We start from the raw sequence: 69936 nt of genomic DNA, 5'->3' as shown, positions 1-69936 counted from the left end.
TACATAGTCAAATGACATGAGTCATTCTGCTTTTATTTTTTCTATATAAATATCTATGGCTTGTGTTGAATGGTGAAAATGATGGAGGATTAGTGCCCTGCCAGACTCCAGGAAGACTTTTTGAGAATTGACACATCAGTGCCCATGCTTATAGGCTGAGGTGTAACCAGAAGGAAATTCAGTGATGATTTATGTGATTTATTCAGTGTATGTTTGATATTCCACTGTCAGGAAACACTTTCTAGCTGAGCTTCATTCCCAAATGCCAACAAGGAGGGAGATAAGAGCTGTGCCCTCTGAACTGCAGCAAGATTGGAAGAGAAATAATTACAGCTACTCAATGGACTGAACCAGGCAGCAGCTCAGTAGTATGAGCTGCATTCAAATGATAACAAATTAAATGTTTTGGTTTTCTTCCTGCCTTCTCAGGAGGAAGCTGCCAGCCTCCTCTCCAGCCCCAGACTTGCCTCCAGCCATTCTGTGTTGAGCAAGTGGTTTATCCCAGAGCAGTGGTTTGTTTTCTTATCAGAGCTTGTGCCTGACCTTGGGACAACTGACCTGGTGGTAGACAGCCGAAAGAGCCAGAAAGCAGTTTTGGGTTTTGATGCTCTTCCAAGTTGCTTTCATATCACCTTTATCAGGGTTGTGTTTGTGTAAACACGAAGAATTAAAGAGACTTTATCTGGCGTTGCACGGCTCCACGTCGCTGCTGGTGAGCTCTGAAGGGTGGTGGTGGAAGTCCATCACATCAAAGCTGGTTTTGTTCTGAATTTGTGACAGGGTTTCTGTTCTGCTGCCACTGAATGCTGATACAATCGCTGTGCATGGTAAATGCAGTGCAGTGGGCATTAATCTCTGACAGGAATCAGTAAAAAACCCCAACATTTGTTTCAGCAGCTGGAATTTATTTAGTAGGCTAAGGGAAGGAATGAGCGGTTTTGTACTTCAGGACGGACACTTGGTGAGCAAGTGTATACATCAGAGTGTTAAGGCCTGTCAAACACTGGCAGTTCTCTCAAATTTAAACACATTGAGGACAGCAGAGAATTCCTCAAGTCAGGAAAAATCTTCCATGGGACTCACCTCACTGCTCTCAGTGATTCATTCTGGACACAGCTTCTGACTTTCTGCAGGGACTGAGCAGACACTGCTCTTCTATCATCAACACAATGCTGTAAGAAGTTTGTTTCCATGTCTTTGTGTTGCAGTTTAAAGTTGATAAATCTTTATTCCTGGCTCTGTGAGGTTCAAAAGAGGACTAGTATGACATTTATAGGAAGTTGAGCTTGTGTGGGGAAACAAGAGTGACTACTGATAAATTGTATTTCACATTATGTCTCGAAACATTGTTTTGTCTGTAAGGAAAGTTCAGAGGTTCCTTTGATAGAACCTTGTGGTGGTTAATTCTCACTGATAGGCATTTCTTTAAAGAAGAAAAAAGAATCAAGTTTGTCATGAGTTCTTCCAGCTTTCAGGAGTCAGAAATGTGACCAGGTCTCATATGTGCTACCTGAAAACTTTCAGCTGACGACTTTCGGTTTTGTTTTGCATGGTTATAGTCTTTACGACTTCAAAAGGGTGTGGATACCTTCTGTGGCACATATCACTGTCTACCATCTTAGGATTCCTCTTAAATTCTATAAAATATAATACAGTTAAATACTTATATCCTACAGGCTTGCAGTTAACATTCTTGGATCTCTGAATCTCTGCTTATGTAATGATTTTAAATATAGAGTGGCTATATTTTTCAGAGATACAAGACAGTGACTGGAGATTGCTGCTGCCAGTTTTACCAAATGGCAGCAAGGGAACAGTCTTGGTCAAATTTTAGTGTTAGACAAAAGTTGGAGACAGCTTCTTCCTATACAGAGTAAACAGGAGTGCATGAAAGCTCATCTTTGGGGATGGGTGGGGAAATCATATTTAAACCTTTGTTTTGTTTGGTTCATCCATCTCTTATTTCCAGGGTGTACTCACTAGGAGCAAGAGGTTCATATTGGTATTTACTGTAGTGACATTTATTCAGCATAGTTGGGTGTTGGCTCTGAGTGAGATATGGCTGTCACACAGGAAACTGAATTCTAACCAATAACAAAGTTCTAATCAGCTTGGAACCAGATATGTTTTATCTAGTTTAAAAAACTGGCTTGCTTCTGTGCTTTCACATGTACTTTCCTATAGAAAGTTCTCTAGAAATAGTGTAAGAAAACCAAATTTTGTGGTGCTGTCACCAAAAGGAAATCAGTGTGATCCCACAATTGTTTTTTTCACAGCCTACAAGCTTTTCTCCTGTAAGGCTTCTTTGCATCTAGGTTTTCTTGGACACTGAAAAAACCCCATGGTAAACCCCTTATATATTGCTAAATATGGTGGTTTTGGGTTTTTTTCATCTATGCCCTGCCTTCCCCATGGAAAATTTTCTTCAAGCAGTCAGCCTTTACCATTAGTAGCTTGATAATTACACCTACCTAAGAGGCAGTGCTGCCCAGCTGGTGGATCTGTATTTGCTGCCTTTAAACTCTGGAAGTGGAATATGCATTTGATTCCAAATACAGTCTCTTCTTTTCCAAAGCTTGTCTGTACTTAAAGTTTAGAGCCATTTCTCATTGTGTCTCTGCTGCTGGGGTATCAGGATTCCTGTGGAATTCCTGTCAGAGGAACAGAGTAATAGAACATCTGTGTAAAATCCACTTGTCTGTGCAGTCCCCAACACCAGTTTTCTTATATCCTTTAACAGGCAGGTCTAAAATGTTGTTTCCTTATCCATCTAATTAAAACAAAATCTTGTTTCTTCATTCTTTAATCTCTTGTAAACTCCTAGAGGAAAGCTCTGGATAGCAAGTGAGCTTTTCTTGCTAATATCTTGTCACAGCAGGAAATCAGAGTTTTAGAAAGACATCTAGAATGTCTTCTAGATTACTGGGCTTGTGGTAGCCACAGTGAACCTTCATTGATTTGGTTCCTTCAATTCCTCCTGTGCTTGGCTTTGCTGCTTGATATTGCTGGCTGGCTTTTAGCTAAATTCATATTTCTGAATTATGAATTTAAAGCTAATTACAAAGAGAGCAAGAAGTAGGTGAGATGTGAGACAGTGCAGCTCTAGAAGAGTCCCAGGGTGAAGAGAAAACTGGGATTGTGTGGGTGAACTGGGAAAGAAGGTGGAAAGTTGGGAGTGAGGAAGGCTGCCTGCATTCCTCTCTGCTGCTGGTGCACATCTCCCACTCAGCACAGAGCTACTCCTGTGTGTTTTTTGGAGGGAAACCCAGCTCAGGCTGTTCTAGAACGTGTTCCGTACGAGCACAAATCTGGCAGGAGGATACAAGATGTGTTCAGGAACTTCAGCAGGGGTTGAGGGCACATCAAACCCTTCAATTTCTCATAGCCACCGTCACTGATTTCCTGATGCTCTGCTGTGTTAGTCTCCTTAGGAAGTTCATTTTATTCTGGCATAATTCACACAAGGTTCTGTGTTATTCTCCTTAGGAAGTTCATTTTATTCTGGCGTGGTTCCCACAAGGTTCTGTGCAGCTCAAGCCACTGTCTGGAGAAAAGAAGAAACAGGAGTTTGGTCCAGTGTAGTGACACATATTATTGCAGCCCTGCATGCTGCTGCAAACATTGATTTAAATTCTGCTGCTGTGGCCTTTTAGTTGTTGCTTGTCTGTGTCCAGGCACCTGTCACCCATCCCATTTAATGAGCTCATTCCAGATCTACCCTGACTACAACTGTTTCTATTGCAGCTCATAGAAATGCTTGTATTTAATGAGGAAATTGGCTGAAGCTAGGGCTATTAAATGTTATGCTGGAAGCTGGGAAAGCAGTGTGTGTTCTTGGAATATCAAGGCCTCAAATACAAATGTTTTAAGGAGGATTCAGTGTTTTAGAACAAAGTGTGTAAAAAATAAAACCATACTTTCAGTTGTTGCCTGCAGACCTCAGATTTATAAGAAGGAAAGAAATCATCGTAGGTAAAATGTTCGTACTCTTTTGTGAGTTTCTTCTTTCAAATGTCCAGCTAGTTACAGCAATAGGTAAGATATTCAATTTGTCTGGATGTTAAATCTGGAGAAACTCTTTTACCTTGGAACAAGTGTGTTTTGGTAAATAATAAACTTGTCCTTCATGGTATAGGAAAAACCTCCTTTTTGAGATTTTTCTCTCCTACACAGATATTTGCTTTTAAGTATTTGTTTTCACTTCAAAGATTTGCAACAGGAATTTCATTCTTTCCCCCAGTCTCGAATCCTTGAACAGGTACCGCACCACAGTTAGAAATTAATTTTCTTCCTGCTTTCTCTTCTACTTCCTGTGGTTCACTGGAATTTATTAAGAGTAGGAGAACTAGAAACCAACCTAAACCTTAACTGTGTGTGCTTTGATATTCCATGTACTTGTGGAGAGTGTTTTAACAAAAGAGGAAGTGTCTGTGTGTGCATGTTTATAGAAAGAGGATGTGAAAGTAATAGTAGTTGGATACAAATGGGAGAGAGCTGGGAGTGAAAGGCAACATCTACTGCGTTTTGAAGCTGTGCTGTTAACTCAGTGACCTCTATTCAGTTTCACTACAGCCATGTAAAGTTTTGCTTACCTTAAAATTTCCAGTGGATATGAGATTAAATTAAATCATTAAATCCATTAAATTCAATGACTGCCTCCTAAAGGTACTTTTCCCCCCCTCAAAAATCTGGAAGATATCTGTGGTAGGGCTTTGTGTTGGAAACTTAGTCTTTTTTTTTTTGTAGCTACTTGGTAGCAAGGAAAAATGGACATGTGCAGCACCTTATTATTGCTGGAATTGTGCATTTTCTGCCTTCTAAGTTGGGGAAAGTGGAGTTTACTGTTTAAAAACAGGAGCTTTGTTCTTTTTTGCAGCCACTGATCTTCTTTTGGCTTGGAACCCCATTTGCCTGGGCCTGGTAGAGGGAGTCATTGGTAAAGTCCAGCTGCATACAGGTATGTGCTTTGTTCTCTCCTGGTGGGTTTTTTTATTTGTTTACTGCTGCAGTTCTGTGATATTATAAATAATACTGCATAACTCCAATGGAATGATGTGATGTTCTTTGCCTTAGAGGAGCACTCCCCAAATGGACTTGTCAAGGTGATTATGTTATAGCTGCACAGGCAAATTCACTCTGCTCTCCAGTGATATGTGTGTTCTGATTTGGCACTGTCTTGTAAAAATAGACAACTGCAGTCGCAAATAGTAGAAACTGTATTTGAAGTTTTATTTGAATCTCTTGTGTGAGGTTTGTAAAATTCTTAAAATATTTTGGAATAATCCTTTCAAGGAGATTCCTGTTGTTCTCCTGTGGTACAGTGCAAAAAGTAACCAAGGAAGCTTTCACAGAAGTATAAGGCCTGAATTCTCAATGCTGTATGAAAACCTGAAGAATAACTGCTGCCTTGGTAGGGGAATATTTGAAAGCAAAAGGAACACTTCAACTTGTTTGCAGTTAAATGACAGCTATAAAATTCCAGCAGGTGTAGAATTCATTGTTATTTTAATGATAAGCTTGTCTCTAACTGATTGTAGTAATGTTTTCCTGTAAAATAAACTCAGTACTCCTTTTGCTTTATCAGCTGCAAAGCCCTGTAGCCATAATGAGTATTAATTTTGATATATACCAGCTTTGTCCAGGAAGATAACTCTGCCAGTAGAGCTCTGGCTGTCTGTTTACTGGCAGGTAGGGAAGGTAGCCACAAACCCTTGCTGTGTGCTATTCTTTTTGAAACACCCTGCATTTAAAGTAGTACCTGGCAATATGATCAATACAGGTAAAGTTTCAAGCTTGTTCCAGGAGGGCAGGATGGATTAAGTGCTGAAATGGATCAGATGTTTGTGGTCCCTTGAAATAGAAACAGATTGCTCAGGGTGGCAATGATGAGATGGAGAAGAGGGGCTGGGACACCCTGGCATGAGTGTTGGGCAGATAAGTCCTGGGGATTATTGTGGTTCTCTTGGTACTGTGACCCCTGGTCTGGTTTCTGGGAGTCATAATTCAGAGTTCAACTGTCCATGAAGTCCTCCTCCTAGTTCATCACTTCATCTTCTTTAACTTCACCTGATGTTTTTCTCTGTGCTCATTCTCCAGATTTATTCAGCCACCCTTTTTCAGATCTGGTGACATGAAGTGGTTCAGACTCTGCCATCTCACTTTTCTCTTCTCTTAGTCCAGGTTCTCTGTGCTGGTCAGCATGTGCTGTCCATGATGAACGATGGCTAAACTCCAGTAATGACATTTTTCTGCTGTGGGAAAATGCTCAGTGACTGGTTTTGACACATGTTTTTTGTGTTTGTGTGGGGTGTGGCGTTTTGTTTTAAAACCAGGCTCTTGGGTACACAAAAGCCTTCCCCCCTACTCTCTAGGGAGTCTAGTTATAAAAGCCTTTGAAAGGGGAGACCTCAAAGATGCTTTCTGGAAGGTTTTTTAGTAGGTTGTGGCAACTGAAGATCTTTGCATGTGTGTTTATTGTGAGCTGCTTCCTCTGTTTATGAAATCCGAGTTGAAACTTTCCCCACAGTGTGACACTTCAACAGGTGTCAGCTTGCTGTTGTCAGGTAAATTAAGATTATCAGGTAATAAGCCTGATATCTCTTCTTTCCAAGTGTCCTATAGAGCTCCTGAATCAATTAAGCTCATCCAGACATTCCACTTAGTTGCTGCTTAGGTCAGTGGAAGTGTTTCCTTTTGTCTCTGCCTTGTTCAGATGACCCCATCACAAACTCTCCATCCTTTCTTTTTGTTGTAGGTATTCTGGTATTTAGTGATCCACCTGTCCTATAAATGGTGTTTTGTTTTCTACTGTTAAATGTCTGAAGAAAGAAAGCCTCCAGCTGTTTATCCTTACTTTTCTCTTGAGAGTTCCTTGTATTTGCTGCCATTTCCTGATGAGTGTCATCCATCAGGCTGCAGTCACAACGAGAGGGCTGACTGAGGTGTCCTACACAGCTCTTCCCAAACCTGCTATTTTCAATGAACTCCTACTTGATCATATTCAAGTGTAGCCTGATGTTATCCTCAGGCTGAATCATCTAGCAGTCTGTAACAGTAACCTGTCTTCATTACTTATTCTTGTATCAATCTTTGTCACCTGGAAACTTTATCAGCAGAAGTTGTATAAATATTTAACGTTGCTGGACCGTTCTGCCCACGCTCAGTGGGAGGACTGTGCTGCAGGAGCTGGGTGAGATGCCTGACCTGCAGCAGGAGGACTTGCTGCTCTGATTTCTTCTCCTCTGCCCTCAGGGTATGAGGATCAGAAAACTTAATTTGAAGCTTATTTGGTGAATTTGTCCTGCTCAGAGCCTTGTTACCAGCTATTGTTGAAAAGAGGTTTTAAAAATCCTTAGCACACACAAGTGCTGGAAATTTTCAATGCCTTTTTAAGTATTAGAGTTGTTACCAGTGAGCTCCAGAGCTGTCACAAAACCTGTATGCACTTGCATGTCTTGGACATAGATCATATGTTCTGGAAAGATTTGCTTATTGCAAGAATGCTGGAATTGTCTAAGATGACCTTGAAATGTCCCTGTAATCAGTCATGGGCTGTCTGTAATTTAGCATTGGAATACCCTTGCCAATGAGCTGTGACTAGGGATGGGTTTTAATTTACTCTTAATCTTGCTCGTTTTATTGCTTGCCTCATACAGGAGAATTTGTAGGAAAGCTGCTGTGACAGGGAAGCTGTCTCATAGAAACCAGCTAGCCAATATTACATGGTTTATTTTTTAATTCTTCATGGAATTTTTGACATGAGAGGGCCAGTTGTACCTCTGAACACTCACATTTGAGATTCAAATCTATTTAAAGCAGTATTTTGTTCTTCCCCAAAGTGAATTTTCTAAAACATTCAGGTACTTTTTTTTGTGTGTGTGCGTGGAACTCAAAGCCAAACAAACAATAAAACATTGGTTGACTATCAGAATGTAAGGATATGATTGTTTACCATTTTCTGGCCCATCCTAAAAACAGTAAGAAAATGCAGAGTAACAATGGGAGTAAAAGGAAAAGAGTTTTAGGATGTGTTGTGGAGATGTTACTGCAATAGATCATTGCACATTTTCTTGGTAAGATGCACAACTAAAATTGTCTTTGCATAATCTTACCATATAGAGGCAACACCTCTGTTGCATAAAGTATCTCCTTTGTGGAATTGAGTTTTGTTGTCCAGAATATCTGACTATAACCAAAGCTGGATTTCTTAACCAGTTCCAGCAACTGTCATTTAACACAATCATTTCTGCCCAAGGTTCTTCTGTTCCTTGGTCAAAGCACACCCCTGTACTTGGATTCATTTGGAGTGTTCTTCCAGTGCTGGTTAATTAAGACCCAGGTTAAATATTGCTGGCAAGAGTTCACAGACTCTTTAAGCAGGAGGGAAATGGGAGTTCTTCCTTCCTTATCCCCAGCTTTTTTTTGTTAGCATGCCTCTGAATCTTGATAGAAACCACAGACTGTTCAGCATCTGAAATCTCTTCATGGAGATAGAACTGAATTTCATACAGTCAACACCCCAAAGCATTGGTTTTGAAGCCAATTTTTAAATTGTTCAAGTAACAAAAAGTATGAAATTGGTAGCGTAGAATTTCTTGGCTAAAATCAAAAAACTTGCAGAAAGCAGCATTTGCAGTAAACTCATGTACAGTTTATGAAAAATTACTGCAAAGGCATTTAGGGGAAAGCAAATGCTAGATTGTTGGGGAAGTGTTAGAGAAAAACAGCAGCGTTGTGCTGGCAGTGTTGAGACAACAGAGGAGTAAATTTCCATTTTAGTGAGGAATGAGAGGTAATAGCTTCCTTTGGGTGCAATACTTCAAACTAGTTGTTGCCATCTGCTCTGCCATAGTTCATAGAACTCTAAAAATGAACATTATATCCTGAGAGATGACTTGGAAGGTGCGCTTCTCTGGAGTGGCACACAGCTGTCCTGCTCTGCAGTGCACACCTCACCTCACACTCTGACCAGGCAGTAACTAACCTGTGGAACTGCTTTTTCCCCTCTGACTGCAGAAGCACATTCTCTGTATTTAGGGATTCAGTTATTTAGATATTGTTGCCCATTATAATATACTGCTTTTATGGCTATTGTTGAAGCTTTTACTTCAGGGCATACTTTATCTGCATAATTGCTTCCTGACTGTTTGCTTTTGATCTGCTGGGGAATTCCTGTTTTCTTTCAATGTTCTGTGGCTCTGGCTATAATACAAAGAGTTTTGCAATCTACACCAAGATGACATTTCAGTGTGTTTTTAAAAATGACAAAAGGATACTCAACTCACTTGTCTGTATTAAGCTCTTAAATTCTTGTTTACAGCTACCAGGGTTTGTTAATACAGGTTGGGGGAAGACTGGGCAGAGATTTTTCCCTTTTCCAGTTTTTAACTATGGCATATTTGTTCAGACATGCCTTTACCTTACACTAATTTCCAATAGAATCCTACTGATTAATTCCCTGGAGCTCCAGATGGTTGCCTCCCTTAGAAGAGTGTCTGTTTTGTTTGTTGTCATACGTTGGTGATGTCCTAGGAGTAAATTGTGTGGCCAGCTTTCTGCAGGTGGGAATAGGTGAGATTATAGGAGTGCCCAGCAGGAATATCTGCCCTGTTAAAGCCTGGATTGCCCTGGTTTTTCAGAGATTGTTGGGTTTGCCTATTACAAACCAACACAGAAAGGGCAGACCTTTTCAGATGGACTGATAGGCATCTTTATGTGCTGCTGGTGGGTTTGGCAGCATTTCAGTTTCTCCTTTGCAAAAGGAATTTTTTAGCCTGTTCATTGATCCTCTCACTGTTGCACAGAATCTGTTGTTTCCCTTTCCCCATGGCTGCTGTTTGGGGTGCTGGGGCAAGGGCAGGTGTTCTCCAGGGCCTGTTCCCTACACCTGCACAGAAGAGCTGCTCCAGCACCTGCTGCTCAGTGAGGATCACTAAGTGGCTTTTGCTGTCACTCTCCTCTCCTGATTTGGTACCTTTGGAGCAGTTTTAGGAGATTTGTGGCTTGTGTGACAGGTTGGATAACCTGCTCCAGCCTCAGGGCTGACCCTGCTGGACCAGGGTGACCCCCTGAGATCCCTCCTGACCTGAGGTGTCTCTGATTCTGCAGAGATCAGGATTCTGCTGCAGGGTTCAGGGCTCCCTTTACAGGACCATGAATGTGAAAGAAGTGATGCATGGCTTCATTCTGCTTCCTCTCCTGCCTCTCTCTCTTGCACAGCAGGTCTGTAGTTATGAGGATCTAAAATTTTTAAAGGCTTCTTAATACCCAACATAAATATATCTCTTTTTTAAAGGCAGTGATGCAGGATCAAAGGGAGGAGTGGAGTGTCACAGCACACAGTTGTCTGTTGGCAATGACTATTCCTTTAGATAAAAGAAACTGCTGGGGTTTTCTGTGTTTTTCTTAAGCATTCAGAGGATAAAATACTGTTTGGAATTTACTGAGCAAGGAGAACAGAGTTTGTATTTGCTATAGGGCTGCTAACTAGGCTTTTCAAAGGCTGTATATGGTATTCAGAGGCATAATACATGACACATTCTGCCATCACAAGTGTGGGAGAATATTTAAGTCTATCACAGCAGGCTTTTTATGTCTTTATATCACCTTTTCAGCTGAACTCAGTTGGCTGCTTCTCAGCTGGGAGAAGTAGTGAGTGTGTTATGTTTGTCTCTAGGACTTTCTCTGCTTTTCCCATCTTCCTTAACAGAACTTTTGCTTTTGACTCCTAAAAGCTCAGCAAACAAAGCTCCTGCTCTGGCCAAGGGATTGAAATCTGGGAAAGTCCAGGCACTCCTCAGCAGTCAGTGGGAATGTTTGCTCTGTTTCCCTGTCTCATTGAAGTGTGGGTGCTGTAGGCTGAATGTGTGCATGGAATGCACCTGTCGCCAAGATCTTCATTAATTTTTATTTTAGGAATTTCTCCACCACTTTATGCTCTTCAGGAACGATGCCACAAGCCTTTAAACACGTGTGAACTGCTTTATGGTGCAGTCCATGTTTGCTCATCAGATTTCTTCACTCATGAATCCTGTAATCAGGATTAAACCTGTGTCTGTCTTGTTTGCTACTTGATGCATGACAAGACAGGAGGTACAAAGGGAAATTCTTAACTTGCTGTCTGAGCTCCAGCTGTTCTCAAGTAGTGGGGATGTGCCTCATCCTAGAGATTGTTAATTGCTATAGGTGAAGCAGGGGTAACTTTAGTGTAAGTCTCTAAAACAGTTAATCTCCTTAGTATATTAGAGACTGAATAAATATTTTAAGGCGTTTTTCCTTAGTTTTATTTTATTGCAACAATAACGAATCATCCTTCACTGGATTCTTCTAGTCAAATGGTTTCTGGCACACTAATCAAAATAAATTCCTGACAGAACAAATGAAAGCATCTACTAATCTCTTTTTTTTTTTTTTTTCCCTCCCAGATTTGCCATGGTGGCTGCTTTTAATTCGTCAGAAAGCATTGATTGGCAAACTTCCAGGAGATCATGAGGTTTACAAAATAACAAAGATTGCAGTGATTCCACTTTCTGAGACAGAACCTCAGGATCTGGAGCTGGAGGTATGGCCATCATCAAGGAACTCTGCCTGTCCCCCTCCTGCTTCAGTGACATAAAACTCAAATGCCTCTCATCTCTTTTTCCTGGTATAAGCAAATGTCTTGAATATTTTGTGCTTTTTTAAAATTCTGGTTTTGATAAGAAGTATTTTTTTAAACAGAAATCACAGGTTCTGCTGGGAAGGGAAATTGCAACAAAACAATACCTGAATTTCATAAAGATCATTTGGAATACCACACAAGAATAAGATTTACTGAACCAGGAGAAAGTATATTCCTAATGGATCCTCTTGCTTTCGTCTCATTTTGGAATCTTAATTCTATAACTTGGCTTAAAGGGAAATCTTTACTTAAAATATTGCAATTTTTTTCCCAGAAGAGAATGGATAAAGGAACAAAGATTAAAAATGAGTAGTGCTAATTTAATTTGGGTGGAAGTTGGGGTGGATCTGGGTATTCAAGTCATGTCAAATGGAGGCAGAGATTCTCACAGTCACAGGAGAAAATGCCTTTCATAGAGGAGTGAGAATTAGGCTATAGATGGAGACCTGCATGTTCCCCCTCTATTTCAGTGTCACCCTTAGGTCTGTGGACATCAAAATCTTGCTTTTGTAGACTTTTAGTTTTCTTTGAATTTTTAAAGAGTACTTAAATGTTGGCTTTAATTCAATGTCATTATTTTAGCTTTGTAAAAAGCACCATTTTGGGATAAACAAGCCAGAGAAGATAACACAGTCCCCAGATGACACAAAATTCCTGCTGAAGACTCTTACTCAAATTAAATCTAATGTGTCTGCTCCAAATAAAAAGAAGGTAAAGTTTTCTATTGTTTCCTTTTTTGTTCTTCCAGAATGTTGAGTTTATAATTCAAAGGTTTTGGTGGATGATCAAATGGAATACAAAGACCTTAAGAAAAACTGCAGAATGTAGAATTATTGTCTTGATGCCCAGTTTAATTTTTTTGATTATTTAGCTGTGGCTCTTCTGTGAATTTTTTTTTCCATTTTGTAATTATATAATTTTGGCAGAATTGCTAATAAAGTTCTTTTTTAGCGGGATTAGCATCTAGTGAGGTTCTAAACTTCCAGAAATTGCTTTGCATTAGTATTTCCTATAATATAGAATTGGAGACAAAATTTGGTGCCTGGTTTCTCAGAAGACACCATCCAATCTCATTTAACTGCTTTTAACACAATAATGGCTTGGATTAGGAAGTCAAACAATAGTTACTAAAATTAGAATAATGTTTCTGTGGCTGCTGTCTCTTGTGTTTATCTCTGCTGGGAATTTTAAGGTCCTGCTCATCACTGGGAAAGTGTTTCTCCTCCAAGATTGGAGATGGAAAATATGACTGGAGTCTTTTTCACTCACAGAAAAAGACATGAGAGCCATTTTTTTTCTCAGATTAGAGAAAGCAAAGAGAAAGAGAGACTGGAGAGGAGATTATTGGAGGAGCTGTTCAAGATGTTCATGGATTCAGACTCCTTTTACTACAGCCTGAGCTATGACCTGACAAATTCTGTGCAGAGGCAGAGCGCCTGTGAGAAAACCAACCTCCCCCTGTGGAGAAAAGTGAGTGGTTTGTGTCTGTTTCTTCCACAAGCGAAGGGAATCCATCTTCTTGGGATCTGCTGTCCAGTAATGGTCATGGTCCAAACCTGGCTGGTCACGTTTTACAGCAACTGAGCACCTTGTCCTGTAACCAGCTCAGGTGCAAGGAAACAAAGGTGTGTGCAGCATGACCTGAACTGAGGTGTTGTGTTAAAGGCACTGACTTGTCTGTGCAGGTGTAGTGAATAAACTGAGGGACACTGGTGTTCTCCCCACAGCTATTGCCAAACCTAACTTGTAATACTGCAAAACCTGCCCTTTTGTCTTCTCAACAGGTGGATGACAGATTCTTTTGGAACAAGCACATGATTGAAGATCTCATCAGCGTTGATGTGAGTCTTATTTCTAATGTGTATTGTGAGTCTTATTTCTAACGTGCATTCTTTAGTTCTTTTTAGTTGCAATGTTTGCTGAAGGCCCTGTGGGTGTTTGATTACAAACCTGCTTGGCAGACAGGTCAGGATCAGGGCTGTGCCTGCTGTAGCTGAGCAGCTGGCACTGCCTTCTGCCCCCAGCCAGCCTCCCAGTCAGCCTGTGACCACTGCTAAGGAGTGAACAGCAGCTGAATTCAAACATTTACTGCAGTAAAGCAGTGTAGAACAACCTGGTGTGATGTGTTTGTGCTGATTTCTGAAGGTAAATTTGAGTTGTATTTTTACGGGAAATGGATTATCCCTGAACAGAGCTGAGCTTGATAATAGGGAAGAGCCAGAAAAGAAATAAGCTCGGAATTCCAAAGTTTCCCTGAGATAAGATTTTGGCCCTCCACAGTGGAGGACAGTGTTTTATCTCTTTGAGCACAGTAGCTGATCAGTGTAAAAGCAGTGTAGAACAAGTTGTCCTGAACATCTGTTCAGAGTAAATAAAACATTTTCCTGGCTAATGAGCACATAAGGAAGCAGCAAACCACCAATCTTTCTTCAGTGTATGACCTTCCACCATTCTAAATTAACCTTGTAGATCAAGGACTAAGTTTCTAACTTCTGGATGCCAGTTTAGGCCAAGTCTAATTTTCTTTAGGGATGACAGGAGACATTTTGCCTTATGCCCTGCTCCTATTTCATGGATAATTGTACATGAACAAATGGTTGTGGAGTCACAGCAGGGTAAACCTATGTCCTCTGTGAAAAGTTGTGTGCAATGCAGGAATGTAATGAGTTGTATTTTTCATATTATAAGATATAAATGGATAACCTCGAGTTAGTGGGGAATTTGGATTTTAATGTTTATGAAATCAATGTTTTAGGGTGCAGAGCCATGAACCAGTTGTCTTGAGGACTGAATTAGCCCATATGAAGCTTTATGCTGCTTTGTGTTGCTGGAAAATAGGCTAACATCCGCCTTCCTGTATAAATGTGATACAGTATGTGTCCACACAGAGGTTTTAAAACTGCCTTAAAACAGAAACTAGGTCGAAAAGTTGCTTTCTTTCTCCTGATTCAAAAGCATTGTGACTAATGGAGGAAAAATGGTGGTATCTCTTACAGAAATAAGGATAAGGCAAAAATTAAAGCATGAAAAGCATGTGAATCATCTGTTTTATAAACATGAGAAATGGCAGAAATAACTGTAGGTAATGTTGGACCGACAGGAAAGTAAATGTTTTTTTGTAACCTCCAGAATGCTGAAGTGGACTTCTGGATTATCCCCATCATCCAAGGATTTGTGCAGATTGAAGAGCTTGTGGTAAACTACAGTGAATCTTCTGATGATGACAAGAGCAGTCCTGAGACCCCTCCCCAGGAGTCCTCCTGTGTGGATGACATCCACCCCACGTTCCTGGTGGCCCTGATCTCGCGCCGGAGCCGGCACAGAGCGGGTAGGACACACGGTCCAGGGGGTGCTGGGCATGGTCCTGAGCCCTGCACACGGGGGAAATGGACACTGCTGAGCTGCTCTGCACATCCCAGCCCCTGTCAGTGTGTGCTGCAGCCTTCCCTGCTGGGAGGAGGCACAGGAGAGGCTGCAGTGCCTACAGCTCTCACTGGGGGTGGTTGCTTGTCGGAATCCTAGAAAGTTAGAATTTGGGGTTTTAGTGTATAGTAATACATATGAGTCAAGATGGAGGATTTTGGGTGCTGTCTTTGTCCTTATTCTTCACCTTCTTCTTCACAGGTTTGGGTGGTTTTCTCTGGTTTGGGTGGTTTTCTCTAATTTGGGTGAAGAAGGTCTGCATTGCAGGCTTTGGGTGGTCATTATTGGGTCAATACCATAAATAATAGAGGTGTCACCTTGGAATTGGGTAATTATCAGTTAAAAGACCTTGGAAAGAGTTAGAAGCTCTCCATTTCACCTCGTTTCCCCAGCTTGCTAGTTAAGCTCATGGCACATGAGCCTGTAAATACTGTAAATAGATGAGATATAATAAAACATTCCAAGTCCAAACTTGACATCTTCATTTCCCGTGTCTTTCATCCTGACCTCGGCTGAGATCAAGAAGCCAAAACCCTTACAGCTGCTGAGGGAGCTTCACTGGTCTGCTCAGGAGCACTGAGGGCAACCTTGGAGGTCACATTCCTGAGGCAGAATTCCATTTTTTAGAGATCTCCCTGATCAGGACCTTGCTTTTAACTCTGTGCTGGTAGATTTTGGTAGGCTTGGATGGGAGTTAAATTTTCAAAGCTTTTTGAGGGCTTTGGCAGCAGCTGAAGAGGCTTGAAAAGCCATGTGTGTGCATGCCTGTGTCCCAGGAGGTGTTTGTGAGGGGCAAGGTGTGAAATGTGGCCATGCTTTGGTCTTGTACCTTATTTGACTTAGAGTAGCAAGGCAAACAGAAATTATTCCCTGTCCTTGGGATCTCAGAAAGACTGAATCACTTTACAGCTTAATAAATCCTGTTCAACTCCAGGCTTTTCAGTCTGTCTGATTTTTATGAAGACACTCTCCAATATCTCCAACTCCTTTCTTACACAGTTGGGTTTTTAACATGTCAAACAACCCAGAAAAAACCCTGTTGAGCTTACCCTGCTGTAGGACTGCACCTTTGTACCACAGCTCACTTGGATGCATTTAACTCAGTTCCAAGGAAAATGGTTTGTCAGAACAACTTGGAGTAAATACTTCAGGCTTTGAGTCGTACCTGGTTTGCAGTCTGCCTTTTTCACACTAAATTGTTACAGCAACATTCTAGAGGGAACATTTCTTATTGATTCCTTCTAACTATTAATGTCACTTTGCTCATCTGATTTCTAGTCCATAGCATAAACTGTGTAGAGTTTTCTCCCTGTCTGATTAAAGGCTGTAATGCTGCTCTGACAATTTCCCTATAAAGGTCCCTATTATGGGCATTTTTCATTCTTCTCCCTTCCCTACTTTTGACCTCTTCCCTTCTGTGCTGTTAAGGTTCAGCTTAAGAGTTTGGTTCAATGCTACTTCAGGACTTAGAACTGAGTTTCCATGACCCTGAATATTTTTCCAGCTTTTACTCCTTTCCTTTCCTTTGGTACCACCTGCATCCTTTCTGAAATAATGATGTACTCGCCTTTGAGTCAAGGATATGCAAAGACATTTCTGTTAATGAGCAGTTCAGAGCTGGGTAGGCATAGAACTGTAGTCAGAGGAGCATTATCTCTTAATGGGCAGAAAAAGTTACACAAGTTAAAACAAGGAGGGGATGGCTTCTGTTTTGTGTAACATGCAAATCCTCTTGGGCTGCTTGTGGGATCACTGTGAGAAGTGGAGCCTCTGACAGGAAAAGTGGCCTTTAGGTTAATGAAAAATAGTGAGTAAAACTTTGTCCTAAATGTGACAGAACAGGAAGAAATGTGTCTTTTAAGATGTGACTTTAAACTGCCCTGTGCTGTCAGCTTACGTTCTGCTGCTCATAATGTAAATAAATGTTATCCAAAATCAAAAAAAGGAACATAATTTTTAATATTTAAGGCAAATACTTAAATATGACTTGACCTTTCTCATTCCCCCTCCTTAGGAATGAGGTATAAGCGAAGAGGTGTTGATAAAAATGGAAACGTGGCAAATTATGTTGAGACAGAGCAACTGATCCATGTCCATAATCACACCCTTTCCTACATCCAAACACGAGGCTCTGTGCCTGTTTTCTGGAGCCAGGTTGGATACAGATACAACCCACGGCCCCGCCTGGACAAGAGTGAGTATTTGGATGAAAAACCTAAAAACCAGAGTGCCCTGGAGCTCTTCTTTTGAAGTGATTTATGTGGGTGTGGTGCATATGTAGAAGGATGAAGCAGGTTTATTGAAAGTTAAATTTGTGTCCCATCTTTGCACAGAAAGCAAAATGCAGCAAAATTCAAGAACGTGTTTGCTGTACGCTAGACAGTAACAGCAATGTTGAAGTTGAGCAAATAAATGAAAGACCTTTAAAAGTAATTTTGTACAATGTTATTATCTTTAAGCTAAGGTATCTTGGTTTTTTAGAGTACAAATTTTGGGTAGGATTTAATATATCAAACAGCACTTACTGCTGAACAGGCTGTTTCTGTCTGACACTTCTCTGCCTTGCAGGTGAAAATGAAACCGTGCCCTGTTTTCGTGCACACTTTGAAGAACAGCTGAAAAATTACAAAAAGCAGGTGAGTGCTACATGACAGAACAGTAATCTCATGAAAATGCAGGGGCTGAAGGTTAATGTTTTTAGGCTGTTTTTCTTGGTGATGTGTTGTGGGTTTTTTTAGAAGCTTGTTAACAATTGGAAGGTTGGTACATAAATAGGATTTAACTTTTGGTTTTTCAATTATTTTTGTGAGTAACCAGTAAAATCCAGGAATAACTTAAAATGTGTAAACCCTATTTCTGTGTCGTATGCATTCAGAGCTTCTCTGTATTTAAATTTATGTAGGCAAGGAGCTGTTGGAGCTTATTTCTCTTAGGTACAATCTATCAAAGATTGTAACTTCAGCAAGATTGCTACAAATCTTTAACTCTTGAGCTATTTGTTATTGCATGGTGTAAATCTAAGCAAGTTGTGTAGCAGATGAAGGGTGTTAAATAATTAAACTTTTGAACAGGTTATTATTAACTTGGTGGATCAGACAGGCAGAGAGAAGATTATTGGAGATGCTTACCTTAAACAAGTTCTTCTCTACAACAATGCAAATCTGACTTACGTTTCATTTGACTTCCATGAGCACTGGTAAGAAACCTTTTAAAAATGTCACTTTGCGTCTTTTTTATTGGCATGAAAGGCGAGTATAAAGGAGGAGAAAACTCACTATTATTTCTACTTCTGCATGAAACCCTGTTCTTTCAAACGAGATTAGTTTTTAAACTGAAACACTGTGAAACTTCAAGTTTGGGTAACCAAGCACTGCTGTTTGTGATGTTGTGTCCCTGACCTGTGAAATACGCAGTTACTTATTGGGCAAAGCTGAACTGTCACACATTTGTAAGAGTTTCCTTAAACATGCCATGAATGTAAAGCTGTGGCTGACCTGCTTTTTCAAGCTGTGTAGCATTTTGCTTTTAATTCTCTACTTCTGTTACTCTTGCTTGTTTTTATAGAAAACATGAGGGGTTCTTTCAGGACCCTGATGCTGTTATTTTAATATAAAATACACGGATTTTATCCTAATCCAGTGTGAGTAGTTGCTGTTTTCATGACTGCCCTCTGATGCTGCCGTGCTCTAGGGCAGAGCTCACGTGCCCAAGCATGTCATCTGTCACAGCCATGTATTCCTCCTGCTCCCCTCAGGCAGGCTGCATTTGTGAGGGGTCTAAACTGCTTTAATCTTCACTTCCAAACTTAATCTAGGGATTGCAGCTGGCCTGGGAGAGCATTACTGGCTGGCTGAGTATGGCATTAGTAGATATCGTCAGATATTAGTAGATATTGTAGTGGGAAGGGAAACCCCTCTCAGAACACTGTTGGCACCCTGGATTGATTTGATAAATAATCTCTTATTTAGAGGAATTTTCATTTTCCTTCATTCACTTTTCTCCTACGAACAGCTGTAGTGAGCAGGACTGTTTCTGCACTGTGAGCAGGAGTGGATTGAGAACGATCCTGAAAAATAACCAGATGAGGCAGAGGGAGGAGGAGGAGATGTGTCTATAGGTGGTTTTCTCTGTACTGGCAGAGCAGGACTCACCATCCCATTTCCAAATCTACAGTGGTTACTTTTCTTGAGACTTAAATGAGAACAGAATGTTGCACATGCCTGAGTAGCTGCACATTTGTTCTTCCTAATGGAAGCAGCATTAAAAAATGTGAGGTCTTGAGAACTTAATGATCTTTTAACCTCTTGCCTTGGATTTGGATGCTGAACTGTGCTGCAAAATAGTTCTGAATATTGGCTCCTGTTTAAAGCTCATTGTGGGAGGGAATGCTCATCTCTCTCATTTAGCCAAAACACCATCTTTGTTAACATGACAAATAAGATAAAGTTGTTAAGCAAAGTCACTGCTCTAATTCAAACTAACTTTGGTGAAATTCTGTGTTTCAGCCGAGGAATGAAGTTTGAAAATGTTCAAACACTGACTGATGCCATTCATGATATTATTCTTGACATGAAGTGGTGCTGGTAGGTACTTGAGTGTTTTTAGATAGTAGGGCACATTTGTAGAGGAAAACACCGACAAAGACTAGACATTGAGGCCTTAATTTTCTCCAGACCTGTGTGTTTTATATTTCTCTTTTGGTAACCAGCTTGTTTGTCAGAGTCTTTGTCTTCTGAAGTGTTGGTGTTCTGTTCATGTAACAGCAGAAATTCTGAGGTGCTATTTCCTGCTCAAGGTTTACTGCATTTCACACTTCTAGGGTCACTCACATTTAATGTGAAACACTCTGTATTTGACCCACAAACCCTCGGATGGCAGCCTTACTGTTGACCTGTTTGACCTATAGTTTGAACTGATTAAAGTTCATCCATTTGGGTAACAAGTGTGGCTGCAGCCTCGATCAATTGCTCTGTATTGTTCTGTGTTGCTGTCATTATCATTGGCTTCTCTGTTCTTGAAATTAAATGCTTTTGCTCTTGAAGGCTTGTGTTATGTATGCATGAGTTGAATTGAGCATCTGACTGCATCTCAAGTTTGTGGCCTCAGTAGGATTTGTCTGATACCCAGTCTAGATTAAAGAAGAGGATAAGTTGGAACAAGAGGAGTTAATTCAGTGTAGGGTGTGGCTGCAACCATAAACAGTGCTCCATGTGTAAAATGTTCCACTGTTCATAGAAGCTGATGAATTACACTGGATTTTAAGTGTCTCAGTGTGCTTTTGTTCTCTTCCTGTTGCAAGGGTTGACCAAGCTGGAGTGATCTGTAAGCAGGAGGGGATTTTCCGGGTTAACTGCATGGACTGCCTGGATCGGACCAACGTTGTGCAGGCTGCAATTGCCAGAGTGGTCATGGAGCAGCAGGCACGTAAAACTGAGGGGCTCTGCCAAGTACTCAATGCCTCACACCTCAATTGTTGTCCACAGAGAAATCTGTGTTTGAAAAATGCTAAACTGACCTCTGCAAAAAAAAAAAAAAAAAAAAAAACCCACAAAAAAAACCCAAACAAACCAAAAAAACTTGCAAAATACTTGAAGAGCCATGAAGCTGAGAGGAATAATAGGTACAAATGCAAAACTTGAAATCATTATAGAACACTGCCTCTTTCTGAAAGGACTGACTGTCCACAACTTGGAGAGGATTGTCTTGTTTGGATTTAGTAATTTCAGTTTAAGTTACGTTGGAATACAGAGTTTAGAAACAAGACATCTTCCTCCCTGCAGGTCCGTTACTGAAATGATGTTAAAGGACCAAAGTCTAACAAGCTGGATGCTATTTTAGGTGCTTTGAAGGCACCTAAATGCTCTGAGGCAGCAAGTAGAGAGATTAGTTGTCCCTTGTGTAGAGGAATAATTAGTTAATGATGTAAATAGCCCTTATGGCTGTGACTGTTGTGCTGTGGAATAGTTCTCCCTGTAAGAGGAGGGATTTCCAAGCAGACTGAGAGTACTTTCCTTTAGTTTTCCTCTTTGCTCTGGCCCTCAGTTGCTTTCTGAGAAGCTTCTTCCTTTGTGAAGACTTCACTGCCACAGTACTGCTACAGACCTAATGTGCTGTAACTGAGACATCAAAGCCCCAGTCACAGCCCAAAATGAGCAAACTTGATTATGGCTCAAGTGCAGGAGAAAGGATGAAATGGGTCCTTCATTAGGGTGAAAAGTGAATGGATCTGGCCGTTGTACCTGGCAGTTCCTCTTTGTTATTATGAGCTCCTGACACAGGAGTGCTGAGGACCAGGGGAGGGATCAGCAATCCCACAGTCAGTATTTTAGAACAGGGTTTCTATCCAGGGTAACTCTTGAGGTCCAAGGCAATTCTTTCAAAACCAAGAGTGTTCCAGATTGTTGTGAAGAGGCTTCACTAATCGTTGCTGGAGTGTGAGCTTGTGATGTGCTGCATCATTCTCATCCTGGAGCTGAAGTACTGGGGAATCAGTTCATGACTGAGAAATGCCCTGAGCATTGCAGGGTCAGTGGCATGGAGTGAAGGACTGAGGGTTACATGTACCTCTCACTTCTCCTCCTTGGAACCACTGGATCTGCTTTCTCTCATCTGGAAACTTGATAGGGCTTTCAAAGTTAATGAGCAGCTTTGTGTTAATTTTCATCTAACTTGCAAAAGTTACTTGAGCATTTGGTTTCAGTTGTAATTTGAAGTTTTGCTATGATTTATTCCAAGTTATCCCTATCAATTAGTGACTGCATTGCAGTTATGTATGTCTGCCCACTCAGTGTGTGTACAAAGCCTGACAGTGGTACTGTACCCAGGGCTTATCTGGGGAAAAGTGAAGGACTGGGTGTCCTAAGAGGGAGATATCTTACTCTAGTATCAGTGACAAACAGTAACTGTCCAAAATGTGCAAGCAGTAATAATAAACCAACTGAAGTTATCTTTCTTTGTTTTCAGACCCTTAAGGTCATGAATGCCTTTGCAATAGAAGACATATTAACTTGTTTATTTTGAATTTGTGATGTCTGGGTTTTTTTGATGGTTCTCTATTGAAAAATTTCCAGTATCTTGAGAATCTACAGTAACTTGTTTGCCTTCAGCTAATTTTTTTGATGATTGACTTAACATCCATAATTAATGTTACTGCTGCCTCCAGTGATATGATGTTTAGCAGTAAACCACCAATTCATTAATTTAATCTGACAAATAGCATGTTGGCTTCCTTTCCCCCATCATACAAAACCTACCAGTTAAACGCTTGGCAAGCGCTTCCATTTACTTCACCGAGCTCTGATACAGAGAATGACTTTGACTTTGGGCACTGAATGAATACATATGTCAACTTCCAGCTGAAAAAACTGGGTGTGATGCCACCAGAGCAGCCTCTGCCAGTGAAATGCAACAGGATCTACCAGATCATGTGGGCCAACAACGGCGATGCCATCAGCCGGCAGTACGCGGGCACGGCTGCCCTGAAGGTAAGGGGGAGAGCCTCACCTGCCCCCAGGAATGGCTCCTGTCACAGGCCTGGTGTGCACTGGAAAACACTGGGAGATTTAAGAGTTTATCAGCTCTTCTGTGTGGTTTTGTTCTGGAGAGATGAGGCCTTGCAGTGGAAGAATGTTGTGTGTCAAACTGGGTGTGAGTGGGAGAGGAGCTGAGTGCTCCCAGCACTTCACCTGCATTCTGTGCCCTTCACATCTGGGGACAAAGCACAGCAGAGCTGAGGGTTTGACAGATAGCTTAATTATTACATCCATTTATATTTGATCATGGTATGGTACTTCTAAGCACTTACAAAAAAATACTCTAAAATTCTGGAGATTGGGCTGTGTTAGGTAGTAGGGGATATTAATTTGCTATGTTTTCTAAAAACTCTTCTTAATTAGCTGTAATGCACTCTGTCTGCCAAGATCAAGCATGAAACACTGTGCTTCTACTCCTTTGAAAAGTCATAGAATTTGAGTTATTTGCTGCGTGTAACTGGTGGAACAAATTTTAGTAGTTGCATTTGGCAGAAGAAAAATGATGATGATGGAAACACTTAAATCTCTCTTTAAGTACCTCTGCTGAGCTTTGATTAGTTGATTGCACTAATTCTTTAAAAAGAATTTTTAAAAAAAGCCTGACATGCTTGTTTTCATTGAGTGTATTAAACTTTAAATCTGAAGTGCAGGCCTCAATTTATAAATCTAAATTTTCAGGCCTTCTGCTGGAAGATTTCTCCACTCACTGTTGAGGTTCATGGATTAAATGAATAAATTTTAATTGTGGTTTTTATTTTAATTTGAAAGTGAAACATACTTGAAATATTCTTCACAGGAGTTGATGTGGCTTTTAGAAGTGCTCTGTGCCAGTGTTCAGAGTGTCTGAAAATAGAATCCTCTAATGAAGTAACTACTAAAACAGCTTTTTATTCAAATTCTAAGCCTTCCATGGCCTAGAAACTTTCCTTTGTTTCTGAGGTTGTGAGGATATGTGCTGCTTTCTCCCAGTAAGTTTTGTTAGTCTTGTTTTGGTAGCAAAAGCAGAGAGATGAAAACCATTTTTCAGTAAGCTTCAGTCTTCCCTATTGTTCCAATAGTGTTCCTTTTACATTAAAGGCTAAAAAAAAGGGATTTTTTTCCTTTTGGAGGTATTGAAGCATCACAGTGATTGATGTATTGAAAGTCCTGCTTCAGTGGTAGCTGGCTTATATGTCCAGATTTGTTTTCTATTGGAATTTCCTACTGAAATTGTAAGCACAGGATTCTCTGCGGAGTCAATGCCGGAAGATGCTCTTTGAAAAAAAAATCAGTATTTTCAACTTCTATATGAAATCTTTACTTGAAGATAATTCCTGAGTTTGCTCTATTCACTTCTGAGTTTCAGAGTGCCAAATCCTTTGAGCTGAGCCTGCTGCTCCAAAGTTTGATGTGTGCATGATTTGCATGTTGTTTGTGGCAGGGTGACTTCACAAGGACTGGAGAGAGGAAGCTGGCAGGGGTGATGAAGGATGGAGTGAACTCTGCAAACAGATACTACCTGAATCGTTTCAGGGATGCTTACAGGCAAGCAGTCATAGGTAAGGGCACAGTTTCAGCCAAGCTGAGCTGTGGTATTTAAAAAGATTATTAAATCACATTGGTTTCATCTTTCTGACTGATTGTTTTTCCCCTGTTGCTTAAAAGCACCGTGAGTGGGTAAATGTCTGTACTGGACACTATAAAGAACAGTCTCACTCACTTTGGAGTTTACACAACACTCAGTTCAGAGGGATTGCATGCAGTGTGACTCAGTGGAGACTTTGCCCCAACTTAATTTTGGCATGAAATGCCTTGTAGCATCTCTCTCTCTCTTTTTTTTTTTAAGACAAAGTTAAATTTATGTAGCAATTATCTCTTAAAATCATGAGGAACTCTGTTTTTTAACTGAAAGTAGGGTTGCACTTTCTGAGTTTGCAGTTAGAGGCAACATTCTTTTCAGAAAGACTACCAAGAGCATCATTAAAAATGCAACATTTGGAAGGAATTTACAAACTCTTGCCATGTATCACTCTTAACTGTTTCTTGCTTGATGTTTTCTGGGGTTTATTTAGATTTGATGCAGGGTATCCCAGTGACAGAGGACCTGTACTCCATATTTACAAAAGAGAAGGAGCATGAAGCCCTGCACAAGGAGAACCTGAGGAGCCACCAGGAACTGATCAGCCAGCTGCTGCAGAGCTACATGAAACTGCTGCTGCCAGATGATGAGAAATTCCATGGAGGTTGGGCACTCATTGACTGTGATCCAAGGTTTGTTGGACAAAGTTAAAATTGATCAGCTGCTACTCTGACACCTCTGTTCATACCTACTGATGTTAAAAGGTTTTGATAGCTGATGTGTGAACAGAAATCAATTTGGACAGTTCTGGAGAAGGACAGGAGTGCTTGAAGGGTTTGAGTACTTGTAGTTGTAAAGGGAGAAGTGCTCGAAGCATGTGCCTTTCCCAAAGTGCCATAAAAATGGTGCGTGCTGGAATTACCTTTGAGACATCCTCTGGAAACGGATGTGTTTGGTTATTATTGCCAAAATGTGGCAGGTGCCATGAAGAGAACTTGTAGAGCTAAGGGTGGTTAAAAGGGAGTGCTTGAGGAGCTGTTGTTCCTTATTGCTTTATGGGAAAGTGTAGCTTGACTGATTCAGGTTGAATCCTTGGGGAATGAGTCAGCAGTTGGACAGTCTGGATTTGTGTTCATGGGAAGTAATAGGCATAAACTCTGAACTTCACTCCTTATCAAGGTCAGAGTTCAGGAGCTTGCAAGAGACAAACAGTGGTTAGAGATCTGCAGGTTAAACTTCAGCATCTAAAAATAGCAGAGCAGGTTGTTATGACAGCTATTCAGGGCACAGACTCATCACCCTCACTGAGTCTGAGGTATTTTTCCATTTCTCTGGTAGCATTTTTAATAGCTTGTGGGTTTTCTGTTTATTTTTGGACCTTCTGCTGATGTATTTGAGCTGTAAGGTAATTTCAGGTTTGAGAGAGAATATTGCTTACATGGATCCATTTGACAACACACTGTGATTGAAACTTCTTGTGACTTGTGTCTAGCTCTTAAAGGGTCCCCAGAACACTCAGGGCATGGTTACAGCTCTGCAAATAAAACCTTCTACCCTGTATTTATTTTTCTTCCCTTCAGTCTCATCGATGCCACTCACAGGGATGTGGATGTGCTGCTTTTACTTTCGAATTCTGCCTACTATGTGGCCTAGTAAGTTATTACTTTCCCTTACTATGTGCAGTTTATTTTAGTAGCTTTGCTTTAGGTGAGTAGGAAGCACTAAACTCTGTTTCTCTTCTCTAGTTACGATGATGAAATCGACAAAGTGAATCAGTACCAAAGGTTAAGTCTTGAAGCTCTGGAAAAAATAGAAATAGGTAAGAAAACAGTCACTCCGTGTCTTTTTTTGAATGCTTTTAACAATGGCTTGAGCACTTACCAAAGCATCCTACAAATGTATTGAAGCAGCAGCCCTTGAAGTGTGGCACAAACCAGGGCAGCCCACCTAAAAATGGCCCTTCTGGCTGATAACAGATGCCAGGCTCTTCCTCCTGCTGGAAATGGGAGCTTTGATCACTGGAAGGGTTCTTAAGTTTTCCCTCTTTCAAACTCCTGGAAGAACCATGGAGCTCTCCAAAGAGATTTCATTATTTATCAAATGGCAGGAACCCTTCTGTCAACTTCTGGAATGAGTCATGGGTTTGTGCATTCAGTGCTCTCTTCCTTTGATCCAAACACAGCAACTGGCTGGGAATTGTACTTTAGATCTATTTCATAGCTTTGTAAAGCTTCTTTCTCAAGGGCTGATAACAAACATGCTATTAAAAAAGCGCCTTGGGCTGACTGAACTTACTTGCCATAGAATGTAACTTCTGCAGGCTAAATCCAGCATTTTCTGCTGGAAGTATTAAAATTGTGGTGACTTTGAAGCATGAAAAAAGTGTCCAGTTGGAGAGAAGGGAGTGTGTGGCCTCCTGATGGAGTTTAATCCTCCATTACACAACACACAGTGATTTCATCATCTCCTGACTGTAACTTTCACTGTGTGTGCAATTTCTCAGAGTTCAGGGGAAAGGCCTCCCTCACTTGTCTATGTGGAGATTTGTATCCTGAGGTACAGAACAGAGTGAAACATCTACATCCACACCTCATTTAATGCTTTAGATTGTGCAGTGCACTGAAGAGTTGAAGTACTTGGTCTAAATCTTGAAATTTCGATTACACCCTCTTGATAAAAATATTAGTTTTTCCTTTAATCCCTTTTAAGGAGCATTCCCCAAAAAAACCCACAGGATGTAAAAAGTTTCACGAAGAAGGATGGAAAAAAAAAGTTTTAAAGGGTGATTTGCAATAAACAATCAGACTGGATTGTAATAGACATAAAGAGTCTAATTGCTTTTTGTAACTTATCGATTGTTTAGTTAATGTGAAAATCTTTCATTTAAAGTGATGTCCTGCTCTGATGAAAACATGAAGCCTTTTAGGCTGGAAAAGACTCAGCACTTGCATACCCTCAGGTGCAGGCTCTGCAGTATCTCTTTCAGGGTTTGGGTAAAGATTTCTCCTGGTTTCTCTCTCAGGGCCTGAGCCTACTCTCTTTGGCAAACCCAAGTTCTCCTGCATGAGGCTGCATTACAAATACAAAGAAATGAGTGGATATTTTCACACTCTCAGGGCTGTGGTTCGCAGCCCAGAAGAAGATGGAAAAGGTTTGTATCCTAAGTAGACGTTTTAGATATAGAAGTGTACTCAGTGTATTTAGTGTTTCTCTAAAAAAACACTTGTTCCATTGCTCTTAACATTTATCCTGCTTCAGAAATCACTCCAACGAAATCCAACTGGATGAATTGGGAAAGCAATTTTAAAAAAAAACACTCAGATGTTACTGTGTTAATAGAAAGAAAAATAAGTTTCAGATACAGCTTTAAAACAAAATACCTCTATAGAACTAGAGTAATTTCCCTGTCCAGGTCTTTATTGCTCCAAAAAATTGGAAAATGAAGTTAAAATTAGCTCCTAAAGAGGTAAAGAAATTGATTTCTTTAGGGAAATCAATGTCTGGAAATGTTCTTCCTTGTTGCTTAACTGGATTAAATGAACACTAACAAGGGAAAAAATACCACTTCATACCTGGAGCACTGAGTTTTGTCAACAAGGATTAGAATAAATAAACTTGTTTCTCTTCCTTCCCAAATGAGGCAGTGTGGCAGTGATTTGCTTAATGCTCAGTATTTAGGGCTGAAGGAGTGTTTATTATTTAGGTTTGTTTTTGTAAGCTTTAAATCAGAATTGCAGCTTGTAGGGGACAACTGCTCTGTGGCGTGAAAGAAAAAAAAGATCAATAAAACCAAACAAACTTAATTATGTTAAGATTAGACCTGTTTCTTTGTAGATTGTGGAATATGGGCTTTGAAGGGTGTTTTTAAGGCTGCTGTTTGGGTTTCAGACACTCTCCAGTGTATTGCAGAAATGCTGAGAATCACCAAGCAAGCAATGGGAATGGATGTGCCCATTATTGAGAAGAAGCTGGAGAGGTGAGTACCTAAATTGTGCGAACCTTCTGTATCCCACCTTTGCTCTCAACTCTCTGCTTCTCCCAGCTGGTTAGAAAGTGTAGCAAAAAAACTTGGTTCTTTTTTACAGGTATTGCAGACTGAATATTTGCTAAATCTGGCTACTGAGTACAGCATACACAAAGTCAGGGTTAAAAAACTGGAGAATTCAAATCCTTTTGCATCAAAAACTAAAGTGCCTGCAGAAACTGCCTGTTCCTCTTGTTTGGCTACTGTTCTGTATCAACCTTCCTTTGTTTTTATTGGTTTGAGCTTGAGTAGCTTATATGGGTACAATATTATTGTGGAAAAAAAGGATTAAATTTATTATTTATGTAAGGGAAGGGTAACTTTGGAACTAAAATGTCCATCTGTTATGGAAATAGACTGGAAGACAGTGAACACTTGATGCTTTGATTGTACATTAGAGATCTTTTTCCTCTTCCAGGAGGAGCAGCAAACCTCATGAAGACATCATTGGCATTCGGTCTCAGAACAGAGGGTCCCTGGCCCAAGGCAAGAATTATTTACTGAGCAAGTTCTCCTCCCTCAATCAAAAGGTGAAACAAACCAAATCCAACGTGAACATCAGCAACCTCCGGAAGCTGGGCAGCTTCGCCAAACCTGAAGTGAAAGTCAATTTCTTAAAGCCAAATTTGAAGGTGAACCTGTGGAAGTCAGACAGCAGCCTCGAAACTCTGGACAATCCGGGGGTAGACCCCAAAGCCCCGAGTGAATCGGACACGGAAGGCTCGGACAATGACTCGTTCCACTCGGACGACTTCCTGACCAATTCCAAGTCGGATGAGGAGGTGGGGCTGGCGGATTCCCTGGAGAACATCGGCCCCACAGACTATGTACTGCCCAGCTGCGGCATCATCGCCTCGGCGCCGCGCCTGGGCAGCCGCTCGCAGTCCGTCAGCAGCACGGACATGAGCATCAGCATCCCCGTGCCTGCACAGGGCCAGGACTTTGCCACGCCTTCTGCTGACAGCACAGAGCTGCAGTTTGCTAAGCCCGTGGATGTGTACTGCCAGAGGTTCGTGCAGGATGCCCAGAGCAAGGAGTGTGATGTTGTGGAGCCTGAGGCTGGTTCTCAGGAGCCCCATCACACGCTGACCCAAAGCAGCAGGAGCGTGGCCAAGAAGGCGGAACCGAAGGCTGAAGCTGTTGCAGACATTCCTTCCAGGCCATCGAAGCTGGATGTTCAGTCTTCTGAGCCAAATCCTCAGCTCTTGGCTGTCGGTGGGCCTGACTCCAGTAAATCCCACAGGAGCCCTGGATCTGTGTCTGGGAACCACGAGCCAGGACTCCACATCACTCCTTCCCCCGCCGACGGCAGCAGCAGCAGGGCCGTGTCTCCCTTTGCGAAAATCCGCAGCTCCATGGTCCAGGTTGCCAACATCACCCAGGCAGGATTGACTCAAGGGATTAATTTTGCTGTGGCAAAGGTCCAAAAGAGCCCTGCAGAACCAGAAGCTTTAAACGAAATCAAACAAAAAGAACTGAGAGAAATGTTTACGCAATGCCAGACACGAATAATTCAGATCTAGTTGCTCATTTGGGGAGTGTTGTTCTAGCTGTGGCTTCTAATAAAATAACACAATGACATCAGGACTATTGTGGCATGAACTGCTACTGGATACTGGGATTGATAACAGGTAACTTGTTTACAAGCAATGAGAGATTGCAAATGAATTTGGTTCTGACCAAGCTTCAGAATTCCCTCAGGCAGGTGAGACAGAACCTGTATAAACCAAATTTAAACAGGTAGCTTAGACACTGGGATTCAATAAGCATGCTGTCTATCTTAGATGTGTTGCACAGTTATTTTTTTGAGACTAATTTTGTAGCTCTTCTGAATTATGTAGAAAGTATTTATACTCAAAAGATGATACTGCACTTCTCTGACCTTACTTACCTTGCACTACACCAGCAAAATAAAGTACCGGTAAATTACATTTTATTTATTTTTGGACTAGTATTTTTACTTGTTTTCATTGAAGTTCTAGATGCAGCTCTCTATGAATTGTGCCTCTACAATGGGAACCGATGTGTTTTTGTTGAATTTAAGTATGTTAACCAGCAAGTAAGATTTCTTTGCTGTTCTGTTCTTTCCAGATATCCTGGGACACTTTCATTATAGATAAAGCTTAAAGACCCAATCCGAAATACCCACAATCCTGCAGTGCAGATTTCTTCTGAAGATTGGGTTTTTTTTCCTCACTTGTTTTGAGGTGAGGGGAAATGAAGCAAATGTCTTTAAATTGTCTTACCCATGTTAAAGCAGTTCCTTTTTTTTTTTTTTTTTTAATTCCAAACTCTGCCAATTTGCTCTAATTTTTTGTCTCTGTAAAGCAAGACGAGCCAGATACCTGCCCATCAGGCACTGTGTCCCTCTGTGCTAGGCTTCTCTCCAAGTGTGAAAAATGATGCAAAACCCCAACAAATATCTAAAGCAGAAGGCCAGTGCACTGCTTTGTAAGATCAGGGTTGCATTAGAGCATTGCTGTCAGCATCTGTTCAAGACCAAATTCGTGACCAACTCCAGCTTTGCACCTCGCAGGGTAAAGCATCCGCTCATGCTGGGAACTGGGTAACAAATCCCCTTCTCTCTGTGTGTCAAAGGATTACAGCTATTAAATCCTCCTTCCCAGGAATGCCTTGCCATGCCATTCTAGTCTAGGACATTGTCCAGAAGCTGCTGTGAAGCAGGACCTTCCTGTGCTGTGGTTTGTGACTGCAAGCACCCTGACAGACCCAGTGCCTCTGTCCTCATCCCTGTACTGTAGATAGGCTGCACGTGGTGTCCCCACAACGTCGTGTCCTGGCCTAGGGTAGCTCTGTGTCTTAGGACTTGTACTGTGTCTGAAATCATTTATCACCTGAAACTTTGATAAACAAATTTGGTTTATTTATTAAAGTGATGTGGGTTTGGTTTCTTGGTTTTTGTTTCTTGTTTTTTTTTTTTTTTTGAGTTGTCTATACTTGTGGCTATATTTAAAATTAAACTACTGCTGTATTTTAATGTGAGCAATATACATGAGATATTTTAATAAAAAAAAGTGGAATCAAAAGATGGGTTTGGTATGTGGTATTAAAGGCACTGGGGGTTTCTTTCAAAGCTCCAGCTATGATCCCCTGGTAGTCAGGGGACACAGCCATGACTTCAGTTCTTTATCCTCTTAGAATGCTGCTGCTTTTCTGGGCAGCTCGTGCCAGGGCCTCACCACCCTCATGGGGAAGAATTTCTATATATTTTATCTAAATCTACCCTCTGTTAGTTTGAAGGCATCACCCCTTGTCCTGTCCAGCTAAGTGTCCTTCCAGCTTGGGAACTATGAAATACTGGAGAATGGCAATGTGCACAAAACCAGCCCCTGAGGCAATCTTAGAACCAAAGCCTGCATTCCAGCCCAGCTCTGCCTTTTGAAGAGACTTAATTTCCTTCCCCATTTGTTCAGTTGCTTCACTTCACAGTAATGCAGCACAAGTCAGATGAAACCATGAATATTCATTTGTAGAGTTAAAAAAAAAAAAAAAAAAAAAAAAAAAAAAAAAAAAGCAAGCTCTAAGTGATTTGAAACAGCACCAAGCTTGGCTCAAGTTTAGGATACGCAAAAAATGTTTCTCATAATAAGTACTCATTATTTAGTGTGAAGAGACAAAATCTCCAGCTTGGCTGTACACCAAAACCCTTCATGTTTAGAACAAGAAAATGCTGTAAAAAAGGGGGTTCCTGTCCCTGTGATTTCAATCAGCAGAAAACACTAAGTAAAGGGGGTGTGAGCTCAGTGAAAACTTGGAAGGAGCCTTTTATCTTGTTCTGAACAGGCTAAATTAAAGCAAAATGTGGAAATGGTTCCATCACAGGTTCCTGCAGGCTGTTTCCACACCTCCAGCCTCCCTGGATTACTCCCAGCATTTCACTCTTCAAACCACCCTCGGTAAATGAGTTCTGCAAGTCCCATTGGGGGCAGCACATCCTCTGAGGGAGGACCAGCTCAAACTGCACAGCAGGAATCAGCGATGGAGAGACCATTCTTAATGCCTCAGTGACATTATCCAAACTGTTTGAACACCCTGCAGTACTGCCAAGGTAGAAAGTAAAGATATGTTTTGTATGAGCACACGAGTATCACCCATTGTCCAGCCAATGTGGGATTTTAAGAAGCTGTACCAGGATAAAGCTCATTGGAGAAATTTGAGAAGTCATGGTCTGCTCTAAGCACAAGGCAAATATATTTCATACCTGAGCTGGTCATGGGTAAGATCAAATCACTGCTTGGTACCACACTGTGATACCATCACAATGCTGCTGCTGCTCTGAGTGTGATGTGCCTCAGCTCACAGAACAGCACAGAGAGTGAAGTCAGCACTTCCTCCAGCTGCAGCTGCTGGCCAGCTGAGAGCTCTGATCCTCACAATTCAGCCAAACAGAAATTAGAGCACAAATGTAATCCAGAACAGAGCCTACCACTGCTATGTATGAAGGACTGGCTTAAATTTTCTTATTATTAAAGGAAATAAGTTTATACAATTGCAGTATTAAAGTTTAATATCAAACAATTTGCTCAATGTTACCAATTTTCAATTACAAAACAGGGTTCAAAAAAATTCCATGAAATATGTTTAGGTGGCTGAACAGAGTTAAGTGTGTTCAGACCAAAAGGGTAAATATCTGTAACTTTTTGGTATAAATTATCTACAAAAACTGGTATAAACAATATTCCAATCTTAGTATGGGTTCCACCTAGGATTAGAGAAATTTTCAGGGTGACATCCAGCAGGTGTTAAAGTTCATTGCCATTGACACTTTGCTGTTGCTGCAGCCTGGCCTTCCTCAGGGCCTCGAGTTGCTTTGCTCTCAGCCACCTCTCCCTGGACAGCGTCGTCTGCCCCGCGCTGAGCGACAGGAACCTGGGGGAGCACAAAGAGCCAGTCAGGAACAGCTCCTCCAGCTGCTGAGAACCCAGCACAGCTCAAACACCGCTGTCTGCCAGTATCCCAGGAACAAGAAAGCATGGGATAAAAGCAGGAAGGGAATACTTTGCCTAAGAGGAACAAGACAGAGGAGATTCCATCTGGCTAGTCTGGCACAACTCAGTTAAGCTGCAGAGCAAGGGCTGGCTCAGTTTGCAGCTTGCTGGGAAGCCCTGAGTGGTGACAGGAGCACCACACCCACCTGGCCACCAGCAGCATTCTGTGCAGGTCATCGGCCGTGACGCTCTCGGGGTTGTTCTTGCGCATTTCCACAAAGTCTTCCTCTACTGCCTGGAACACACAGCGTGGAATTATGGAGCAAAACACATCTCCACCCTGAGGTAAGCTTGTGAGGAGCTCAACACTGGAACAACCTTTAGATTGCAATGTTTCAACTCATTGCTGCCCAGAAGCGAGCCTGAAGAAAACCAGGCTACTTCTCATTTTTACCATTTTCAAAATGTGTGTTAGAAAGCAGGTTTCACACTCTGTTTCTTATCTGTAGTAAATTCAGTACATACTTTACAAATCCTTGAAGGCACAGTCAGGATGTGAAAATGCTTCTGTTGGGGTTTTGTAAAACTTAAAGGAGAATCAATGACAGGGCAAGTACAGTTACTGCCTACTGGGGTGCTTCCTATCCAAATACACCACTGAAAACGTATTAGGAAGTGTCCATACCTTGGTCACCTCATCAGATATGCTGTAGTCCAGCAGCCTCAGTAAACTCAGGTAAATCCGGAATTTGTTCAGCACGGAGGGCAGCACTGCAGTCAGGAGGCTGCTCATGTACTCTTCCATGTTCGGGGGAATTATCTGTGGTTGTAAGTGGACTTGGCAATCTGACTGAAAGAGAAATTTACATTTCATCTCTTTCCACATCGCACTGTTTTTTATTCCAAGATTAATTTACTCTCAAAAGCAGCATAAGTCACTATTTCCCAGCTTCAATTCTTTAAACATTCCCCAGCTCACATTTTGAACAGCTCCTGACTCAAGCAGGAGAGCAAAGGCTCAGCGGGCAAAGCTGCAATGTCAGAGAGCAGATGTTTGCAAGCTCAGGCTACCGCAGGGGCAATGCCACATCTGTGCCCATCACCTCAGAACACACCATGGCAGAGGGAGGCTTTGAGAGTGGCACATCTCTGCAGCTTTACCCATCCCTGGGTAAAAGGGATGGGTCTCATCTCACCATCCCTGCTCAGAGGGAAGAGGGAAGCTCCATCTCAGTGTTTTCTCATGTGCAGGTTTCCGGCCACGAGGGAAGAAGGCAGCAGCTACTGCCAGTGTCACACCCTCCCTGGTCACAAGACACATTTCCTGTCCCCACATGTCCCTGGCAGGGCCAGCTGTGAGCAGCAGCTGCTGCAGTTCCCCAGCAGAACCTGGAAGCTTTTCCCATACCGGCAGCAGCGAGCGGCCCTCGGAAGTGATGAGGACATTAATGTTGCATGGGAATTCCATCCGGTGGTAATTGAAGTCATAATCCACCTTCTGCCAAGTGATCAGGTTACCCAGGGCTGTCACATTACGGACACCTGCAAGAGCAACAACAAATTCCCTGACCACTGGACCGAAACAAATGTCAGCCCTGATTTTTGTTTCCCATCTGTCTTTAAGGAGCAGCCAGAAGAAGGATTCCTACAATCATCCCATTCCTTCTTGTGTTTGAGGTGTCTTCCAGACAGAGACAATCACTCCTTAATATGAATTAAAATGAAGAATTCTTGATTTCAGGCTTAAACTTTGGCTTAGTACATGAGTTCATAGCTCATGTTTTCATTGGCCCTCCAAAGCCAATGTACCTATTGTATTTATTTACAGAGAAACACCAAAAAAAAGAAAACTCTCCTCAAAAGCAGAAAAACACTATCAATTTAATTTTGCCAGATTTTTTTATAGTACTCACTTGCCTTACCTAGAATTAAGTTATTTAAAATATAAAATGTTAAAATTGACAAATCAACTGGTTGACTTTTGGAATTCTCTCTTTGAACTACCACCATGTACCTGACAAATTGAATTTCTCTTCAGCAGTGACTACATCAAATGACAAAACTACTGTTATGATTTTGCCTTTAAATTTTTATTAATAATTTAGTATATTGTAAATAAAGGCAAAGTTAGCAAATAAAGGCAAATTCAGTATTAGGGTTGACTTCTGGGACATTTTTGCATCTGAAATTTCTAAGCTATAGCTTCCAAGAGTTCCAAACCAACTAGTACATCTGAAGACACTCCTCTAGGATTAAATTTTGCTCCCAATGTTGCTGTAAGAAATGAAAAATTTTTACTTCTTTACTCAAATTCAGTAGAAAACAATATCACATCAGCAAAAATGAAATAAAATTAACAAGCCTTTTTTATCTGCAACTTTTAGTACCTAAAGTATTATTTTTTTCACTAAATGCTGAAGATTTTTAGACATTACAGACAAACATTTAAAAAAAGCCTATAAACCAGCATTGCAAGAGTTCTCTCTAACTGGGAGTTTATCATATTTTAACTATTTTTTTTGGAAACAGGCAATGCAGAGCTTGTTACTAGCTTTATTATTTTCTTTACCAAAATTTTGTAGCTTTACTAAAACTGAGTAACAAAAAATACTGAAAACTCACAAGCAATTGAATAATTTCAATTAGCAACTTTTAAAAGCAGCAATTAAAAAACCAAAACAGCTTGCTCAAGACAGCATTTTTTGTTTTTAAATTAACTTGCAGTGATTTCCTGTTGTTGTTTCATAGAATCTCCTGAGTTGGAAGGAACCCACCAACTCCTGGTCCTGTACAGGACCAATAACACCTGTACTGTGCATTCTCCAGGTACTGAGCTTTTAATATGCAACTCAGCTCTTTTATGTAAGTTATAATTAAATTAATTTAATTTCTGAAGCTCTGCTGAAAGCAAGCTACACAGAGCTACATCAGCTTGTAAGATAGAATCCCCACTATTTTTAACACAGTAAGAGCAGTCCTTTTTCTCCATTTTTTTAGCTGTGTTCTCAGGGATGGTTTCCAGATATACAGTAAAAGTGTAGAGCATAAGGCATCAGCATATGCTTTGCCCACTTCATGCACTATCACAGGAAACTGAAAGGCCACTCTAATGAATCAGAGTTATTTTGGTAATAAAGAGTACTCCCAATTTGTCTTAAGTTGGCTGAGAAGGCTGCAGGAAGCTGCCTCGAAGCAATCAAATAAAATGCAGATACCACAGTTTTGCAGTAGGCCATTTATCAGCGAGACACCCGTTATCGCGACTGCCTTAAAACACAGCAGCTTTTAACCTCCCAGATGAGATTGCAGGCACCAAAAGCTGTGTACCTGCTGTGTCCAGCTGCCCCTGCTCCAGCTGGGTCTCATCTATGACCAGGGAGGTGTTGCTGGCCAGCTGCAGCAGCCCACTGACCAGGCGGTTGGCTGTGTAGTCCTTGTGCGGAATGAAGCGCGAGTGGTTCATGCTCTCGATGCTCATCCGGAGGTGGTAGGACTGCAAGGAGAAACAATCCATCAGCACCTGGGCTGTCCTGCAGCTTCCCCAGGGAATGCTGCTTCCTGCACCGACAGCTGCCCTGGGATCCTGCTCAGTAGAACAAAACTTGGCACTGCTACGCTTTATCCCAAATATCCCAATGTTGTATATTTAAAAATTTCCCAAAGGGAAATATTGCTGTTAGGAATTCTTATCACCTGTTCCACACATCTGGGATGAGCTCAATAATAATATGATTTATTGCAGCAATACTGCTGGTGTGACCCCAAACTGAATTACTGTGGCTTTTCTACAGAGCAGCATCCACAAATGTGAGTAAACCATAATGACACCATAATTAAATGACCCACATGTCAAAACATATCAATCCAGAAAGACCAAATAAAGCATGCAGCATCTGCCCTGTCAGTTCAATACCTCTGAGGAGAGGATTTCATTCCATATTCATCCTAGATTATGAGTTATGCAGACTTCAACACACAGACCAGCCACATCTTTATTGTTACCTGCTCTCTAAATGAGGAGCAGGAGAGCATTTCCTCAGCCTGCCTGGAGCTGGCTGAAGCAGTGAGACACATCCCCCAGCCCTGCCCTGTGCTTACTGCAGGCACCAGCTGCTGGATGAGGCGGTACAGGTGCTCCGTGAAGGCGCCGCTCCGGGGACAGCCGCTCAGGTTGATGGTGAATTTTCCCAGAGGAAGCACATCCCGTCTGGCATAGCTGCACCAAAAGCAGCACAGGTTAGGCAAACCTGGATGCAGTGTCATTCAGCTTGAGCGCTGTGTGGTGTCTCTGACAGGCAGCAGCATTTCGGAACACACACACCCCAAAATCAGCCAACTCCGCTTCCGTCCTCCTGCAGTGCCCAAGGAGCTGAGCCAGGCTGGAGCTGCTGCTGGAGGCTTTGCAGCAGCACACAAAAGCAGTAATTTACAGTGCCTGGCATCCTGCAGTGGCCTCCAGACGTTCTGTTCTCCTTTGTACCCTGCTGAACAAACTTCATTCTTTTCCTTTCTGCTGCCCAATCTCAACTTTCCCTCCTTATCACACTTGTTCATCTCCTTTACCTGCCCTCAGCTTTCCTCTACCTCTTCTCACTGTGTATCTTCTCCCCATTCTTGACAACTCTCAACCTTATTGTGATACCAGCTAAGAGTGAAAATACATTCTGGTCTAAGTGTTGGAACATTCACAGTCCCACTAAAACGAATGAAAACAGAACTCATTTTTATTTTGAAGACTAAAATGACTAAATTTGGGCCTAACAACTATAAAGTCTGAAGTTTCACACTTAAAGTTTTAATGAGTCAAATGATGCTGCTCTTTCACCCAGAGGTAATTTAAATCAACATAAGAATAATTTCTGTCACATGCTAAATAGGTCACTTGAACTTACCATTAAGGTTTACATTTAATTAAACAAATTGCCAGAATGTACCTTTCAGTACCTTGTAGTACCTAAGCAATAATTCCTGCAGTCAGGAAATGCTGTCTTTGGGAAGTCAGTGGCATGTCCCACTCATTAGAAGAAGCCAGAGGCAGAGAGATGTTTTTATAAGTCTGTTTAAAAGATTCTTTGAGATTTTGTCAGCTCTCAAAGCAGTACTGAAAAGATACACTGCCATAAAAGCTGGTCTTTTATCAATATTTACTGTTAGTTCAGACACTGAAATCTGCCTTTGTGTGAATTGTGACAGGAAAATTCTATCTGGACAAAGCACTACTGAAATAAATATTATTTCAGCTAATTCTGCCATTTATTTGCAGACTGGTGAAGAACTCCACAGAAGGAGATTTATTTTGAGTGATAAATACATGAATTCTCAGCACACATGCAAATACTTACACTGTAGAAATGAGATGCAATATCAGGTATTCAGCAGCCAAACTGTCCCCCAAGAGGGCATGGGTGAGGAACCCCAGCAACTCTGCTCTCACTGGTGACAGCTCAGACATGAAATTAGAAACAACTGGCAAAAGAGCAGAAGACAAATGTCAGAAGATGTTCTTGTTTCTCACTCTCTTTCCTCTATATAAATTTGACTTTCTGTCACAGTTTGATGAAGAAAAATGTTTATCCCAAAGCAGTCCAGGAAAAATAAACAAATGTTCATTGCTTTTTCCAACTGGCTTTGGATAACCTGAATCACTCAACACCTCCTTGGAAATGATTTAATAAAACCCCAGATATTGTGTAATGATTTTGTGTAAAGTGTAATGCATTTACAGCAGACTATAAAATGTAGAGCCAAATTTCTAAAATCCATAGCTGCTCCATTTTATATTTAAGACAGATAAAACCTCATATATATTGTCGAGACCAAGCAATACAAGGTACTCAAGGAAGGAAGTTATAAATATCAGAGGTCTGCAAGCAATAATGCAATGAAAAAAAGTAACAGTCAAGCAAGGAATAGCACAGTTGCTTAAAAGCAGAATTACCTTATTTTGTGCACAGTATTATGAGTCTCTGTATTATCTGTATGTTTCTCACTTCCAGTATCACACTAAATTGGAAATCTAATTTTCCAGCAATTGACAACTCTGTTTGAAAACAAATCAAATCTTATGGCTGAACAACTTGGTAAAATCCTTGGGCATGCAGAATGCAAAACCAAATTCCACATAAATCACATTTATTTCAGCCAAATAAGAATGTAAGCATCACATAAACACAAACACCTACATTCTGTGCAGAATTGCATGGCTCTTCCATTTGACAAGATTTAAATTCAAACCCTGCTGTTGAGGCATCTGAGCAAAGCAGTATTTGTTCAGATGTCCTGGAAAGTGCGCAGAGCTGAGACACTCACAGGTTTTACTCTCCTCTTCATTAAGGCAGGCAGGCAGCAAGGGGTTAATGTGTTGCAATTTCTGTGCCAAAATCACGTGGATCCTGGGCACTAACGAGGCCGGGGGGCTGTGCACTCTCTGCTCCTCCGCCGTGTCCATGCACTCCACAGGATCCAGGGTTGAGCTGTCCCTGCGGAGAGGGCACAGCACAGCACTGAGGAACATTCCAGGGGAATTGCTCTGCCTCTGACCCGGGGCACTGGAACCAGGCCAGGAACAGAGCATAACAACATCCCTCCCAGCTCCTGGTGACTCCTCCCACACTCAAACTACCTTCTTTAGGATCTTTATAAACACCACAAATACTGAACCACCATTGCATAATGACATATTAACACCAAAGCAGGCCTGACCCAAAATATCTGGATGCTAATATTTTCAGAAAATAGTCAAGTCATATTTTTCTAAAGAAAAAAAAATAAAATCAAACAACCCAACAAAAAACCCTATAAAACTAAACTCCACAAAGAAAACCACATTTCTTATTTGCTGCACCATTTAATAGGCTGTAGCTTCAAGTAAAATCTTACACACTGTTCTGTCCAGCCTGTACTGAGTGAAAACTAAACAGCAGCTTTTAAAAAAATAAGGTCATTTACTACATTTGTCTCTGTATGCACATGTGGGATTTTAATATCCCACGAGGCTCTGGAGCCTGACAAGATCTAGACAGTCACATCACAGCTCTATCACTGGCTGACTAACTGTGAATAAATAAATCCTAATGTACCTCTGCTGGAACCTGGAGGTATTACCTCTTAAATTTAAGAGTTCAGATACACAAGCTTTGCTCTCCCCAAAGATGTCTTACAAAATTTCTTCCAGGTGGTTTTCATTTTCGTTTTTAGAAAATAAAATCCCTAAAGTGACTCTATCAGATGACAGTAAAGTTCAGCCCAAATTTCACCTTCTTGTACTGGTTTTAGAACCTGTCAGGCTTTATAACTTCAAAGCCACTTCAGCAGCTCACCCACACACTATCCACTCTTTCCATTAAAAGAGATTGCTTTTGTTTGCATTCAAAATGTTGCTAAATGCCACCATTTTGTCCTGTTGTTACAGAATGACACAGGGAAAAAACCCACAAGCACCTGTGACAGAGCAACTGAGCTGTCAGTCTGGGATTAGCTGTCACACAGATGATAACAAAAAGCAGCTGACCAGGCTGAGTTAATTTTTAAGAAGTTGGCACTATAAAGGATTCACATTGCACTCTGGGTATTGTACTTGCCAGACAGATAAACTCACCAATAGAAATGATTCAGAGTGCAATGGTTCAAGAGATCAGCAGGAATTATGTTAGATTTTGGTCAAGAGTTTTATTTTGAAAATTGACTTCTTAAATTATTTTGACATCCTAAATTATTTTGTGCTTTGTCAGGCAAGCAACTGCAGAACAGCAGGTGAAATGGGAAGTTTCCATCAGTGCATTAAGAAGATGCGATACATTAAATAATGAAAAATCAACCCATTTTTTACTCATTTTGGTCACTATAACTCCATGGAGACATGGAAACTTTTTAATATTCTTCAGAAATGCTTACATTTCTGGTAACAACCTTTATGGACTTAGAAATCACTTCAAAAGGACATTTTATAATTTTAACACTTCCTAGAAGGCTTTGTTCATTATTCATTTATTCACTGAAAGTTTAATACACATGAAAGAGTATAAAACATTTAGCCATAGAAGCATTTCCTGCTTTACAGACTGTACAACAACCTAAAAAAAGATGCACTGGGTATCCAAGGATATGGATGTACCAGAGCACATTGGGCTTCAGTTTCCAGGATGCTGGATCTAACACTTTCCTCATTGAGCTATTTTAAAGCAACAAAATTCACTTCTCAAGCATAATTATCATGTATGGACACATTTCCTTGTGTGTTCACTGCAATAAAAACCTGCATTTCAGGGCAGCCTTACCTCTCTTCACTGTTCACTATGCTCAGCACGGGGTCCACAGACAGAACACCAAACACCTCCAGCACATCATTGACTTTGAAGCTCTCCCAGTTCTCATAGACCTGCCCCAAACAGAAAATAAAATGCAGAGGCAGATGGGCCACATGCAGGACAGCAGAAAAACACAAAGGAAACTCAGGAGACTCAGCTGTGAACTGAGAACAGTCTGAGTGAAGAGGTCTCCCCTTGCCCTCAGTGTCAGTAAGCTTACACTGGAAAAGGGAGTTTCTCTGATTTCATGATTTTTCTATTGGCATTCTTTGCCACCCAAGTGTAAACAATTGCATTCTACTCTGATTCATCAAGATTTACTGAATAACAGAGAAGCCAATACAGCAACAGCAGAGAAATTTTGTGTTAAGTGTCATGGCAATATAGCATAGCAGTGAATCAAAGATTATTTCAAATTCAATACACAAATGTGTAGTTTATTGGTTTTCCACAGCTGTTTTTCAATTAGAGGAGATTCTAAAAGAAAAATACTAGGGCTCAATACCAGCTACACCCTCAAGCATCTAATATTGGAATATTTTTTTTTAAACTAAGCGGAGTGAGAAGGTGCAAGCTCTAGTAAGCGCAGCTGAAGGATTCCAGCAATTCAAATGCAGCACTCAAGAAGAGAAACACTGTTTCAGTGAAGAGAAAGGATGTAATTATCTCCGAGAAACAAAACTGGGGACTTGAGACACAATTTCTGTGCCTGCAAACCACTGCAAGGCTGATTCTGTCTGCCCCACTGAGAGCACAGCCCTGCTCCTCACCTCTCTGCCTCTTACCTTTACAAGACACGCTGGTCCCTTCTCTCCTGGCAAAGGGAAATTTAGGTCAAGTGGAGGGGAGCAGTTGGGAGAAATGACATGATGACCTGCAGAAGCTTCTGTTTCTAATCTCTTTGGCTCCACACATCCATGGATATCACTGCCTGAAAAACACAGGATTTGCAGCCTTTTTAAACAGAAATGCACAAGTGAACAACTTTCTTCAGTGAGCAGCACAGAACAGAACTAATTTAACGAGACATCTGAGACAAGAACATTTAATAATGCAGTATATTTGACAGAATATACTCTTAATATGAGAAGTCTCACAAGTGCATATTTTATGTAATGTGTAAGTGTAAGTTAAGAGAGAGTATTGGCAAAGATCTGTGTCTCTTGGAAACCTAAACATGGCAGGAAATCTTATTTTCAAAATGCAGTGTTTAAACTAGACAATTTTTTTTTCCCTACAGTCCATAGGGCTACACAGGTAATATTTTTCTGCACTTCATGTTTAAAAAACAGGCCAGAATATGCATAAAAACCAGTTTATATTAAAAACCTCAGTAGACTGTCAGCAAGTCACACAACACTGTAGGCTCTCCCACATGCATTCAAATCAAACCACTGATTTCAACAAACCCTCCAAATCATAAAGGCTGCAACAACACTAATAATTAAAACATCTGCAAATATTTCAGTTTTTAGCACTGATTTTTCCTGGAAAGACATCAGAACAACTAGCCACCAACAGCAGCTCTTACCCATGTGCTGCTCCTTCTGTTTGGAGGGGTGCAGATCCATGTCCTCGTCCTCCTCATAGCTCCTCTTGTGGCGACTGGGGGTGTAGGAGGTGGAGGGGCTCACTCGGGCTTGGCTGGCGCTGACGTACGCCTGGGACTGCGGGTCAAGGAGCCCACACACTGAGACGGGAAACTCGGCCCCACTCACCTTTAGCTGCTTTATTTTTTAACAAAATCTGAATCTTAACGTGCTCAGCTACAGCTGTTTTGCAGGACACAGGTGTTTTATAGGAGAGTCTCACTGTGTAACAGTGTCCTGCTGTAGAAAATGCCAGTGGCTCAGCTGAAGTTTCTCTTTTCCTAAGCATTTGCAACTAGATATGAACAGAAATCTTCAAGACTCTCCCAAGCAAAAATGTCTACTAAATCAAAACAAATGCTCCTAAATTAATTTGCATCCTCTTTGTGCATACACATCATCAACTTCCTTTTTTTTCTCCTTCTACATTTATCACCTCTCCAGACGTGCTAAAAAGAAACCAACAACAAATTTTAAATGAACTTATCTCCTTAAATCTAATCAATTAGTTGGTGACCACTGACTGTACAACAAAACACTGGCTCAGACAAAAAAGATATTTCTTTCACCCATGCTGATTCACCAGGCACTGGAACACAGTAGAAAGTCTGTCTCTCCGAGGTGACTGTTTGTGAGGAGTTCAAATCAATTTCCTGCTGAGGCTGGAATCCCAAGAGAAATTTTGTTAAAAATCGGATTATTGTTTGTTTTCTTTTTTTAAACTAACCCCACAGATTCAGCTACTCAGCCAGAAGTTACAATTAACATGCAAGACCACATAACTCAGGAAAAAGAGGATATATAATGTTTTGATTCAAATTGCACTGCACTACCAAAAGTAACTGTTTTCCATAGCAGACAGTTTCAAGGTCATGGGCACTCCCCCCTCCACTCAACCAAAACAAATTTTAAATACAACAGAAACAGCTGGAAGCCTGCTGAAATCAGAATGCCAGTGAGCAGTTATGAATACTCTGCTTTCCAACCCAAAGATTAATTCTGCATTTAAAGCAGTATCTTCAGGAATCCATTACCAAGTACCAAAGAAACTGCTACACTTATAAAACTGCAACTTTCCATCCAATATTTCTTCTCTAAGTTCATATAATTTATACAACTTACCCCACATTCTGCCACATCTCTGTATTTACCAAAACGCAAAACCTGTCAAGAGGGAAAAGGCAATGCAATCATTGTGTTTCTGACAGCATCCTCAACGTGAATCACACCAAAATCACTGCAGTCCAGAGTCCCTCACAGACATTATTTTCTATTCCTCAACAGAAATGTAACAGGTTGTGTTTTACTGATGCCACTGGAGCTGAACACAGTTACTATCAGTGTCCAGGCTCCATAGGTTTAACTCACAAAGTAGAGAAATACAAAGAACCAGAATGAGTAAAGTGACAAATCAGTATTTCACTTACACGTGCATTTGTGTTTGGGTCAACTGTTTCATAAACTCCCATGTAGAACTCAGGATCAAACATATCCTGAACCATGCAGCGAAATTTCACTAAGCTGTTGGGTTTTAGGTAATGTACAGGGACATCATTCAGTGATGGAACCTGTGAAAAGAGACACTGTTCTATACAACTGGTAGATATTGAGCAGTGCTCTGCAGTAAGCCAAAACCAGCATAAAAACTTAATTCTCTGAACATCCAGTATATCCTCCTCCTCAAACCCCTAGATATATATAGCACACTTAATATTTTCTAAGTGCATCTCCCATCCTAAACTAAGCAGTGAAGACACCAACACCTTTCTGCAATGGCTGTTACAGATAATTGTTACAATTATCAGGCACTTAACAGTTCCCAAATTCTTCCAGTCCCAATACTGGACTATGAAAGAAGTGCTTATTTCACTGGAACTGTATGAAAACTGTACAACATTTGAAATTAATTTTTAACTTTTAGAACTATTGCAGCTGCAGGATCAAACAGAATTTATCACTTATCTTATATCTGCTTTACAGCACTTCCACCATGTGCTATGTACCAACAGTACTAGAGCAATTTGCATGCACAACTTCTTATAACAAAAGGTCCTGGAAAACCTGTATGTTAATTTCCAAGTCCACATCGGGGAAGTCTTTTTCACACAGTTTTACATGACAATGAGAAAACAGGGAAAAAAAAATCAATGCCTAAGCACATGGTATGACTTGAAAGAACAAGACCTGCAATATGACTAGAGTTTTTCAAATTTAAAGATAAAATCTTTGTTGAAAAAGCCCACATCCAAGATTAAAATGCAACAAAAACCAAAGGTGGCCCTATAGGAAGTGGCATTTTAAAAAAGTATATCCCCTTATGGTTATTTTGAGTAAGAAAATGCGATTTCAATTCCTTCTGATGTTATAAATTTTACTCAGTTTTGCCACTTATGCTTTAAGCAACCATTTAATACTAAGCACAGAATACTTTCACTGACTGAGAAAGAAAACAAATATTTTTCACCTGTTTTTTAGTCATAAGTAGAATAGATTTGATATGAAAGTTTCTAATCCCCTTAGCAGTTCCATTTTATCATTGCTGCTATAGCCTTGTTAGAAAAGTACTAGCTTTTGAACTCAACTGTGCAGATTTTATTTTTAAAACCTAAAGCCCAGCTTCCCTGCTAAACTGCACAAACCAGGCCTGACCCAGCCCAATAAAGCACAGTTTCAGTAGAAAAAAGTATTTTTTCCTTAAAACCTGAAAGTCCAGACAACCATTTATTCAACCCACACAAGTTTGCAGCATCGTGATAAAAGCTCCTGAGAGAAAAGGTTTAGAACCAGCAGCTGAGAAGGTCGTGAGGACTCACACTTCCCCAAAAATGACAATATTTGTCATCTCCTGCCATCTACTGACTGTGCTACAGAGCGGCAGCAGCCAGCAGCGATGGCCTGGGGGAAGGAGGCTGCAGGAGGGGATGGATGGGCTGGGATTTCACACCCTGTGGCTCTCTACTCAAGTTAAAGCAGCCGAGGTGTAAATCCCACATCCCGAAGCCTGGGCCTGAAATGCAGCTGCTCCCGTGAAAAGGCAGGACTCAGCAAAAGCGAGCCACTGCAATACAATGTAAATTACAACGAAGCTTAAGAAACAGTGTAACTCCAAAAGGAATAAAACGCTCTTACCCAGTTAGTAGCATTATTTTCTTTTAATTTCTCCTTGAAGAATTCGGTTACTTTCTTCTCCCAATCAGAATTTGGAACATTTTGGGCTACAAAAACAAACACATTTATGTGCCTATTAGCACCACAAAAGAGACTTTTTATCCAGCATTCTCTCAGCATATCAAACAAACCCAACTTTCACTAATATTTTAGGGAAGTAAGGGCATCTTAGACTAATTTATTCCCCTTGCAATTCACTGACTTCCCATTTCAAGCCCTTTCAGGCCAAGCAAGAAGCACGAAGCCATTCTTGGAAGCGAGGGAAAGCTCCGCAACACCCCGGCGGGAAAGGGCAGGTGCCGAGGCACGGCTTTCCGCGCTGTGTCGGCGGCGGAAATTTTAATTTCGGTATTGTTTTATATTGTTTTAGTGCAGATCAAACGCAGCACGGGAACAGCGGCGCCGCTCGGCAGCGCGCACAGACAGCACGCGTTCTTGCCGGAACCCAGAGACACACACGAGATACGCGGAATACACGCTCTTATACAGGATATATAAGCTACAAGGCAGCTCCATAAGGCACAGAGCCGGCCTCGCCGCGCCACCACCCCGCGAGGGAAAGCGCCGTGCGGTTCCGGGCGCCCTCGGGGCGCTCCCGCAGCCGCCCGCGGCCCCGCCTCACCGAAGATGCCCTGCACGATGCTCAGCGGGCTGTTCAGCCAGTCCCCCACGCACGGCATGGCGGGGTCGCTCCTCGCCGCCGGGCTGCCGGCACCTTGCGGCCGCCAAGTCCCGCTCGCCAGCCCAGCGCGGGGCCCGCCGCCGCTTCCTCCTCCTCCTCTTCCTGCGGGAATGGCGGCCGGGCCCGCCTCCCGCCCCTCACGGCTGCGCGCCGCCGCCGCCATCTTGGCTGAGGGCGGAAGGGGCCGGGGCAGGGACGTGGCCGGGGCGCGGCTATGGCGGCGGCGAAGCCCGGGGGAGGCACCGGCACCAACCTGCTCTTCTCCTCCTCCGCCACCGAGTTCAGCTTCAACGTGCCCTTCATCCCCGTCAGCCAAGCGCCGGCCGCGCCCGGCCCCGCGCTGCTGCCCGCCGGTACGGAGCGAGGGGGAGCGCAGGGGGTGTGCGGGAGGCCGTCACCGCCGGGAAGGGGCCGCGGGAGGCTGCGGGCCCCGGTGCGTGTGGGCTGACCCTGCGCTGGGGCTGCCCGAGCCGGCTGTCTCTGCTGGTGCCTCAGGAGAGACGCTGCTCGCGATTAACATTTTCCGCTTTCCGGCACTAAATTTTTTCTACTTCCCCCTGCTTATTGCTTGTGTGTGTGGTTTTTAGCGTTGTGTCTAAGGACGGGCGCTGATCATCGCGCTTCCAGCCCAGCGACACGTCAGTGCTCTCATTCAGTGTGTACTTAATGTTTTCGCGTTTTTTAAGCCCTTCTCTCATCTTATCGTCTCTTTTCCCGGTTTGTAAATAGCACGTTAAGCAGCCACCTTAAATATCCTTGCTAATTTAATCCTGGTTCTAATATCCTTTTCTCCTAAAGCTTTAATGCTGTTCCCAGCACTTGTGTGTACAACTTAAAATCTGATGCTCAGGCAGTTTCAGATAAAGGAATGGATTTTTCTGGGAACGTGTTCAGTCAGATATTAAAGCTCGAAACATTAGAAATGCATCTAGAAACCAGATCGTTTAAATTTTACCGTATTGTACGTGTTGGGATTGGACTAACGACCTCTGAAGGTCCCTTTTAACCCAAACTGTTCTATGCTGAGTCTTCAAGGCTTCATTTCAACGCTGTTGTATCCCAGCTAAAACAAATATTAATATAGCTGGAAATCAGTGCAGTAGTTCTCTGCAGATTTAATAAAATGTTTGCTAAATATGACTTTGGAATAGATTTTTAGATCAACTACATTTTTTTGGGTAGGAAGGATAAAAGCATTAAAATATTACTTCTACTTACTTGTGGTGTCTAGATAGTTTTTACGTTTACTGATTGTGCAGTCTTCATAGTTTTTCTTTCATGCAAGTATGCATGAATTTTTCATTAAGAAAATTAAATTTTTAAGTGATCTGGCCAATAGCTTTACACAAATGACTGTCCTGGCAATTTCCTGAACATTTTGAAGCCAGCTGGGAATAAAATCTGTTGGGATTTGATGAATGTGATGAATTTTCTACTTGCTGTGTGACTTAAACTTTGATCAGGTGAGGATTCATGTTTTTGCAGCTGGAGTGAATTTCAGTGTCAGAAGGTTATGCCACATTCTATGTCAGTCCAAGTAAGGCCCATGTCCTGTTCAATGTTCTTTTTCCATAGTCAAGTGTACTCACCATCTGTCCAGCCAGGTGTTGTTTGGATCTTCTTGCTGCATAGAATACTGGCATCATAATTTTAAATTGTGTAAAATATAATAAGAGGCAATTCAGGGATTTGTTTGACGCTCAACAGCCAACATTTGGGAGCTGTGTGCAGTCATTCATTTGTTTATCTGTCGCCAAGAGTGAGTGGTTAGTGGTTTGAGCTATGCAGTTTGACAAAAAGATGCATTTTCTGGCTCAGGTGTGGGTGATGTAACCAATATATTTACTGTAGGTGGGGAGGAGTGTTCCCAGTGAGGACTGATGTCACTTGTGGTTGTCTGGTGACAGCGTGTGAATGACGAAGTTCTGCCTCATGTGGGGAGGGATGTACAGGAGGTTGGCACAGTCACAGGTGAAGAAAAACTGTTCTGTGCATGGGGAGAGCACACACCAAAGCTGTACACTCATTTTTTAACATTCTTATGACGTGCTTCTTTTTCCAACGTAGTTTTTGCAAAAGTAGAAAAAAGTCAAGATAAACAGTAATGTTTTGTGTTGGAAACTTCGTGTGGGTACCTATATATCTATAGGGGTTTTTTGGTTTTTTTTGGCAGAACTTTTGTCAACCTCATTTTGCAAGGAAAGCTGCACTTAGGCTAAACCTCCAAAACCTATTTGAAACTGGAGACTAGTGGGTGTTTTGTGAATTTTCGTTTGCTAAAGGCCCTGAGAACTCTTGAGCACACTGCTGCATGTTTATGGTGGCCAAACAGGGTGAGATGAAGGGCCTGCTCTGCTGCCAATTGTTTGGGAAAGCTGAGAGCTGGCAGTGTGGTTAGCAGTGTGCATCTCTGTCCCACACTCTTTATGAAACGTGAAAGGAAGGTGGGTTTTATTGTTTAGAAGCTGTGACCTTTTATATAGTATAAATGGCTACTGCTTGCAGCTGGGAGATGATCTCCAGGCCTGATTTCAGAGTGGCCATTGGGTCTAAGGGGTTTCAGCCTTCTCCACAAAGAGATTTTGGCTTTGTTCCTTCAAGTGGGATGGAGTGCTGTAGGTGAAAGCAAGAGGAATTGATAAATGCAGGTGGTGCCTCAAATTGACACCATCTGCACAGACTAAATAAAAGATGGTTAAAATAGTTCTTTTTAATCTTGGCAGCTGAGTCTGTTATGATTAATTAATTAGAACAGCAGCTTCCTAGGGAGAGTTCTCAGTGGATTCCCCTGTACTCCCTTGGTGCTCCCTATTACAGTTGTGTTGGCTGTGGATAAAGGCATTTGTTGTTGGCTGCAGAGGCTCTTGGTCTCTGCCTGGGGGCTGAGCAGCAGAGATGCTCTGTGGTGGTCTCCCCACAGAGATCCCACCTGGGATCATTTGATTGCCAGGCAGGTGAAACACTGCTGGTTCCTGCAGGTAACACTGACTTGCAAGGTGCTGTTCCCTCAGCGGGCAGGCACTGCTGCTCGTGTCATCACAGCCTTAGGTGTGCTGACTGTGAGACCTCAAATCATGACAAACCTCCTTTTTCCCACTTGTTCTTAGATCACAGCAAAGTAGAAAACTGGCATTGATCAGGACCTCTTTTTATATATTTTCTCCATGCGAAAGGGCATTTGTGGCCTTGCATCTTTTTAAATCCTCTTGTGCAATTATGCATAACGGGGACTGATTTTTCTGTGTCGGAGCTGTGGTTTTTATGCAAGTCTAGAGTAAGATTTTTAGGGAGAACTGGAGTAAGTCCTGCTCATTAAGTGGCTTGGGATCATGAGTTATGGCCACCTTGCAAGTCAGATGAGAAACCTTGAGAGGGCTCTGCTGAAGGAGCCTGAAGGTTTAACCTGTAGGTTTAGCCTATTTAGGAATGGTTATAATCTCTATCCTAAAATTGGAGCATAAAGTCCTATGCTTAGTAGCTGTTTTTGTGGTGAAAGGGTATGACCCAAGGTTGTTCTTGCATTTGAGGGATTTTTAGGGCTTGGCAGATTGCCCTGGGAAGGTCCGGACTCCAGTTGTACTTTGGTTTCTTATTTAATATTTGTTGCTTTTTCTGTGTACACTAGGTGACTTTCAGGGTCCATTTTAAGTGTTCTTGAAGACTTGGTATCTTTTGTTTCATTTTATGATGTGCTGAATCAAGGATGTGTAAGCTTTATGGGGACCAACAGTTGTGGCCATAGCTGATGGTGTAGCAGAACATTCTGACCCCAGACAGTGATTTGAAGCTCTCAAAAGATCTCTGGTGACCCTTTTGTTTTTGCAGATGATTCTGCAGATGTTGGGGAAGAGGACAGCTTCTTGGGTCAGACGTCAGCCAGCCCAAACCCACCACAGACTTTCAGCTACTTCTCTCAAGTTCCCAGCAGCAGTGATCCCTTTGGAAGTATTGGGCAGCCCCCCTTAACAACTGTCTCAACCCCAGTCGGAGCACCAGCCTTCTCCAGACCTCCCACTTCACTTCCACCCGTGTCTGGGTCACAGGATGGGCAAAACGCCTTCTCACCACATATTCCCAAATCCCAGACTTACAGTGCACCGCCCACTTCCCAGGTGGGAATGGCTCCCTACCAGCCCTCTCAGCAGAGCTGTCCCCCACCTGCCAGCACTGCCCTGCCCTCGGGGACCCCACAGCAGCAGGGCTACAACCCCTACAGGCACACCACGCTGAGCAGCAGGGCCAACCCCTACCTCACCCCACCGCAGCTGCAGCAGAGCCACCCCCCTGCCACAGCGTCCCCTGTGCCACCCGTGCAGATGTACCAGACACCCCCGGGGCCACTCACACAGGTATGTGGCTCCTTCAGTCGCTTTCCTCTTTCAACTGTGTGTTTTAGAAGAAGTCTTGAACCGTTTATAACAGCAAAAGCTTTTCACTAGAAGTAGCTTGGAACTGTCTTTCCAGGAAAACTTCCTGATCTTTGAAGTGAGTGTACCCCGAGGCTGTTGCTCTGTGAGTCTCTGGGCACCAGGAACAAAGGCAGGTTGTGAAGTTGTGTTGCTCTTTTCTGTGGGTTTTTGAGTTTGCTGAGTTTCAGCTGTGCTGCTGCAGTTTTCGTGCCTCAGCTTTAAATCGGGTCATTCAGCCATTTCAAAGATATGGGCTAAAATCTTTTTTTAAGTTGGTTTTGTTGGTGAAGCCAAAGCTTTTTGTAACTAAGTCACACAAAATTGTCAGCAAACTCTTTGAAACACATTGGTTGAGGATTTTTTGTGATATAAAGCAGAAGTCTTCATTCTTTTTTACCTGCACAAAAGCATTATTCAAACAATGCCAATGGGTTAATAAAACCTGGTACATTTGCCTTGAAAACAGCAAAAACTGTTTTTATTTTAGTCTGAGATATTACTGTATTTCTGCTATAATGAATTAAAAATGTGAAGGTTATATACTGATGAAACATAGCAAAGGCAGTAGGACATAAACAGTCTGGAATTTTAGATTATAAAAGTGCAGAACTTCTGTTTGTTGGATTTTATATGTTGTACAATTTTCTGGTGCCCTTTTTTTCCTCCTTTAAATATGTATGACCAAGGCAGTTCCTACTGCTGACATCTGTTGCTTTTAGTTGGACTGACTGGGATTTTTGTACAATTTGTATGAAATCAGCTTTATGTAGGCTGTAGACCCTTTAAAAATCAGTTACTTTTCTTGTGCCACTGATGCTGCATTTGAGTTTGAAATCTCTCCATTCTGGTCACTTTGCAGGAAGAGAGCTATTGCTGAAGTGGCCACTTTTTAAAATCAGGAGTCTTTATACAAAAGTATAATTATATGTAAATGAAAAATGAGAAGATTGTGTTTTTATTTTCGTGTCAAATTTTGTGGCTGTAAGAAATGAGTTCAGCTCAAGTTTTGAAAATTTAAGAGAATGTTTGAAATCTCACTGATTTTAGGTAATCATAATGCTAAACCAAGGCAGTTTTTAACAGTGTTTGTGGTAATGAAATTCACATTCTTTCTCAGTTTGAGAAGATGTAGGTTCTCAAACACATGGTAAGGTGGACAATATTTTTAGAATGGAAGGTGATGTTCTCGGGAAGGTAAACATGTTGGAAATAAAGGTTTAGAGTATCCCCTATAGCGAAGTATAGAAGAGTTCTGTAAAACCCCTGTGAGACTGAGGTACTGAGCCCATCTCTTTTCAGTTTCCACAGTCCCAGTCCCAGCTCCAGCCTGCCAGGCCTGCAGGGCCCCTGGTCCCAGCCCCTCCTGTGCTGCTGCAGAACCAATACGAGCCAGTTCAGCCCCACTGGTTCTACTGTAAGGAGGTGGAGGACAAGCAAATCTGGATGCCATTCAGCATTCTGGATTCTGCAAAACTAGAGGAGATCTATAATTCTGGTAAGTCCTGTCTTATCCAGAGGTGAGCAGAAGGACTAAAGGAAAGTATTAGGGTAATGCCACTCATGTGTGTGGCAGTAATAAGTAAAGTCTTGAAAATGTATTTTGTGCCACTTAATTTATTTCACTGACATCCTCACTGCTTGATGCTATATCAGTGTTGAGGTGTATCATCCTAAATAGGTATCAGATTTTCATATAGAATTCTCTCCATATATATAGATTCTATATAAATAGATATATATTCTATATCTATCTATATTTTATAGATAGATATAGATATGTGTATTTTATAGACATATATAATTCTATAGATAGTAATTTGTGTCTTGAGTTGCCTTTTTGTTAAACTGCCGGTTACTTATGGAATAAATATTTGTATTTGGGAGTTTCTCCTAGCTTTTTGTTGTGTACAGAGGCTGTAGAAGCATTCTAGAGGCATCACAGCATTACAAAGCTTCTCTGCCATGGTGTGACTGTCACCCCTAATGTCCTGGTAGATCCCGGGGGTGGCTGGGCTGTGTCAGTGTGGTTGGTAACCAGGTGTGGCTGTGTGTGTCCAGTCCAGCCTGACCCCGAGAGCGTGGTGCTGAGCACGGACGGCGGCCGCTACGACGTCTTCCTGTACGAGCGCCTGAGGAAAGCCGTGTACTGGGACGAGGAGCCCTCGGAGGTGCGGCGCTGCCTCTGGTTCTACAAGGGGGACAAGGACAGCCGCTTCATCCCTTACACCGAGGACTTCAGTGACAAACTGGAGGTCAGTGAGGCACAGGCACCTGTCGCTGTTAGGGATACTAAAGAATGAGGCAGTCAGCTGGAGGTCAAGCAGGAAAGCTCTATTTTAATTTTTGTGACTCCACATATATACACTTTATCAGAAGGCAAAAGATTGGCTACATTGCCACTTCTTCGACCTCATAGGTGAACATCACCATCAATCACAAGACTCCTCCCAGAGGAGAAATATGTAAACAAAGTAGATAATTCTAAATATTTCCATGAAGCTGTGTGAGAATCTCCACCACCAAACTGCAAACACAAGGCAAGAAAACTCAGGGCAACAGACACTTTGGTAGCTGGTTGTGTTAATCACCTTAGAAACTCTTCTTTCTGTTCTGTGGATAATTTCAGAATGCACTTTCTGGAACATAAGCAAATCCTGGAAAGAGGATCTTTTCAAAAGATTCAAAAATGTCCAGAATCTTCAACAGCTTCTAGAAGACCACATTGCTCCTGCATCAGTCCTGCACTGCTCTGACCTAAAATCTGCTTTTGTAGCTCTATGTGTGACGTTTTTATATAAAAAAGTAATGTAAATTTGAACTGTAGCATTACATGAGGCCACAAAATACTGAGAAGGTTGCCATGCTGATTTTGTGTAACTTGTTTACTGTTCCAGGCAGAATATAAAAGGGCTGTAACTACAAATCAATGGCATCGGCGACTCGAATTTCCTAACGGGGAGACAATTGTTATGCATAATCCCAAGGTAATAGATTTTGGCAATTGTATCTTGCAGGATTCATTAAGGGGGAGCAAGCAAATGGATGGAAGCATAAATTGAATGTGGTCTTAATCTTGCATGAAAAGTACCAGTTGGTTGTTCTGGGTGTGTGTGCATTAAAGATGATCAAGTTTACAGAACACTGAACTTGTGCTTGCTTCAATGTGCTGTCATGTGGTTAAAACACAGTGCTTTCTGAAACCTGAAGAGAATAAGGGTTTACATAATAAATATTTTGGCTAAGTGTAACTGGCAGCAAATGGTAAGAAATTTAAATTAGTTTAACCTCAGTCTGTCCCAAATGAAAGATAATTAAAATGAAGAGCTTTCATGTGGAGAAGAGCATTAATCTAGCTATAAGGTAAATAGCTCCTTTAAGGCCTGACAAGATTTCTGCTTATTTTCAGGCCATAAGAAAGTATAGCAAGACAAGCTTTAAAAGTTATTCTGCTCTGTAAACAGTCTCATGTGATTAAAACATGGACTTCAGCCTTATTGATCAATGCTGTTAAATGTTCACTTATCACAGATGCAGTAATTAACACCCAGAACTATCCAAGGGCCAGAAAGGATCATAGTTGCTCCTACTTAGTGTTTAATAATCCTGGTTAGGGAATTGCATCAAGAAAAATCTAGAGAAGGAGCATTTAAACCACTTGGTCATAAAATGGTCAGAATGGTCATAAATATGAGTTCAGACTGTAAGTCCTATAAACAACTGTACAATTGAATTCCTCGCTTTTTAGAGTTTCTGGACTACTTCAGATGCTGTTGTCCTTCCCTGAAAAGCACTGCACTTTTTATTTCCCTTTTTCTCCTTGTGATAGAGTTATTGTAAATCAGGTAGCATTCAATTTGCTCACCTTAGCAGTAATTTGATAAGGAACAGTGGATACTGGAGACTAGGAAGGAGGAGCTTGAATAATGCTTGGCTGTGGAGGTAAAATGGTTCAGAGTCACTGAGCAGACCCAGCTTCACCTTGTGGTTACTTTGAGTCATCTGTTTGCTTTTCACACTAATGAGGATTTTGTGGAAGAAAATATTTGATTTTCAGATGCAAAAATATGTTCAGCCATACAGTGCTTTCAGACTAACAGTATGAGTCATGAGGGTTTTCTGTGGTTGGAATTGGACACTGTATTTGTTGCAGGTCATAGTCCAGTTCCAGCCTTCTGCCACACCAGATGAATGGGGCACCACTCAAGATGGGCAGACAAGGCCAAGGGTAGTGAAACGTGGAATTGATGATGACCATGATGAGATTCCTGATGGTAGGTGATGAGGTTCTGTGTACTTGGGTCTGCACTGGGAGCAGTCAGTTTGGATCTGTGCAGAAGGTAGACAGTAGTTGGTGGGGTGGCTGTGTGCTGGTCCTGCCTGGAGTCTAAAGATTAAAGTTATTCCTTCATCTCAGCTGCTTGATGAGGTTATTTGGTTTTGGAGTGTTTTAATCAAAGGAGTCCTGTGGGCTCTGTTATGTCCTTAACCATGTTATGTACTAGGCTTTCTAAAATAAGTGTGTATTACACTTCCTACACTTTGAACTTCACTCCTGCAGTACATACTGGCACTCTGAATGTTTTCCTTTTTTTTTTTTTGTTCTACAGGAGAAATGTCCCAAATTGACCATCTGGTATTTATGGTTCATGGCATAGGTCCTGTGTGTGACTTGAGGTTTAGAAGCATTGTTGAATGTGGTAAGTTTGGGCTTGTATAATGAGCAGCTGTATTCTTGCTGTTTAAATGTGGCTCTCTTTAGCTCATATTCAGATAAGCATGTGTTTATAATTTTTTTTAAAGAAAAGTCTCTAATGTTAAGAAGTTCGGTTTTTTCATGACTATTTTCCAAAGGCAGAATCTGTGTTCTGAAGCTTTAGCTGTTATTATTAGTACTCAGTATCACACTTGCAGGGTGATTTGGGTTTCAGGATGTGTGGTGAGGGGTTTTTTGGTTGATTGTTTTACTTTTTGTGGTGTGAGTGAATGTGTTTGCTTTGTGTGGTGTGGTTTTGTGTTTGCCTTTTTTTTTTTTTAATACACTCCAGTACAGAGTGTCTTAAGAAAGCTCTGTCTGGTTATGGTGTGAACTGGCAGGCAGGGTGAGATAAGTTAGAGCTTGCTAGAAAATCCACTCTAACGCAATTTGTACTTTCTTATTGTTAAAATAGTAATACTTGAAAAGATATTTCCAGTTTTCAGTTTCCATCATCTGTATTCTGACTATTTTGTGAAACTAAGGGGAAGGAGGGACTGTTTATGTGTTACTTGAGTACTGCAGCTATCAGATTTTCATTATTTTTTTTCTTCCCAGTTGATGATTTTAGGACTGTTTCTCTGAAGTTGTTGCAGACTCACTTTAAGAAAGGTTTGGAGGAGCGCAGAGTGAGCAGGGTGGAATTCCTTCCAGTTCATTGGCACAGTTCTCTGCATGGAGATGCAACAGGTGTAGACAGGTGAGGGCATTGCTTAATGCTGAAAACATCTTCAAAACTGCTTTTTAACAGGTTATGGAAAGTGGAGAAAAAGAGCAATTCATATGCTCTGCAGGCTACATGAGTAAATGTATGACTGGATTGGAGAATTGCAGATTAATTTTTTTTTTAAATTAACATTTTGATGAGGAGTATTTGGAAAGCTGGAAAGGGATGAGGAATATTTCTCTGGTTTATTTTCGTGCACACAACTTTGCAGTACTGGATTTGCATCAGAGTGCTTGATACTTGATGATGAGTGAGTGTGTAGAAATTATGAACACATGGATAAGGTGGTGAGCCTGGACATGTTTTGTCTGTGAGGTGTAGACAATTTGGAGTGGAGAGTTTTCTATTCTTTACTTGCCTGCAGTCTGAGTTTGACCCTGGGAGTTATTTCTGCGGAAGGGATTGAGCCCTCTGTCCAGTCCTAGAGGAGTGTCTGAATTATTAAGCGCTTGAGCTAAGGGGTCCTTGTTTTGAAGCAAAGTATCTATTTTTGGGTAGGAGTGTTACAGCATTTAAAAATCTGTTTTAAAATCCCTTCTCTGTGCCTACCCCTTTACTGTGATTTCACATTCCAAGCTGTATCCCTTGCTCAAAGCTGGACAAGTAAAAATTGTGAGGGTGACAACCTGTGCCACTTAAAGTGATGCTGATGTTCTCCAGACTGTTCTAGTTCAAGTCAAATCACACTGCTTTCCTCCAGCCTTGGTGTTTTATTTGCATTTGAGCATTGCATGAGGAGGGATCCTTATTCTATTAATCAAACCAGGCAGTCTCAAGTCTGTAGCAATTCCACTGCAGCTGTCTTGACTCCAGGGAGGCAGATGGTGATGCCAAGCTTTTTCTTCAAAAAGAGAGCATTTACCACTATTTGATTCTAATTTTACATGTTAGTTCCTTTTTCTCTTCCACTTCAATCTGCTCACCAAACTTCCCTGTTACTTTGAGAGCAATGTTGGAATAGAAAAGAGGTTATTTCAGGCATCCCTTCTGCCTGGAGAGAAAAAGAAAAAAAAAGGAGCTGTATCTTTCTCAAATATTACAATCAGCAGGTAGTATTAATGTGTGAATATGCAACAAGGCCAGAAGGCTGTATGTGGTTTAAAAATCTCTTTAGAGACCCTTTTCTGTAGCATTTACATTGCATTAATTTCAAAAGCTAACAAAGCTCTCACGAGTGTTCCTTTAAAGCCTTTCATGCTTAGAACGATTCTGTGTTGCCAGGAACATAAAGAAAATCACTTTGCCGAGCATCGGTCGCCTGAGGCACTTCACCAACGAGACGCTGCTCGACATCCTGTTCTACAACAGCCCCACCTACTGCCAGACCATCGTGGACAAAGTGGGCATGGAGATGAACCGCCTCTACGCGCTCTTCATGAGCCGCAACCCTGACTTCAGGGGGGGAGTCTCTGTGGCCGGCCACAGCTTAGGTGATTGCCTGGGGAGTGCTGCTTTTATCCCAGATCAGCTCCTCTTGAAGGGAAAATGGCCCCTTGGTAGTGCATAAGACTCAAATTAGCTGCTAGGGCATGGCTGTCTTTCAGAAAAGAGCTGACAAACTCCTTTCAACAGCTGAGTATATCAGGCTTTGGGAGAAAGTTAGGGAAGCAGGGAACCCCTTAAAACATGAGAAGCTGGACAGAGCACCGCAGATCCAACCAATATGGTTAACATATGTTCTCCATTTATTTCGTCTAAAATGGCAGGTTATATACACTTCAGTATAGTTTACAGTTACAATTATTGTCTCATTGGCATACAGCATAAGGAGAAATGCAAACAAACATTGTTTATCTCATTCTTAAGGTGGCTAAAGTGTTCACACTACAAACTATACTTATTAATACCTAGAAAAACCACTGTCCCATGTGCATACCTTAACGTAATTTCTTACTGCGCCACAGGCTTCACAGGCCTGAATCTGGGACCCAGGCTGGGGTAGCTCAAACCTCAATCCAAATATAAATCATGCCCTTGCTCTCTAAAAAGTTCTGCTACAAGTTAGTACTTCCCTTCTTGAAAACTTAGTGTCTAATCTGTGTTTAAAAGTCAGCAGGTTATCTAGTGTAATGTTAGGTGGGTGATTTCCGTGTCTCAGAATCTCCACTTAGTGAAAGTACAATCATTTTTTGGAAGATAAGAATAAGTGTTAGAGCAGCATATCGACTTACTGGTTTGGACTGGAACTTTTTCTCCCATTCGTCAAGCAGTCTCAGGTATTTAAGGAAAAATAGTCAGGGTAACTACATAAAGCATGAACAGGGAAGAAAAGGGATTTTTAGCTGAGAGTGATTACGTTCAGGTTAATATATTTAATTCAGCCATCTCTTTTGATCAAACCATACTGTGACATTACTATTGCATATAAATCTTGCTTAAGATTTAGGGACAGGAAAACTTGATATTTTTTTCCCAAATCAACTCTAATTCCTGTTTGCAGGTTCCTTAATTCTGTTTGACATACTCTCTAACCAGAAGGACTTGGCTTCATCAGTAAATTCTGGACCATTCTCTGGTGTTAATGGGAGTGTGAAGGACATGGCTGTTCATGATAAACAGGTAATTTGCATGCTGGTATTTACAGACCAATAGATCTGATATTTTCAGTAATTTTTTTTCTTAACTTTTCAGAATTTATTAGCTGAAAATTAGTGGGTTTTGATAGCATGTTAATGTTACATGTTAATGTTAATGGGAAGGTGCTGTTTTGTAAATATTGTCATTTCCCAGGACAAATTGATTAGATCTCTCTTAATTTCCAAGTAGTCCAGTAATGAGTTTTGATGGTGAACATCAGCTTTGACCCTTGTGAACGTGTAACTTGGTGTAACAGGATCTAAGTGGTGAGGGAGATGTATAAAAGGGAGAGAATCTGTGTTTAAACTAGAAATGGTGGCCAGTTGTTTGAGGGATAAAAGGAGGCATTTTTGAGTGTTTTGTCTCTCACAGTAATTTTTAAATATTTATTTTGCAGGTCTGTTTTAGTGGAAAATCTGTGTCACTAAAAAATCTGTTTCACTAAAAAATGGATATATATTCACAGAGCTAGCTTGATAATGTTTTTAAGAGAAAGTAGTTAAACTTGGTTTTGCTTGCTACTTGTTTTCCGCTGTTAGAGGATGTGATTGTTTCTGTGCTGTTTTGTTGAGATGACTGAAGATACCAGTTCCCTGGGCTCCTCCATTGCTACTTCTGCTGATGACCTTTGTGAGCCTGAGGCAGAGGAGGATGTTCCTACTCTGCAGAAGACTCTGGAGATGCTCAGTTTGTCAGAGTACGTGAGCACCTTCGAAAAGGAGCGGATCGACATGGAGTCTCTGGTACAGAAATGTTCACGTGGCTTGTAGGGGTTACCCAGGCTGTGAGGTTTATGTTTGGGTTTTCTCGGTGGTGTTTTGTTTTTCCTTTCAGTTCTGTGGCCATGAGAACAGTTGTAAAGACAAGATAATCAATGCATGGCTTGAAGACTGAATGTTCTGCAGCTCTTGTTGTTTTTTTCCTTGCTGTGGTGTATCCTCCCAGTTATGTCAAGGCACTTGGTGTCATGTCTTTTTAATTTTTTGTATTTTCTGTAGCTTTATAAATTGACTTAACAAAATCAGAAGTAATTGCCAGTAAGAAATTACTCATTTTACTAGAAAAGTTGTAAGTACTTTTTCTACTAGAAAAATATGTTTTGATGTGTATATTTGGTGTTTGTTTCTTTAGCTCATGTGTACAGTTGATGATCTGAAGGAGATGGGGATACCTCTTGGACCAAGAAAGAAAATAGCTAATTTTGTAAAAGACAGAGCAGCCAAGCAGGTAAATACATATTTCAGGATGGAAATAAAAAGTTGTTAAGCAAATGTAACTAACTTCCTTGCTGTGAAGTAGCTTCTGTTCTTGAACACTCTTGTTAACGTCCTAGATATTAAAGCAATTTTGACAACTGTGAAATTAACTTTTTTTTCTCCCTAACTTTAAAACTTTTCTCAAAAGGAACAGAAGAAAGCAGTAGCAGAAAAGAAAGCAGTGCTGGCTGCCACACTCCAGACTCAAGAAGATGCCCAGAAACCAAAAGAGGCAGTTTCTTCTGTCTCACCTTCAGAGTCTGGTCAGATGCACTCAAAGAGGAAGCTCCCAGTTGGTGCATCTGTGTCTTCTGTGAACATTGACTATGAGTATTTTGAAGTTGGAACTGGCCAGGTGAGACTACATGGATCTAAATGATTGGATCGATTCAAAGGATTTGATCAATCCTCTTTTCACTGTATTTTTTTTATGTTGATGACCTTTTGCTTCTTCCTTTGAAGCTGACAGTTCTGAGAGATGATGTGTCTGATTTCTGTCTGGTAGGTTTCTGTGGTTTACAGTGCACTGGACTTTGAACCAGATATTTTCTTTGCTCTTGGTTCCCCTATTGGTGTGTTCCTGACTGTGAGGGGTGTGGAGAAGATTGATGAAAACTACAGGCTCCCTACCTGCAAGGGGTTCTTCAATATCTATCACCCAGTGAGTAGCAGTACTTTTGAGATTTGATTTTAGTTGATTTAGATGACAAAAAGGCACAACACTAAGTTTTACCTTTGGAGCACTACATCTCTTGTTGTTCTTTTGTACATTTCCAGGCATGGGTTGTTTAGATAATATTTGCCTTGGTTATTTTCAGAATTAAGGAAGTTTGGGAGGTTTTTTCATTGATTTGTAGATTTTAATGGAATATTTGTATTTTTACATGCAGTGTTTGTTCTCTGTCTCATTTTGTTTAACAATTCAACGGTGACACATTGATAGAGATTGAGTGCAAGGAAATCTTGCTGTCATGTTTCCTCATTAGAGTCTCCTTCAGCAGGAGAACAAGACTAAAGTAGTTCATCAACCTGCTTAATATGTCATTAACTGAATTTCTGCAAATTCAAATAGTGCAGAATTCAAAAATAGTTGTCTATAAATCATAAATAGGGATTTTTTTCACTGAAATGTGATAATTAGAATAATTTTAAAGGTAACTAAACATCCATGTGTTCTCTCTTAACAGCTTGATCCAGTAGCTTACAGGTTAGAACCAATGATCATTGAAGACATGGATTTAAAACCAGTTCTCATTCCACATCATAAAGGCAGAAAAAGACTTCATTTGGGTAAAAAGCAAACTTATTTCATATGGATCCTATTCATTATTTACTCATTTGATGCATTAGACTATTGTAAGACTTTAACAGATTAATGAATATCCTTGGATATCTGACTCCATATTTTTCCTAAACATCAGAGGTGATTCCATCCAGCCCCATAAGTTGGGCATTCACAATTTCATTCAGAAGTAGCAATTGTATTTCCTCCAGATTTAACCTTCTCATTACCAAAGTTCTATTTAAAAATTGCTGTGCATTGCTTGATCACTTTCATTTCTAAGAAGTTGTGAAACAGAAACTAAATTTATTGGTGTCCCTAATGCCCACCATGATGTGTTTAACCCGAGTCTGTTCAGTTTTGGAAACCCTGAAGGAAAAGGAGCTTCTGTAGCCATTGGAGGGCAGGGACTGATTTTGTTGCTCCTGGGTGCACATTAGATCAAGGTGCTCTACTTAAATTTTGTACATCTAATAAGGAAAGTCAGTTTTGCTGTTGTGCAAGTTCACAGAGCCCTCCTGAAAGCCTCTCTTCAGGCACTTGGAGAGATTCTGCAGCATCTGTCCTTTGGAATTGTCCATTAGAGTGAGTCTGCTTTGCTAGATTATACAGGGTACTTGTTTCAGGTTACAGCTTTCTAAAAGTGTGTATAGTAAAGGAGAAAAATATGATCTGTTGGTTTTTACTGTTTTTACTTTGATGTAGGTGGATTCATTGACCCATTCAGTAAGAAGTCAATTGTGTATTAATTGCATTTTACCTAATCTTTTAAAATGGAATAGAGAAGCAAGAAACACACATTTATGACTTAGCAGGCCTATTTCCCCTGGTAATTGGGATGTTTATTGACCAGAATTTCATCATTCTGGTTTTAGTTGGTAATTTTAAATCCTTCTGAATTCAATTTTTGTTTTTTTCTTTTTTTTCTTTTCTCAGAGCTGAAAGACTCTCTGTCTCGTATGGGATCTGATCTGAAGCAGGGCTTTATCAGCTCTTTGAAGAGTGCGTGGCAGACCCTGAATGAATTTGCACGTGCTCATACATCTTCAACCCAGCTGCAAGCAGAACTGGAGAAAGTAGCTAACCAAATTAAAGAGGAGGAAGAAAAGCAGGTGGTGGAAGGTACATGGACACGTTATTGGTTTCCCTGTAACTTACTTATCTCAGATAAGTTAATACTTGAGTATCCCAGTGACCGTTGGCTATTGTTTTTCCTGACCCTGTTAAGGAGGTCTCTGTTAAAAGCCAGGTTCCCACCAAAGCTGCTTTGTCACTCTCCCCCTCAGCTGGGTGTGGGAGAGAAATTACAGTGAAAGCTTTGTGGGTTGGGGTGAGTTCAGGGAGAGATCACTCAGCAGTTACTTCTTAAGAAAACTGTTTAAAAGAAGTAAGCCTAGAGTTCAATCAACCCACGCTGACCAGTTCAAATTCTCTGTTACTGCCTTATCACAAACATTTGAAATTACAGCAGGAAAAGTGGGTAATGTTTCTCAATTATAGACAGGCAGGCTGTGCTTAAATATAGTTTAAATCTGAAACTCTTTGATTTTAGCTGAGAAGATCACTGAAAGCCCAGACCCTCCAAAAGATGAAGATGTTTCAGTGAAGGTCGGGATGCTGAATGGAGGACGTCGCATTGATTATGTTCTGCAGGAGAAACCAATAGAGAGCTTCAATGAGTACCTGTTTGCTTTGCAGAGTCACCTGTGCTACTGGTAAGGGGAAATATCTGTGATTCCAGAAATACTGCTTAGGGGGCACAGTATGTGTAATTGTCCAGGAGTGTCAGGCTCAGAGTGTTGTGCTTGGATGTCACTATTTGATGATCCAATTTCAAAATAAAATCCTGTGTTAACACAGTGAACAAATTTTTTGTCATAAAGACATTGAACACTGTTCTCTTGACCTTTGACATTCCAAACACAGAGTTTTAACTGCAGTCATTTTCAAAACAAGGAGAGCTCTGGAAGCATTTTGACAACCGTAGCTTTTCAAATAAAACTGTTCACGAAGGGTTTTTATTAGACTACAATAAGTGGTAAAACTTTATTGCTTATTCTGGCAGAGCAAAGGATGTGTGAACTATATTTAACAACACCCCTTGGTATGTAATAGCCAACCTTGGGTGTCAGCTGTGAGCTGTGCAAAGTGGTGGTGGTGAGGGAGGAGTGGCTGGTCTCTCATTTGGAGAGTGCTTTCTGTTCTTTCTGAAGGTTTTGATTTTCAGTATGTAATTTGAGCAGCAGGCATTTATTCCAGAGGTTAAAATACAGCTCTGAAGGTGTTACCTGAAGGGTCTCATTAGAGCCATCCTCACTTCCCCGTGGAAGCTCAGCACCTACCAGGAGAGGTTCCCGGAGCTGCTGTGAGCCCTGAGGTGACCCGGTGGTGGCAGTGCCGTTCCACAGGCAGGGCTGAAGGGATGGGAATTCTTTCCACAGGGTGGCAGCCGATCACAGGATTTTAAATACTTGGTACCTGGAGCTGTTTTTGTCATTCGAATAAGGAAGATAAGCACAGTGATGAATGACCCAAATAGGAGAGCATTTTTTTCCTAAGGAATGGTGGTGAAAGCTTTAAATGAAATGCTCTGAGTGTTGGAGAGATTGGAGCTTCTGTGTTGAACCTTCTGCTTGCTTGTTTGCTGCTCATTTAATGCAGAGACCATCAAGCAATATCTGTGCTGAATTGTGGAAAATATGTGTAGTCCCTTAGCTTGCATGTTGAATTCTGTACTGGTGTCCTGCAAATTATGTTCCTCACATTTGGAGGATCACAGTTCTGACCATCTAAATCTCCTTTACTGGCTCCCTATATCATTTATTTTAAAAAGCACAGGAAGCTGCCCTTATCTAACAACTCCTGCAGCTCTGGAACTTTGTTTAAATTTGCCTGTTTAACATTATTTTTTATTGGTACTGTTTATGTATGTTTAAATAGCATTTTATAGATGAAGAAGAAAATTAAGTCTGTTCATGTTAACTTTAAATTCAGATAGCCCAAATCTTTGATTTTTGAAAAGAGGAGGGAAAACAACCACTTTGAAACATGACACTTGAATGATATTAAATCTTTAAATTATTTGAGAGCTATCTAACATTTTAGTGGTAAGGAAGGGAGGAAGACTATGGGTATTTAACATAGTCTGCTTACAATTAAGGACCTGCCAGTTAGAGAAGAATTAAAATATTGCTGCTAGAACTGATCTAATTAATGGACTGGGACAAAATGAGTAGACTGAAGTGTGGAATATATTCAGGAGAAAAATGGATACATTATTTGAGGAGATTAATACAAGGAAGTAGCATCAAAGAAGTGGATAGCGGAGAGGATTTAGAGTTGTAGAATAGGAAGTTAAGGAGGACAGGAGGAAGAAATGCACTAGAAAAAAAGGTAAATGCATAGGCTAGGGTTGATAGCAGAACTAATTCAAAACTTGTGTAGAATTATAGCTTGAAGGAAGTTGATAGAGGTAAGGCCATATTCATGAGAAATAAATACTAGGCCAAGAGGTTGTGCAAACATTTTTAGAGAGCTGAAATAGGATGGAATGTGACTTAGGAGAATTAGAGGATGAAACATACTGAACTAACTTTCCCCCTTTTTTTCTTTTTCTTCCATTTTTCCCTTTTGTTTTATTTATTTCATTCTTCATAGGGGATCTGAAGACACTGCCTTGCTGTTTCTCAAAGAGATATACAGGACCATGAATATCAATCCTGAGCAGCCACAGCATTGATGTATAAAAACATGAATTTGTAAGTTTGCTCTAATGTAACTTCCATGCTCATATCAAATTCAGCTGCAGCTTAGATTCTTTACTTTCCCTTTCTTCTCTGAAGTTTAAATTATGAAGCAGAGAGCCATAAAATGTCATTTTGATTGCAAAAACAATTTCTGGACTTGAATGCAGAGGAAGCCTTTGAATTCTTCCTTTTATTCCCAGAAGATATCTGATGTTAGTGCTTTTGGTACTGGATAATAGTTGTCACTACAAATACAACAAAAGTATGTTCTCTTTATCATGCTTCTCCCTCAGTTCAGTTGTTCAGTGAATAATCAAGAATAGGAAAATTTGATGAAATTGGATATGATGAAACTTCATTTATAGTGCAGTAGATTAAAGAACCCCAACAGTGTTTCCCTGTTGCCATGTCCATAATTGGATGACCACTGGTGCACATTTGCAAGCAAAAGTTGTTTGTCTCCTAAGAACGTGTTAAACATTGCTATAGATAAATTAATGAGACCCTTTTATAGGTCAGTATTTTATTACCTTTTTATAGATTAAGAATTTCAGTCGAACAAGTGAAATGACACAGCATGGAAGCCTGCTTTGAAAAGCCATTAAATACACATTATAATTGAGTATCTTAGATCTGAAATTGAATTGCAGGTGTTTTTATTTTGAGATCTAGGTTTCCAAACTGAGCATCTGTATTGTACCAGTTTGCATCACTGGATGTTACAGAAAAGAAAATACTTTCTTTTGAGAGGCAAGGAAGAAATAATATGCACCTTGCCTTTTTGGAATCATACAAGGTAGTTCCTGATGTATTTCTCCATTTTCAGAAGAACTGATAATGTCAAGGTACATAAATACCCAGCATGAAGAGAAATGCTTGACATTTCAGAGGAATATTTTAGGTATCTTTCATTGCTACCATACAGTTTTAGTACTCTTTTGTAACAGAAAGCTTCTGATGGTCAGTTGATAGCAGCTTTTTTTAAAATAAAATGTCAAGGCTGATCAAATGCATTTCTTTAAAGCGTGGAGAAGTAAAAGGGAAAAGGCACCAGCTGGCTGCACAGCTCTGACAGGGCTGTATCAGTCATCACAATGGCTTATGCACAGTCTCAAGTCACAGTTGCAGATTTTTTTCTCTACTTCTGTTTCTTTATGATGGCTCTGGTTGGAATCATAGGAATCTCATTGCAAAGGAAGTGCCTTTAAGCCTCATTGCAGGGGGGAGTGGGATGTGATGATTTATCAGTGCAAAGCTCACAGCAGTTTGTTGCTCAGCTGCAGCAGACACTGGGATAATTGTGGTTTTTTCATTGAGAACTGCACGGTCAGGGGACAGTGTAGCAGAATGTCACACAGCACAGTCAGGGAAGTCTCTAATTCCATTAGGAATGGCTCAGAGTGTCCCTCAGCACTGGCTTGACTGGACAGTTTGAGACTGAGATTCAGATACCAGAGGCTTAAATGGGAGGGCAGAATGCACTGAAGTGGTGTCATGGGAAGGCTGCTCACCACCAGGATCTTTTCCACATGACAAGAAATGTCTTTACATGTGCTGTTTAAAATATTATCACATCACAAGGAATCTAGAAGAAGTGGAAAATTCTCCCCCAGTGCTAGCAGTCATGTGGGTTCTTTTCCATTTTTTTCTGTTCTTTTAAGATCTTCAAACATGAAAGGTGTGAAGGTAATGGATTATCCAGTGGTGCCTCTGACAGCAACATCCATTTTATTTTGTAGGAGTGACTTGATTTAGCTCTTCTAGACCGTCTTGAAGCTGCTCTTTGTGAAACAGCAGTGTAAGGTTTCATGTAAACAATGGAAATGCACCAGCAAATTAAATCTTGGGCATATAAACTATCACCATCCTCAGCAGGATAATCTATTACCAAAAGCTAAAGAATCTAACAGCTGGTTAAAATGTATAATGAATGACACCCTATTAGCAGTTGTTGAGAGCTTTTGCTGTTCGCAGTTGTAATTGCCAATTTGTGTCCACAGAAAGTACATTTCTGAGGCTTACTCTATGAAAAGTTTGATTTAAAACGTGTATGGATTTTTAGATGTTTTTGAATCCTCTAGAAATCGAATGGTGGCATATTTAATTTGATTAGTAACTCCTGCAGGGATAGAAAACCTGATTTCCTGTTTCCAATATGTCCATGCTCTGTTCTCTCTGCACAGCCCTACCCGTTGCTCCAGAAGACCTGGTGAAAACCCTCTGAAGAACATCTGGTATTTTCATAGCTGCACATGACAGGAGAAGCATCAGAGGATTTTTCCTTCCAGTCCAGAAACTTGCTTGGGTTCCACCTTCTTGTGTCACTTCAAGCAAACTTAAGTTATGAGATGATCAGCACTGTCATTCAGGAGATGGATGGCATGGCACGGTTTTGATCTTAAATCAATTCAGTTGTACTTTTGCCAAATATAAGGTGATTGAAGAAAGGTTTTTTGGCATGCAAATCATAACTTCTCTCCTTCAGCTCTCCTGTCTCAGCTGGCTGCCAGACATATTTGCCTACCAAGGCAGTGTATCCTTAGTCAAAAGGACTTGATGAGGAACAGCAATAATCTACTTTTCTTGACACATTTGTTCGTCCATCTTTAAGAAATGAAATGTGAACTGTAGTTATAACCATCTTTAATACAGATTACACAAACCAGTTCATATTTACTAAAAACTAGCAACCAGAATAATTTTCTTACTATTGTAAGTGTGATGGAGATTATTTTATAAAGACCTTTTTAAGCCTCTGTTAAGAGTTTTATTGTGGCTTTTTTTTTTTTAAGTAAAAATGAACCTTTGACTTTGAAAATATTAGTAGATTGTTACAGCTAGTTCAGTGTTCACATATCCTGAAATGAGGAACGATTTGAAATGACATTTTGATCTGGTAATTATAGAATCACAGACTATTCTAAGTTAATTAAGGCAATTTTAATGAAACTAGGCTGCAGTTGTGAGAACTAAAATACTTACCTTGACCTTGCAGTTTAGCATCTCAGAACAGTTACTGTAAATAGGAACCTGAAGCTTATGGTGTTAGATAATAATCTAGATCCAGCCCTGCAGTCCAGACTCCATTTTCATGTGATGAGGTTGAGGTGAGTCAGGTGTTGTGAAACCCTTGGAATTCATGTCTCTGAATACTGAGCTTCTGTAGCTTTCCTCTGGCTTCAATTTTACACACACATTGTGGCTTTCCTTAATATTAGTGGCTTAACCTTATTCCTGACTATTTGCCTCTGTTATTGCAGTAAACAAATTTTGAAATGCAGTATGTTTTTTTTTCCCTTGATATATGTAAAATACACATTATTGTGTATATAAATTGATTGCTGTAATTAAAATTACCTTACTTCCAGTGGGTCTTTACAACAAGATTTTGTATTTAATCACAAAAAGTAGCTTGGGGGGTTGCTTAGTTCAACTTCCCTGCTTAGGGCCTGGTTCAAGGCTGGAGATCCTTTGCCTGTCTGGCTCTGTTGTAATGTTTCACTGCTAGGATTGCAGGGTTTTTTCTAATACACACTTGAAATTTTCTGGGTGGAGCTCTTAATCTGTGGCCTTTTGTCCTTTCTCTGAATCTTCAAGGATAAAACCTGTCTTCTCCTGTATTCCCACTTTTGATAGTTGAGGACAACAATGAGATTTTCCTGTGTGGCTTCTCAAGACCAAACACTTCCCTTGGCGTCTCCTTGCCTGCCATGGGCTGTGACCCTGCAGTGATTCTTGGGGCTTCCCACTCAATTGGATTTCCAAAATACCTCTCATGCTGAGGAGTAAGTTTGCCAAAGGAAACTTTTTATCCAAAACACACAGATGTCTTTGTATCTTTATAAATTAACCTGTCAGACAGAAATTTTTAACCTTTACAATATTTGTTAGTTAGAATACAGTTTTTTAAAATATATATATATATATATACATATACACACAACACAAACCCCGTGACCACTGACCTTATTTTCATGTTAAATATCAGAGTGGAGAGTTATATCCCCTTGTGTTTATCAACTCTGTGCCACACTGAGCAATCTGATGAGTTTGCTTAAATAAATAGCATTTTTAAGAAGATGCTGGGCTGTGCCACATCCCCTTGGGAGGGGACAGCAGCACCAAGGAACAGATTTTATGGGTGTGTGAGAGGAGTTGCTGCAGGGGGACCCTGGCTGGCAAGGAGCTGCCTTTGCAATGGAAGAGGGAACAGGAGGATGCTGCAGGAGTGAGGAGCAGCTGGAGTGCAGAAATTGGTCTGGGAATATGGCATAAAAATCAGTTCTAGAAACAAGA

The 69936-nt window shown here is 41.0% G+C and overlaps 3 protein-coding genes across 6 annotated transcripts in view; 2 read left to right on the top strand and 1 right to left on the bottom strand.

Moving 5' to 3' along the window:
• INPP5F (inositol polyphosphate-5-phosphatase F) overlaps positions 1–31107 on the top strand; it is a 39150-nt gene extending 8043 nt beyond the window's left edge. Inside the window, exons 2-20 of the mRNA XM_066323493.1 lie at positions 4877–4957; positions 11424–11560; positions 12242–12370; positions 12962–13129; positions 13444–13500; positions 14789–14987; positions 17097–17276; positions 17651–17718; positions 18154–18278; positions 19588–19665; positions 20382–20502; positions 22438–22566; positions 24035–24152; positions 24666–24864; positions 25753–25824; positions 25918–25991; positions 27195–27323; positions 28061–28148; positions 28615–31107. Of these exons, the coding sequence (XP_066179590.1) occupies positions 4877–4957; positions 11424–11560; positions 12242–12370; positions 12962–13129; positions 13444–13500; positions 14789–14987; positions 17097–17276; positions 17651–17718; positions 18154–18278; positions 19588–19665; positions 20382–20502; positions 22438–22566; positions 24035–24152; positions 24666–24864; positions 25753–25824; positions 25918–25991; positions 27195–27323; positions 28061–28148; positions 28615–29719 (3257 nt within the window). The 3' untranslated portion in view covers positions 29720–31107. The remainder of the gene's footprint in view (positions 1–4876; positions 4958–11423; positions 11561–12241; positions 12371–12961; positions 13130–13443; positions 13501–14788; positions 14988–17096; positions 17277–17650; positions 17719–18153; positions 18279–19587; positions 19666–20381; positions 20503–22437; positions 22567–24034; positions 24153–24665; positions 24865–25752; positions 25825–25917; positions 25992–27194; positions 27324–28060; positions 28149–28614) is intronic.
• A 1599-nt stretch (positions 31108–32706) lies between these two features.
• Positions 32707–47005, bottom strand: MCMBP (minichromosome maintenance complex binding protein). Of its 3 annotated transcripts, none has more exons than XM_066323490.1 (16): positions 46831–47005; positions 46170–46255; positions 44468–44608; positions 44163–44204; positions 43590–43702; positions 42983–43101; positions 42237–42382; positions 41422–41522; positions 39455–39624; positions 38488–38611; positions 37244–37361; positions 36473–36638; positions 34554–34687; positions 33831–33995; positions 33352–33440; positions 32707–33086 (listed from the first exon to the last, which is right to left on the bottom strand). In XM_066323490.1, exons 1-16 carry the CDS (start codon positions 46886–46888, stop codon positions 32960–32962), a joined length of 1899 nt encoding a protein of 632 aa, XP_066179587.1. In that variant the 5' UTR covers positions 46889–47005; the 3' UTR covers positions 32707–32959. The 3 variants fall into 3 exon arrangements, with proteins under 3 accessions (XP_066179587.1, XP_066179588.1, XP_066179589.1); XM_066323491.1 differs by having other exon boundaries at positions 42983–43112; positions 43601–43702; XM_066323492.1 differs by having other exon boundaries at positions 42983–43106; positions 43601–43702.
• Positions 47006–47039: 34 nt separating this feature from the next.
• Positions 47040–69007, top strand: SEC23IP (SEC23 interacting protein). Of its 2 annotated transcripts, none has more exons than XM_066323488.1 (19): positions 47040–47243; positions 50716–51239; positions 52599–52794; positions 53358–53551; positions 54194–54283; positions 55450–55570; positions 55907–55996; positions 56611–56752; positions 58001–58209; positions 59220–59338; positions 59929–60099; positions 60488–60583; positions 60761–60967; positions 61118–61273; positions 61800–61902; positions 62831–63016; positions 63447–63609; positions 65552–65652; positions 67824–69007. In XM_066323488.1, exons 1-18 carry the CDS (start codon positions 47105–47107, stop codon positions 65631–65633), a joined length of 2988 nt encoding a protein of 995 aa, XP_066179585.1. In that variant the 5' UTR covers positions 47040–47104; the 3' UTR covers positions 65634–65652; positions 67824–69007. The 2 variants fall into 2 exon arrangements, with proteins under 2 accessions (XP_066179585.1, XP_066179586.1); XM_066323489.1 differs by lacking the exon at positions 67824–69007 and adding an exon at positions 65737–66270.
• Positions 69008–69936: the final 929 nt, after the last annotated feature.

Source organism: Sylvia atricapilla, chromosome 8, assembly GCF_009819655.1.
Source record: "Sylvia atricapilla isolate bSylAtr1 chromosome 8, bSylAtr1.pri, whole genome shotgun sequence".
NCBI lineage: Eukaryota > Metazoa > Chordata > Aves > Passeriformes > Sylviidae > Sylvia > Sylvia atricapilla.
The sequence above is the reverse complement of the archived record's forward strand: the minus strand, read 5'-3'. Positions and strand labels throughout refer to the sequence as shown.

Excerpts from the sequence above, each read along its gene's own strand:
- MCMBP (XM_066323490.1), bottom strand. The coding sequence starts at position 46,888 with ATGCCGTGCGTGGGGGACTGGCTGAACAGCCCGCTGAGCATCGTGCAG. Across the intron at positions 33,996-34,553 it reads AGGGCCGCTCGCTGCTGCCG|TCAGATTGCCAAGTCCACTT; the intron begins GTATGGGAAAAG and ends TTTCTCTTTCAG. Across the intron at positions 33,087-33,351 it reads AGAATGCTGCTGGTGGCCAG|GTTCCTGTCGCTCAGCGCGG; the intron begins GTGGGTGTGGTG and ends GTGCTCCCCCAG.
- SEC23IP (XM_066323488.1), top strand. The coding sequence starts at position 47,105 with ATGGCGGCGGCGAAGCCCGGGGGAGGCACCGGCACCAACCTGCTCTTC. Across the intron at positions 55,571-55,906 it reads CCATGATGAGATTCCTGATG|GAGAAATGTCCCAAATTGAC; the intron begins GTAGGTGATGAG and ends TTTGTTCTACAG. Across the intron at positions 60,968-61,117 it reads TTGAAGTTGGAACTGGCCAG|GTTTCTGTGGTTTACAGTGC; the intron begins GTGAGACTACAT and ends TCTGTCTGGTAG.